This window comes from Cornus florida, unplaced genomic scaffold (genome assembly GCF_030987335.1).
Source record: "Cornus florida cultivar Cherokee Brave unplaced genomic scaffold, ASM3098733v1 CherokeeBrave_3.0.0_Hap2_Chr06, whole genome shotgun sequence".
Taxonomy (NCBI): Eukaryota; Viridiplantae; Streptophyta; class Magnoliopsida; order Cornales; family Cornaceae; genus Cornus; species Cornus florida.
The window spans coordinates 87,559,778-87,631,866 of NW_026775576.1; the positions used below are offsets into that span (position 1 = coordinate 87,559,778).

Sequence of the window (72,089 nt, forward strand, 5' to 3'; positions counted from 1 at the left end):
TAAAGGTAATACGGAAGGTTAACTATATGTAGGTCGATCCCTACCAACTCCACCAACATCAGTCACTTTTCTGTTAGTGGACACGAGTGATCAATACGCAATCCCTGATTATCAAAATTCAATACCCTCTTTCTGGGGTATGTTACAATTTTCTCCACTAGAATCCTCTTGGGACTCCTATTCCCCGTTTGTCTCCTTTATGAGAACAACTGCAATCGTGTTGTTCATGCGGTGACCTCAAACACACTCCTAAATTCTTCCTTGGCCTATACCTCTAAAAGTAATGCCAACCGGAACTAAACCTTTGATCCCGAGTTCTGCTTCTGATAAAGAACTTGATAACATACTCCTTTACTCCTTTGGGTCTGAATCGCTGTTGCTGCGGACCCCATCGTCCTTCTAGTGTCAACCATTCTATACTTATAGAATATAATTGACATCAGCTGCTTCTCCTAACGAACCGTAAAAGAGTACAATGAATCCTAACATAGCTCTAAGTTTTAAGAGACGCAACGCGGAAGACTTCTAACGAAAGACACTCCTAAGGACACTAGAACCTGGAGTGCTCTGATACCAACTGTGATACCCCTCGATTCTAGAGCCACAGGTGATCAAGTCCGAGCACAGACCCGAGGGATACCAGACAATTAATATGTAAACAAGCAGGAATAAAACTGAATTAAGAATAAAATAATGATATGCTGAAAAGAATTCTAATTGTAAAACCTCCTCCAAAAACAAAAGTTTTAATATAAACTAACTTTCCAATCCGTACAACTCGGGAATCCATCTAGTGGACTCCTAATTCCAAAACTTTTAATAAATTTACAGAATTAAAAATCCAAAACCAAAATAGAAAGAAAATCCTATATAACCGGAAGAGTGAGTGTCTGTATCTGCATCAACACGATCCAACTCTAAGCCTAGTACTGGGGAATACCTGAAAAATAGAAATGGGTCAGGCCCACATGCAAGTTCCAATCTACTACAATCCATACATAAACCCGATACGCAGATACATCCTTGATAGCTCGGCAATATCTACAATAGTCCATATATATATATACACACTATAGGATGCTCACTAGCCTATAACATAGTTCAGCCTGGGTAGAAGATGACATATAAAACACGCTTTTCAGCGGCCAAGTACCTAGACCTACCAGGGAACATTAGCTATATCTAGCTACTCAACCTTTGCAATATACGCACCCTAACCGTGATCAGGAGACTCAAGCTCGTATCACGGTACCATAAATATATATATAAATTTCTTCCTAACGCAGAAAGATAAAACAAACATCCGTTATGTCGTTCAACTGTTTTAGTTGACAGGACATGCATCCATGTAGGATTTAACTGTTTTAGTTAATCCATTCCGTATGTATGAAAGGGTAGGACTTAGCTTTTTGATCTAATCCATCCCTGATATGTCACCGTCCCATACCGGTACATATAATGCAAATGATCCACCAGTGATGCACATTCATTAGAACATCAAGTATATCCATGAACCAGCATAATAGAAAACAGGTATTATTAAGATCCTATTATGCATCCAGTATATGATTATAATCATAGATCCTCCTTTTAAATTGTTAAAGTACCGATAAACAATTTAAGCCATCAATTTCCATATAATTGACCGAACAGAAATTATGACAGTTCAACAATTATCATCCATAACATAATATAATGAATAACAGAATTATAACTGCACATTATACTAGAATTCCCAACCAATACATCCATACTAGTTCATTTACATTATTAAAACGAAGACTAGCATATAAATCCTCCTCAATCCTTGTCGGCATGTAAATTAATATTTAATTCTCATGGCGACTATTTAATCCCCAACTATAAGTCCGAAGCATGATCTAATGATACTCAGATATAAAAACTGAACACATTTTATTTGAATGCCAAAACCACCTCCATGCTAGTCCATTTAGTTTTCTAAAGCGAGACTAGCAATTACAACTTCCATTGCTCCTGACAACATATAATTTAGTATCTAAATTTCATGATGTCTATAACTATAATAGAAACCAACATTCCTGGGACCCATACATTATATATTTCATTTATATAACCTCACAAAAACAACTTTTATTTTAGTCCGTTTAATTTACTAGTACCACGCTAGAAATTAACCCTTCCACCCTCCTTAACTGCATGCTTAATTAATAATTAAAAGTCATGACATCCACTCCCATAGCCTCAACCAATAATTCTAGGTCTTTTAATAAATTAAATACATCATTTTAAAACCTCTCCATTAAATTTGCTTAAACATCACGACAAGCAATTTAATTTCTTCCAAGCCGTAAACCGCATGTGAATTTAATTTTAAATCCCAAGTTGATCAAGTTCCTAACATGAATTAATTATTCATGGGTAGAATTAATCATTCTTGGGTATAATCCTATTTAATTACATCATTCAAATCCATTAAACCAAGTTTAAACACACACTGGAGCCCTGAAATCACAAAATTCACGTACTGGGCACTTTATAAAATTGGAGCCCCCTCCAATTTTAAGTTGAGCCGGCTCCAATTTTAAGTTGAGCCACCTCAACTCTTTGTGGAGCCGGCTCCACTTCAATGGAGCCGCCTCCATTGAAGTGTGGAGCCGCCTCCACTTCCCCAGCCTCCGTTTTTCCTTCTTTACTTCCTCTGTGTTGCCTTCTTCCTGTCCGGCAAAGCCTCCGCCCTCTGTCCCACCTTTTGTTAAAGATTTCTAAGGTTCAAATTAAGTCCTAACAAGCCTAGAAACTTCTTTTATTCCAGCATGAATTACCTAGCAAAAGCTTAAACCATGAACGCAACAGTTTATGTTTTCTCCGTTTATCTTCTTCGCGTCCGGCGAAGTTCAACCCTCCGTTCTAGAATTTTTCTTACATTCCTAGGGTTCAATTCAAGTTCATTAAATCCTAGAAACTCCTCAAATTCTCTTGTGAAATTAATGACAAAAAAATTTAAAACCAAAACACAACAGTTCATAGTTTCAAAAGCGAACAGGGGTTTAAAATTGTACAGAGACTCTATCATGCATAAACATCCATTTTAATAATTAAGTTAGATTCCTGGAGACTATAGAAAATGCACAGAACACAAGTTTACAGGAAGGAGATAGAATGAAACTTGCCTTTAGATTCCGGTTTGAAATCTTCACTGCCGTTTATGGAGTTTCCGACGAACGGAAGACTACCGGCAACCTTCCTACTACTCCAGTTCTATTCCACCATCAACCTCTTCCTTCCTCTGTGGCACACCTTCAGTCTATAGCTAAAAGCTCTCTGTATTTTCCCCTCAAACCTCTCTGTTTCTCTCTTCTCTAGTTTTCCTCAGTTTTTCCTCTCAAGATACTATGTCGTGAATAGGGTTTGTAACCTAGCAGACCCTACTGTCTTATATATATATAGGTTCCTTCTAAACCCTAATCCTAATCCCAGTCCATTGATATGTCGGCTACCCCATTATACATAAATTAAACCCTAAACATAATTATAAGTACAACACACGTAAATACTCTAAGCTACCAAAAATACATGTCAATTAAGTCACTAATAATCAAATAATTAAATCACAAATACACCAATTTAAATTAAAACACATAGCCCATTACAATTAAATAATTAAAGTACAACCAATAAATAATTCACAATTAATCAATTACGCAAATAATAAAATAAATAACAATTTCAAATGCACACAAATCAAATAATCAATTAATCAATTAAAATGCATATAAAATAAATAAATAAATTTCAGTTTTATCCTTTTGAGAATTAGGGGTTTTACAGGTCCCTACAGCGACAGGTAGAAAGCATGATAGCGAAAGGAGAGTTGGTGGAGTATCTCGCCACGAAGGAGCACGTAAAACCTCGGGAGGTTAACCCTCGACGGGTAGAGGGCGGTCAGGTAAAAGTTATCCATGCTATACACGGAAGGTCACAGGATGATGAAGAGTCTGAAGAGTTGTACAGATCCAGGCTGAGAGAGGCTTATAAGTTACGAAAATTGTCTTCGGTAAACACGGTTGCACCAGGCAGCATCAACATTGGATTCGGTAACAATGATCTTTCTAGAGTCCAGCGCCCGCATGAGGACCCCTTGGTCATCAGCCTCCTGGTAGCGAATTATATGATCAGGAGAGTGCTGATAGATCCGGGAAGTAGCGCCAACATCATTACAAAAATAGCTTTTGATCAGTTGGGGGTTTCACCATCGTCCATCAGGCCAACTTCCAGCCCCCTAATGGGATTTGATGGTACTAAGGTGAATCCGCTTGGGGTGATCGATCTATCCGTTACTGCAGCAAAGAAGACTCTGAAGGAGAACTTTGTCGTAACGAAGATTCATCCATCTTATAACCTCATTATGGAAAGAGGTTGGATCCATCGTATGAACGGAGTCCCCTCTACCCTTCATCAAGTAATGAGGTGTTTATCCCCAGATGGCAGGGAAGTCATCGACCTCTGGGGAGACCAGGTGGCAACGAGCGCAGTGTTGATCAAAGAAGGAGGCAAGTTTCAGCACCCAATCTTTTACACAAGCAAAACGATGACGAATGCTGAGACACGGTACAGCAAGACGGAAAAGGTAATCCTGGCATTAATTTATGCCAAGAGGAAACTTCGACATTACTTCAAGTCTCACAGCATAGTGGTACTCAGAAATCTCCCTATACGAGCTATCCTAGCTAAACCAGACCTGTCTGGTCGAATTACAAAATGGGCTATTGAACTTAGCTCTTTTGACATCACCTATGCACCGAAGGTATCTCACAAGGGGCAGTCAGTGGCGGATTTCCTACTAGAGTACGAAGATCAACCTGAGGAACCGACACTTTAAGAGCCATATTGGGAGTTACGGGTTGATGGCTCTTCCAACCGGAAAAGGGCAGGGGCCAGGATTGACATCACAACACCCGAGGGTACCAAGCTGCAGCAGTCAATTTTGCTAGATTTCCCATCTACTAATAACGAGGCCGAGTATAAGGTGTTGCTCGTCGGACTTCGGCTAGCTAAATAGTTACAGGAGGAACGTATGAAGTCGTACAAAGATGCTGTAGAGAGTGCTATCCGGGAGTTCGATCAAATCGAGTTCCATCAGGTACCACGAGATGAAAATGCCGAAGCAGATCGATTGGCCGCAGCCGCATCATCTTCAGATGAAGAGTTGATTCGGCTTGTTCCAATCGATGTTCTCGAACAACCCAGCATTAATCCCCGGCAAGAGGTGATGGTGATCCCGGAAGTACCACGCGAGCCCTGCTGGATTGATCCAATCGAGGCCTACCTCAAGGAAGGAGTTCTCCCGAATCAGAAAGCTGAGACAAGGAAGGTTAGGCTTACCACGGCTAAGTACGCAATCATCAATAACCAGTTGTACCGAAGGTCATTCTCCGGTCCCTATCTCAAGTGTTTAACCCCTACTGAGGCTTTCACAATTCTAAAACAAGTTCATGAAGGAGATTGTGGAAACCACTCCGGAGGAAGATCCCTTGCACACAAAATTCTAACCCAAGGTTATTTCTGGCCATACTTGGCTCGGAATGCCGAGGAACACTCAAGAAGATGTGACAAGTGTCAGCGCCATGGTCCAATAAAGCACCAACCTGCCGAAGGTTTGCACGCCATGGCTAATCCATGGCCGTTCGCCCAATGGGGGATTGATATAGTAGGACCATTACCCAAAACCATGGAAAAAAAGGAGCATGTGCTTCTGGCTATGGATTACTTCACCAAGTGGGTGGAAGCTGAAGCCTTCTCTAACGTCACCCACAAAGAAGTAAAGCATTTCATTTGGAGCAACATTATTTGCCGGTTTGGGGTACCAAAAGTCATCGTAATGGACAATGGTAAGAACCTCGATAACAGAAATACAAGGAAGTTCTTTAGCGAACATGGAATCCTGCAAAAATTGGCTGCAGTTAGTCATCCACAAGGCAATGGGCAAGCTGAAATAACTAATCGCACGATATTCGGGTGCTTAAAGAAAAAATTGGAGAAATTGAAGACAAAGTGGTACGAAAATCTCCCTCAAGTGCTCTGGGCCTATCGAACCACTCCAAGACGACCCACGGGAGAAAGCCCATTTGCTATGGCATATGGATCCGAAGCTATCATTCCTACCGAGTCCATAATCCCAACCCTTCGGACATCCTTGGTACTGGAGGGGAACAATGAGCAACAACTCGAACATAGCCTTGATCTGGTGGACGAAAGGAGAGATGCAGCAGCAATTCGTCTCGCGGCATACCAACAGCAGGTGTGTAACAGTTATAACAAACGCGTCAGATTCAGGAGCTTTGTGGTAGGCGATTGGGTTTTGAAGCAGGAGACAGCTCATGTAAAGAAACTGAAACCTAATTGGACCGGACCCTACAGGGTTACCGAAGTAGTGGGGAAAGGAGCATATCGTTTGGCCGAAGCTGGCGGACGTCTCATTGCGCATCCTTGGAACGCAATACACCTGAAAAGGTATTTCCATTAGTTAAGTTTGTCCATTTTGCTACAACTTCTTCACAAATAAAGCTGCGTATGTCCACAATCAGCCAAACTTTTCTTTATTTTGCTTCTATATTCAGTACAACTTTCCTCTATTTTTGTTTCTTTTTATAAAAATGGGGGGGCCATACTACTCTATGATTATGCGATTTTTATGCATGCATGGCATTCGTCTATGCATGCATGGCATTCGTCTATGCATGCATGGCATTCGTCTGATTTTTTCAGAAAAAAAAATAAAAAAATAAAAAAATAAAAAAATAATAAAAAAAAAAACATGAGTTATGGCCTGTGCTTAAACCTTTTTATCCCACATCGACAAAAAAGTATGTGCCACATTCTGTTATATATGAAAATATTCAAATAGTTAATCACGGTGTAAGGAGGGCCCACTGGTATTTAAATCTGTCAAGCTCAATACCAGAGGCATTCCTTACACCGACCTTTTTGACAAAATTTAGTCTATGTCCCACATCGGATAGAAATAGAAAAAAAATACGGTTCATATAGGCGTGGTCCACAGCATTTGGTTGCCAAGAAGGGAGTATCAGTGGAGGAGGCAGGTCTCCAAAGTCAACAAATGGAAAACTTCACAGCCACTGTTACTCGCTTTCTTGGCCTCTTATCATTTTTGAATCCTCGGCCTCATGATAAGTGGTTTGAGGAAAAATATAAAACAAACCTCCCCTCAGGCTCAGCGCCGGGGAGTAGTTCATTCGCCTTGGACCTTGAGTGTCCGGTTCGGCAAAACCTCCCCTCAGGCTCAGCACCGGGGAGTAATTCATTTAACCTCCCTTCAGGCTCAGCGCCAGGGAGTAGTTCATTCGCCTCGGACCTTAAGTGTCTGGTTCGGCACAACCTCCCCTCAGGCTCAGCGCCGGGGAGTAATTCATTTAATCTCCCCTCAGGCTCAGCGCCGGGGAGTAGTTCATTCGCCTCGGACCTTGAGTGTCCGGTTCGGCAAAACCTCCCCTCAGGCTCAGCGACGGGGGTAGTTCATTCGCCTCGGACCTTGAGTGTCCGGCTCGGCAAAACCTCCCCTCTAGCTCAGTGCCGGGGAGTGATTCATTTAAACCTCCCCTCAGGCTCAGCGCAGGAGAGTAGGTCATTCACCTCAAACCCTAGGTGTCTGGCTCGGCAAAAATCTCGCCTCGGACCCTAGGTGTTTGGCTCGGCGAAAATCTCGCCTCGGACCCTAAGTGTTCGGCTCGGCGAAAATCTCGCCTCGGACCCTACGTGTCCGGCTCGGCAAAACCTCCCCTCCGGCTCCACGCTAGGGAATGTATAATTCGCCTCGGATCCTAAGTGTCCGAGACAGCTTCGGACCTTAAGTGTCCTATTCAGCACTAGTCCTCCACAACTCAGTGCCGAGGGATAATTCGCCTCGAATCCTAAGTGTCCGAGACAGATCTGGACCCTAAGTGTCCTATTCAGCAATATTCCTCCACACTCAGTGCCGATGAATAATTCGCTTTAGACCTCTGGTGCCCGGATCAGAACTCTTTCCTCCGGACTCCAAGTGTTTAATACCCTGTGGATGCGGATATATCATAAGTTCATTATGATCCACCCCACATCAGGAACACACGAGAAGGAAAGAGTATGTATACGTCTACTACAGGCAAGTAAAAGGTAAGGAGGGTTCGTTTAACAGTTAAATCATTGTCCATATGAATCATCATGCGATATCAACTAAACTGTTAAAAGGATCTCCTTCTTTCCACCATCCTTGCGTTTTCGCGGATAGCATAAATCCGAAGCATAAAGACAATGTTTATTGTTTAAACACATTACCAGTCATAGAAATATGGACAGTATCAAGAGCATACAGCAAAAACAAGTCAGGTAAGCCTAAAACAAAAAGTTATATTCATTATCCCAAACAGGTTATCCATAAAAACAAAATACATGGTTCTACTTCCTCTTCGGATCGAAGGGAGTAGATTCAAAAGCATCCACTACAGTAGGACTTGGGGTAAGAGGAATTGAAGCCGCAGGAGCAGACGAGCTAGTAGTACCCTTCAGGTGCGCCTTCACCATCTCGGCAAAGCGGATTTCAGCTTCCAAAGCCTCTGGCCCTTCATCGTATGGGAAGTGCACCCCCACCTGCTTGTCAAAAGCTTCCGGATCCATCGTCTTAGGGCCTGAGCCCTGATTATAGCCAGACCGGAACGCTTTAGCATTAGCCAGGTGTGCCAGACAGGAGTAACGCCCCTGCATTTGCTTCCCCGCCTTGAAGCAAGTAGTAAGAGCCTCGGTCAGACGTTGAACTTCGGCCTGAAGAGAATCCGCCTTAGCCTCGGAGGCTGACAACTGCCTTTTATACGCATCCTTAGCTTCAGAAGCTATCTTCAGATTAGTAGAGGCAGTAGTGGCTCTCTTCTCTGCATTGTCAAGATCCTTTTCCAGCTTCTTGATGGAGAGGGATTAAGCTTCAGCAGTGGCGCAGAGGACCATGGTGTGGTATAGACTCTGTTTAAAAGGAGAGCAAATATAAGCATAAGTAGAAACATAAGCAAGCAAGAGTAACATAATTCTGAAGGAGCAATGCGAACCTCTATGGCCCAGACCGGGGCAGAGGGGAGTAGTTGTTCCAACCCCATTTGGCTTATGGCTTCCTCGTCCTTTGGAAGCCACATTCCTCGAGCCACCGCCAGTGCAGCCGAAGGGTCTGTAATCACAGAATCCCCTGAGTGCAGGACTGACCTGTCAGCCCTGGTGAAGGAAGGAGTCCAAGGAGCCCCAGTCTCAGCCAGAACAAAGGCCCTGACTTTATCTTCAGGTTCGGCCTCTCCAGCTTTTTTCCCTCTGCTCTTAGAGGAGACTTTGCCCTTGCCAGAGGATGAGGGGTTGAGGCGAGATTTCTTCATTGGTGGTTCCTCAACCTCCACCTCATCCTCAGTTGATCTAATAACAACCAAGGGTTGGGCATCTTCGGCTTTCTTTTTTAAAACCTCAGCCCTCCGTATCTCCTCCTCAGTCATGGGGAAACTGTCAAAGGATGGTAGAGACAGATCCATGAGGTCTGCAGCAATAGCACTGGAGGCAATATCCTTGAGGTTTGAAGAAGTTAACAGGTCCTCGATAGGCGAGGGGTCACTCCAGACTCGTTCCTCAAGAAAAGAAAGTCTGTTCCTTGCTGCGGAGGATGGGAATGTAGCTGAAAAAACACCAAGAAACTCATAAGTACGGCAAAACATTAAGACTTGGCAAGGAAAACAGCCAGAACACTTGGTATGAAGGGAGGTTAAGTATTCTATACCTAATTTCCCGAACTTGCGCGGGATGGGGAGCGTAATTGATTGGGGCACGAACCATTTTCCTTTAATTATAACCATCCTTTCTTTCCACTTTTTTTCGGATGAAGGATGGTTCGTGCATATCCTTTGATGAAGGGGAAAGGTAAAAAAGAAGCGACCAGGCTCGGTCCCATGCTTAGATATATTGTAAGTAAGCAGAAGGTCGGCAAGGGTCAAATCCAGAGCCTCTAATTTCCGGCGCACCAACAGTGCCGAAAGGATGCGAAAGAAATTAGGATTTACCTGAAGGGGGGCAAGACCCAGCTTATTGAAAACTAAATGATAGAAGGGATGAAGAGAGAATCGGAGGGCATTAAGATGCCCCACCGAAAGAAGCAACTCATCCTCCTTAATTCCCTCGCCGGAGGTAAAATCGGCACCCTCGGGATATTCTGTAATTTCTACTCCCTCAGGAATATCAAATTCTTCCATTACCGAAGCAATAGAGAACTTGATGCGGCGAATAGAAATGATTGCTTTCTTCTCTTCATGAGTAAGAACATAATCAGAGCCTGAGGTGGATGTCTCGGTTGGAAGAAGGGAAGTACCTAATGGATTCAACAAAGGGCGATCTGTAGAAACCCTAGGAGGGGGAGCCCTAATGCGAACAGGGGAAGATGAAGGTGTGGATTCAGAATCCCCAAGGTCTATACGTTCGGGAGTAGATGAAGTACTCATAATGAAAGATTGAAGAGAAAGATGCGAGACTAACCTGACAAAGCGATGGAATGAAGAACGCAGAAGTGCAGCAAGGGCAAATGTAACTCTTGCAAAATCTTGTATGACGAAGTAATAATGAAATACCTCGAACCGTTTCTGAAGCAAAGTAAAAAACCGGTTTCAATTCCCTCTTTAATAGGAGCCGTCGCTCAATTAAAAACGAAATTTAGGGCAAAGTGTGGAGGGAAAAAAACTCCCTCCAATAAAAAGCGCACACGTCACCACTACCCATATCTACATTCCAAGGACATATAAGGCCCATCATGCTCAAGCCCAAATTGAGGGTATTTACAGCCCAAGACCATTGTTATTTGTCCTCCAACTTCCATCAAGGCCGAATCAAGAAGTCATCAGCCTAGCTTATAAATATTTAACATCCGGCCTGTTACTCAAGCCCAGCCGGATCAAAATATATTCAGCCCAGTTATTCAAGAATGCACAAGTCCTACCAGTTGAAGGATTTACTGTAGAAGGAAAACTCTGAGATAGGAAGTTCTGTACAAGGCAAGTTCTATGTATGGAAAATTTGACAATGGAAAGAACTCTATTAGAAAAGAATGTTTATATAGAAAGAATTGGAGGGCAAGCAACGCGAGTCCTACCATAATTTTGCAATCTTTTGTATATAAATAGAGGCTAAGACCTCCAATAAAGCGATCAAGCAATTCTACGCTTCTCGATATCCTGTTCTTGTTTATTTTCATTATTTGTTGAGTGAGTTGTTTTATTTTTCTCAATCATTATTGGTTGAGCAAAATTCTGCACCTACAGGTGATCGATCTATCCGTTACTGCAGCAAAGAGGACTCTGAAGGAGAACTTTGTCGTGACGGAGATTCATCCATCTTATAACCTCATTATGGGGAGAGGTTGGATCCATCGTATGAACGGAGTCCCCTCTACCCTTCATCAAGTAATGAGGTGTTTATCCCCAGATGGCAGGGAAGTCATCGACCTCTGGGGAAACCAGGTGGCTGCAAAATAATGTTACATGCTAACGCTACATGAAGCAACAAAGGCGTCGAAATCACCTCAGTCAGACGCGAATCCCAAAGGCGCAATCAAATAGCAGTTACAATATCCTCTGCCCAAGTATCTCAAGGCAGAGGAAGAAGCCGAGGCTGAAGCACCTACCGAGGAGTCCCTCGAAGCTATAGAGGTAGTCCTCGGAGACCCTCAGAAGGTCACCTATATTGGCTCATCTTGCACAGCCGAAGAGAAGGAAGCAGTGATCAGGGTCATTCGGGGCAATTCAGATGTCTTTGCCTGGGATCACTCGGACATGGTGGGGATCGATCCTATGGTCTCATGCCATAGTTTGAGGGTTAACCCAGAATTTAGGCCGGTCAAGCAGAGGCACCGACGGTTCGCACCTGAACAGAATCGTATAATAGCCAAGGAAGTAAATAAGCTATTACAAGCAGGATTCATTCGAGAGGTGCAGTACCCATAGTGGCTCTCAAATGTGGTAGTCGTTTAAAAGAAGAATGGGAAATGGAGGGTATGCGTAGATTATACCAACCTGAACAAAGCTTGCCCAAAAGATAGCTTCCCTCTGCCCAAAATTGATTAAATGGTGGATGCTACGACAGGTTATGAGAGGCTCACATTCCTCAATGCATACTTCGGCTACAATCAGATTCCCATGAATCCTGAAGATGAGGAGAAAACCGCTTTCATTACAGAGACGGGCACTTACTGCTACAGAGTGATGCCCTTCGGCCTAAAGAATGCCGGAGCCACCTACCAGCGACTTGTCAATAAAATTTTCAATAATCTGCTGGGGAACACAGTTGAAGTCTATATCGATGATATGGTGGTCAAGAGTATACGGAAAGAGGACCACCCGAAGCACCTCCAGGAGGTCTTTGATACTCTCAAAAGGTACAGTATGATGCTGAACCCCACCAAGTGCTCCTTCGCCGTCTCATCAGGACAGTTCCTCGGGCACGTCGTAAATAAAAGAGGAATAGAAGTAAGGCCAGCTCAGGCAAAGGCACTCATACAGAACCAGGAGCCAAAAACCCGCAGGGAAGTGCAAGTTCTAACCGGCCGAATTGCGGCTCTCAGCCGGTTCATATCCCGATTATCTGATAAGTATAAACCTTTCTTTGATGCTATTCGATCCAAAAGCAAAGATATGTGGGGACCTCAGCAGCAGGAAGCTCTCAATCAATTGAAAAGCTACATGACGAAACCCCCGATCCTTTCTGCTCCAACGCCCGGAGACACTCTCATCCTGTACTTAGCAATATCAGCTGTAGCAACGAGCGCAGTGTTGATCAAAGAAGGAGGCAAGTTTCAGCACCCAGTCTTTTACACAAGCAAAACGATGACGGATGCCGAGACACGATACAGCAAGACGGAAAAAGTAATCCTGACGTTAATTTATGCCAAGAGGAAACTTCGACATTACTTCGAGTCTCACAGCATAGTGGTACTCACAAATCACCCTATACGAGCTATCCTAGCTAAACCATATATATATATTGATTCTGATTCTTGTAGATTTTTTAGGCTGCAGTTGCAAAGAGAGAGGGCAAGCTTGCGAACAGCGAAATAGAGATATATATATAATTTTAGGGCAAATCATTTCAGCCTCCCCAATCGCCTCCATCTCTATTCTCGTTCTCAACTCTGAACTTGTGAATTGGCGAGACCGCTTATCAGTTAGTTCAACAGTCATTCCTCTCAAAGCGACCCATCTAACACGACTTCCCCCTTACCTATCATTCAGTCCACTTTTAGAATTACGTTCATTAATTCACCCTTTTTCTACAGAATTAGAAGTTGACCCGGCGGGAGGAAGGAGATATGAATTCTGCCCTTTCTCTCTGCAACTGCAACCTACAAAATCTACAAGAATCAGAATCAATATATATATATATATATATATATATATATATATATATATATATATAATTTTAGGGCAAATCATTTCAGCCTCCCCAATTGCGTCCATCTCTATTCTCGTTCTCAACTCTGAACTTGCCTTCTCTCTTTGCAACTGCAAACTACAAAATCTACAAGAAGCAGAAATTCAAAACCTATATATTTCAGTTAATCTATCTGTCGGCAAGAATCAGAAGTTCAAAACCTATTACATATATCAAAACCCATATCGGCAGATCATTTCAGATCGTTCAAAAAATCAAAACCCATATCTTTCAGTTTCCATCTTCCCTTGTTCTAGTTCGGTTCGCCGTTCGCAAGCTTGTGATGAAGGGCTGTGAGGTTGGGTTTGCTTGGGTATTGGGTTGTGTTCGGTGTTGATCGACAACGTGGAGGGCAGTCGGACTGTGTATGTCGATTGCGCATGGAAGCGCCGATGCCGGCGAGAATGCCGACGCTCGTTGACGGAGCAGTTGCGGATGAAGAAGGAGAAGAAGGCCATCTATGTCATCGATCCAGTGCTCAAGTCGAAAGAAGAGGATGAACACGAAGACACCACCAGGACGACGAGGATTAAAGGGTAGTTTAGACCTTTTAGTTTCAAATACATTTTATTATAAATATTAATATATAATTCATGGGCAATATAGTAAAATCATATATTTCTGTTAGTAAAGTGGAGGGCCGTCATTGAGAAGGGGTGTAGGTGGAATTATAAAACGTAGAGGGGGTGTAAGTGGAATATTGCAAAGGTCAGGGGGTATAGGTGGAATTAACCCAAATAAAAAATATCAAAAGTCAGCAGCCAATAGGCTGCTGACACCTCACACGACTGATAGAGGCAGTCGACATTGTTGACTGTCGCTAGCATCCCTCTATTTTGAATATCACATTATTTATAAAAATCACAGATTTTATGATGTTTTAAAGAATGGTTATATTTCTCTTATACGAGGACTAACAATATCCCAAGGAAATGGTGTTAATATTATTTGAGCATAGTAACGTCAAAGCATTGACAATTTCCTAAAATAAGGCCATTTAGAGAGATCCATCTCTACTTCACAACTGTGTTACATGTACTTAGGTATGTGTGTCAGTTACGAGTTTGGTATCCACATGCCAAAACGTGTCACATTCCAAAACAGAAGGACACTTGGACAGTACTAAAAATTTCATATTATTTAATATTTTTAGCGTAAAATAATGTCCTTATGTACCGTTGTGTTCAATATTGATATTTCATTTCTTTTTGAAGTAATAATATAATAAAATTAAATTATTTAATATGTTTTTAGGTGTATGTCCTACCAAAAAAGTATCAAACACATCCCATACTCATCTCAGAGTATTGCATGTGCAATAAAGGTATTTCATTTACATTTTGAAGAGTCCGTGTAACATAACTTCACATATGCATCTCCAAAAATGACAGCATAAAAATTCTAGTATGGTCTATAGACTTACTTGTGCATGAAATTCTAGTTAGTGAAAATTTTAGAATAATCATATGATGGATACGTGATACAATCAAAGAAATTATGACATTTTAGAGAATGATTCTTTCTTCTTCCCTTAAAGGACTCACAGAAATCTCAAAGAAATGGTCTTGATTTTATTCCATCAATCACCGGCGGAGCCAGGATCTAAGGCAAAATTTCAAAGAAATGGTCCCACCACGGGGGGAGGTTAGGCAATTAATATATATATATATATATATATATATATATATATATGAAGAAGCTAGAAACTAGCCCAATACAAGGAATAACCAGACCAATACAATGAGAACATCCAATCGCCATAAGTCTGTAACAATAAGATGAAGAGGACCCAAGGTAATTTTTACTTACATGGTTGATGAATAGAAACCCATTAAAAAATGAGATTATGAAGTCTTTTCATTTATGGGCCAGACCTGACCTGTTAGGCTTAGCCCAATCCACAGGAAGACTTGGGATGGGTTCAGGCTTTGGACCTACCCGGGCCTTCAAATATTATAGTGTAAATAACCTCAACTATATTTACTTTGCAAAATTTGAAATGGATTTACTCTCTTCTCATCAACGAAATTCTCTAAACAGAAAACAATTTCCTCATGGTCCATTAAGCTTTCTGCCTTCTCTCATCTAAATGGTAGACGGTCAATTTCTTGTTTAAAGTGATACCCGCCCCAGCAAAAGCAAATGTCTTTTTACTTTACTTTTCAAATATCTCAAAACAAAATTTATCCTCATACATTTTAAATACCTTTCCAAGATAAATCATACTATAATGCTACGTTTGGTGTACAGAAATGAAATGAAATACAAGTGGGAATGGAATGAGAATGAGAATGAAATGGAATGGTCATTCTCATTCTATCGTTTGGTTGTAAATATGAAATGTGTAGGAATGGAATAATAATAACTATTCTAGTGTTTGGTTGGACCAATTTAAAATTTAGAATGGAATAAATTTCTAATTGAATTCTTCAAAATATCACTCTTAGTAACAAATAAATAAAATTAAATTAACAAAATGATATTCTCTAATCATTTTTTAAAAATAAATGGTAGCAGTGGCGATGGTGGATGGTGGAAAGCGATAGTAGTATAGGTGGTGGTGTTGAAAGGCGGCGGTGATAGTAATGGTGGAAATTGGTGGCAGCAGTGGTGGTGAAAGGTGGCAGTGGTGTTGGTGGAAGACGGTGGCAGTAGTGTGGTGGTTGTGGTGGAAGGAGATAGTGGTGTGACTATGGTGGTGGTGGAAGGCAGTGGAAGTGGCGGTGGTGGTGGAAGGCAGTGGAAGTGGCGGTGGTGGTAGTGATGGAAAGCGACAGCGGCGGTGGTGGTGGTGGAGGTGGTGGAAGGTGGTAGAAGGCGATGGCGGTGTTATTGGTGGTTGTGGAAGGCGGCAGTGGTGGTGAAAGGTAGCTGTGGCAGTGGTGGAAGATGGCGATGATGGTAGTGGGCTGTGGCAGTGGCGGTGGTGAAAGGTGGTGGTGGTAGTGAAAGGCAGTAGCAGTGGTGGTGGTGGAAGGTGGTGGCAGTGGTGAAAAGCGATAGCGGCGGTGGTGGTAGAGGGTGGTGAAAGGCAATGGCGGTAGCGGTGGTGGTAGAAGGTGGTGGCGGTAGCAGTGGTGAAAGGCGGTGGCGGTGGCGATGGTGGTGGTGGAAAGTGGTGGGCGATGGTGAAAGTCTGTGGTGGTGGAAAGCAGTAGTAGTGGTGGTGGTGGTGGTGGTGAAAGGCGGAGATGATTGTGGTGGAAGGTATTGTGGTTTTTTGACTTGGAATACGAGGGTGTTTTGGGAAGTCGATTTTTTAAAATAAATTACTTGGGAATGGAATGACCATTCCATAGGTTTAGTTGTGAAATGGATTTTCATTCCCAGGAATGGATAATCATTCCAATGGAATGACCATTCTCACTTTAAGTTGCATACCAAACAGAGGAATGGTTGGAATGGGCATTCCATTCCATTCCATTCTTCCACACCAAACGTAGCATAAGTTTATATATATATATATATATATATATATTTAAATTAGTCTTACAAAATTAAACGGATTGAGTGTTTCGCTGAGAACAAAAATATATTTTAAAAAAATATATGTGGAAGTAGTATTAAGGTAAATTACGTTGGCCTCACTTTTATTCTAACAAATTTGCTGATTTTATAAAATTATCGACTCGTACAAAATGCAATGTAATATATTATTATAATTTAAGAATATTAACGAGTTTCACACTAATGGTAGAATTATATTTTTACTTAACAACTCTTATCCCACATCGGATTGAAGATGTTTCATTTTTTATTTTTTCATTTCTTCCTTTTTAAATTTTTTTACAGCTTCTTTTGAAATTAAATTAATTATGAATCTTTAATTTTTGTTTAACAAATCTCAAAGGAGTTTTGTTTTTTGTACTGTCATTAGTTACTTACTCTTATGGCAAATTAGTGCATGCAAAGCCAAAAAAAAAAAAACAAGTAGAGAGGTAGCAGGAGGACGTGGCGGAGGGGTTATGGTGGTGCGTCACCACACGGACGTAAGCAGCTTTAGCTTATAAGCGTGAAGATAGGGTTTGTTATCTATATATATATATATATATTTTTAAAAAATGATAAATTATTATAGAGTGTTTGACTTTATTATTTTGGCCACTTTAAAAGTGTAAAATGTCTTTCATACTTTTTTCTATTATTATTTTTTACCTTCTTGTAAACACTATATTACTTTTTTTGTTTTTGGAATAAAAGAAACCTAATCAAATCATAAAAAGAAACCTAATCAAATGTCATTAACAAAAAAGAAATTATTTTTGTAAAATATAATAAAATAAAATTGGTTTGAAAATTGATACTTTGCATTTCAATGGCATTTTATGATTTTTTTTTTTAAATCATTTTGTGTCAAAATATAAGGTTATTGAAACCTTTTATCACAAGGGAATGACAACTTAATCATTTTTTAAATTTTCATTAACGACAGTGGATGCCATTGAGCACACGCTCTAAATCTCAAAGAATGTTAAATAATAAATGTCAAACGACCTATATGTGTTGTAATTTATCTTAAGAAGTAATTAATTTTAAAATTTTAAAACCCTAAATCCAAAGTTTAATATTAAATTGAGCTCTAGAAGTTTTGAACCCTAAAAGGTTTCTTTAGAATACTAAAGAATCCCAACAATAAAGTCAACCTAATTGTGAAATTTTAATTATTGGAACCACCTTGAACCCTTGATCTGCAAAAACTATTTTCTTACTATGTTTTTTTATCTTAAAATGAGTAGCATAAAATATTTGGTCTATAATATTTAAGTAAAGGATGCAGGCTATGTACATTGATGAAAATTTTAGGGAATTTACAACATTTTAAGCTTCGGGATTGCTACGAAAATCAAAATGTTATATACCAGCAATTAACCAAAATATTTAGTTGACAATACTAACTTTTAATAAGTGAACATATAAAAGTGGCAAGTTAATATTGTTTTTTTTAATATCTATTAGATATGAAAATTAATAAATCATTTTGAGACAGTTCACTGTTAATGAAACATTGTGCTAATTAGATATTGTCATTTTTCTAGTTTAATTATATGTATTAATATTCTAATAGTTGACTAATTTTTCCTTTCTTTCTTTATGCAGTTAATTGAGGGAGGTGCGAGTAATCCACAAATAATATCTGAGTTTCCATGATTTTTGTACTCTTTTATACGTATTCTGATCTGCTGGTGTAGGTCAGAGAAGAGCTTTCTGTCTTGAAATAAAGAAATTAAGTGTTTCTCCTTATGAAGGGAATTAACATAGAGTATTTAAATTAAATTTTATTAATAAGGAAAAGACAACTTAACTAATAACTGCAAATTATGTTAAGAATTATGTCTCAAATTCTCATTATTATTAGTTTCTATTTTAGAGTGTATTTTTATGGTAATTTCTTATAGAGACGTGAATTGGGATCTAAGAAATTGTAATCATTGTCCACAAAGGAATTGGCTATGTGATTCTATAAATAGACACTTAGGTTATTGTTAAGAGTTAAGAGTTGAGAGAGATGTAGCCTCATGAGGGAATACTGAACACTGAAAGCGAGAGGGAGTCTCGTGAAGTACACGGAGAACTCAGTCAAGAGTTTGTGTGAATGGTTCGGTATTGAAATTCTCTACTATTGTAATATCTCTACATATGTAATAAATCTCTTCTCATCCGTGGATATAACCCTGATTTTGGGTGAACCACATATATATCTTGGGTTGTGGTTTGAATTGTTGTTTCCTTTTTTTCTTTTGTTTCCGCTGTGCCCCAACAACTGGTATTAGAGCCAGGTTAAGGAGATCTAGGAAATACAAGAAGTCTCAACATATGCTACAACGGGCTTTAGTTGTGGGTAGGGTCAATCGGCTTGATTACATGGCATGGAACTTGAGTAGTCAACGTGGAGCCTTGGGGTTTGACTGATTAAGCAACGTATAGTGGGGATAATCCGAGTTCTGCAATAAGATTGAGAAGATTGAAGTTGCAGATTATTATCCATATTCAATTGCCATGAGAAGCGATGATTGACGTAATGCAATTTGAGCCAAGGTAGAGATTATTAAGAATTATATCTCAAATTCCCATTATTATTAGTTTCTATTTTAGAGTGTATTTTTTATGGTAATTTCTTATAGAGACGTGAATTGGGATCTAATAAATTATAATCATTGTCCATAAAGAAATTGGGTATGTGACTCTATAAATAAACATTTAGGCTATTGTTGAGAGTTATGAGTTGAGAGAGATGTAGCCTCATGAGGGAATATGTTGATGGTAGGGGTGAGTTACGGGTTTGGTAAAGCGAACACTGATGGCTAGAGGGAGTCTCGTAGAGTATACGGAGAACTCGGTCAAGAGTTTGTGTGCATGGTTCAGTGTTGAAATTCTCTATTATTGTAATATCTCTACATGTATAATAAATCTCTTCGATCTCATCCGTTGATGTAACCCTGATTTTGGGTGAATCACGTATATTGTTGTTTTCTTTTTTTCTTTTGCTTCCGCTGTGCCCCAACAAGTTATATAATAAATTGATCCAAATTTTATTAATAAGGAAAAGACAGTTTTTAAATTTTTTTTTTAATGCAAATAATAATACCCAGCAACACCCCCATGATCCAATCAAATTTTGCTATCTAGTGTGGCTTTAATAATGAAAATGATACTATATAATTGTATGGTGAATGCTAAGCCAGGTGATTCAATTTACCTTTAAAAAAAAAAAAAAAAAAAAAAAAAAAAAGGTGACTCAATGTAGAACAGTTGTGAAATTATTGCCTTCTTCACTTAATATTCATACCAGTCTACGTTCACAATATGCAAAGTTGCAAACACACATGCAGGCACACAATAACTGTAAAGAAATAAAAAGTAATCAGTGATGTTCCTAGGACACACATAATGTCACAGACATCACCATTATTGAAATACTAGGAGCCAACAACAATACGAGTATGAATTAATGGAGCCAGATAATGGTCAAAATTCGTGGACAGATAATTAGTCCTCTTGGAATGGCTTGGCCTCAACCCAGTCTCCATCTTTATCAAGCACCATGCCTTTATTCTTTTCAACCCACCATGACTCTGGAACCTGATATTTATCCTTAAGAAAATTACTAGACTTGTTCACAAGAGCCAAACTCCTCTTCACCTTCAGCTCAAACTTCCCTCCCTTTCCATTCCAACCCGCAACTACATGCAACATACCTTGCAAATTATGCCAGTCCCATGGAGAGAACGAATCTTTCAAGAATGGCGAATCGTTACTATTAATCTGTAGCTCAATTCCTGCGTATGGTTCATACCCAGGCACTGTGAGCGGGAAGTTTGGTACAAGGTCTAAAACATTCCTCACATGTAAGATTCGCAGGTTTTGCAGAGCCTTAAGCTTGTCAATGAACACTTTGTTGCCTAACTTTGGGCAACCGAACACGAAAGCCCCGACCCGGACATGATCTGCAACTACACCAGTTTCCACCACATTGAAAGCGCTTAGAGCTGCAAGTACCCCACCTAGGCTATGTCCCGTGAATATCAAGCTTATGTTTTCGTGCTTGTACAATTCCATCAATTTTGTGATGGTTGATAGAACTTGAGTTTGAGCGCTGGTTTTTGGAAATGGAGAATCTGGGTTGCTGGAGGTGTAAATTGTGAGCCAACCCTCCATGACCTTGGCGATATCATCCTCACCACTATCATAATTGTCATTTCCTCCAGAGCCGGACATTAATGGTGTGGCAGGCACGAGCTTAGTGTGTAAATCCCCTTGTAGTTCAATTGGTTGGACGGTTCCACGCCATGCCACATAAATGTCACGCCTGCCGTTGGACTTGCTGACTTCGTCGGTGGTGACAGCAACGTATCCGATCCAATTGGACTGGCGTTGGAGTGGGACGGCGGGGCTCTCAGGTCTGATGATGAAGGCGTCAAAGAAGTCATCATCAATGCTTGCAGTGGCATAGAGGAAGGAGATGATTTGGTAATCTGATGCACAAGGTAGGAACACTTTGTGGAAGAATGAGTCGCGGCCGTAGCGGCCGTAGCCTCAGTATTTGGAATTTGGATCTCTGATGAAGGCATCATAAGTGGCTTGGGTCATGTCACCACAGCTCAGGATGAGTTTCCTGAGGCTGAGGTCAAGAGGGTCGAGCAGACCTTTCCATTCATTGCTTCCTAGTAGTTCTGCCCATTTGGGTTGTGTTTGCTCAGTTGCCATGATATCAAGGTCTGTAGAATTTATGTGTTGAAGGGCAAGAGGTTTTGGTTGGGAAGGGCATGCATTTGTGGAGGTGATATGGTAGGGTATAAATAGAGGAAATGTTTAAAGGATTTTTTTTTTTTTTTTTTTTTTTTTGTGGCGTTATTGATGAGGTGGGTTTTATATATCAAGCATGTTATATACATTGGATGGTGATTGAATGAATTGACTTGAGTTTTGATTAGTCCAATTCTTCCAAGAACAATTAACTAGTAAAAATAGTTAATGGAGGTGATATGGTAGGGTATAAATAGAGGAAATGTTTAAAGGTTTTTTTTTTTTTTTTTTTTTTTTTTTTTTTTTTTTTGTGGCGTTATTGATGAGGTGGGTTTTATATATCAAGCATGTTATATATATTGGATGGTGATTGAATGAATTGACTTGAGTTTTGATTAGTCCAATTCTTCCAACAACAATTAACTAGTAAAAATAATTAATGTTTCTCGGATAATATTTAGAGTTATGTGATGATGTTAAGGTGATGTAAGATGGTAGAATCATGCTTTTATTCACATAATTTCTATCCAATATCTTCAAACGAATTGAAGATGTATCATTTTTCTCTTTTCATTTATTCCTTTCTAAATTTTTTTACTGATTTGTTTGAAATTAACTTAATTATGAATTATATTTTTTGTTTAACAAATCATAAAGGAGGGTCTTTTTTTTCCCAAAAAAAAAAAAAAAGAAAAAAGAAAAGAAAAGAAAAAATATATAGAAGTAGCAGAAGGAGGTGGCGATGGGTTTACGGTGGTGCGTCACCATACGGACGTAAGCAGCTTAGGCTCATATTGCCACCTCATGGGACGCGGCATGTGGACCCCACACATCCCAGGTAATACATTATATATAATGTATATATAAAAAGATTTTATTTATTTATTTTTTTCAGGTGAGGGACGTTAGGTAGGGAAAGTTTTGGTATTGACATTACAACTCCGTCCACATTACATTTCAGTCTACCGGACCGAGTCCAATGCGTTAACGCGTGCTCTACTATTGATTAATTTTTTTTTTTATTTTTAAACCCTTCAAACTCAATACTAAAAGTTTTTAGATTGTAAGCGTGAAGACACAGTTTGTTATATATATATATATATATATATATATATATATATATAACAAAAATGGATAAATCACACTGACCTTGAGGATTGAACAATTTATAAGCAGTGTTTGACTTTTATTATTTGACCTTCCCATAAATGTTTTTTATACTCTTATTTAATTAAATAAAAAATATCTGTCAAACAAAAATACCATAATACCTTTTTCTTTTTTTTTTTTTCGTTCTTGTAAACACTATATTTTTTTTACCTCTTAAAATTTTTTTTTTTGAAAAAAAACCTAATCAAATCATAAACCTAACAAAATGACATTATCAAAAAAAAAAAGTTTTTGTAAATTATAATAACATAAAATTTGGTATGAAAATTTACAATTTACATTTCAATAACATTTGATGGCTTATTGATCATTTCATATCAAAATATAAGATTATTGAGGTCTTTTAACATATGAGAAGGACAATTTAGTCATTTTTTAAATTTTCATTAACGGCACGAGATGTTATTGAGTACAAACACCCAATCTCAATGAGGGTTAAAAGTAATAAATACCAAACATTATACCTGAATATAATTTATTTTAATCTCAGAAGAAGTCAATGTAATTTACCTTTAAGAAGTAATCTTAAAATTTTAAAACTCTAAATTCAAAGTTTAATATTAAACTAGCTCTAGAAGTTTCTTTAGAATACTAGAGAATCCCAACACTAAAGTCAACCTAATTGTGAAATTTTAATTATTGGAACCACCTTGAAACCTTGATATGCAAAAACTATTTTCTTACTATATTTTTTATCTGAAAATTAGTAGCATAAAATTTTAGGTCTATAATATTTAGTAAAGGATAAAAGATATTTACATTGAGGAATTTTTTTTGGAAATTTATAACATTTTAAGCTTCGTGATTGCTACGGAAATCATATACCAGCAACGAACCAAAAAATTTAGTGACATAGTTTTTCTAGTTTTGTCCAAATCTGGGGTAAAATTTCATGCAAAAATTAACTTGAATTTATTTATATATTTTTTAAAAATTGATTGAATATTTTAAGAAGCACAAAGAGCTTTAATTGAATGTCACTTCTCTCATTAAGGCTCTCTTACCTTCTATCACAGGTAATGTATCTCGGGCTCGCTCCTTCCCCTTCTATTTCTATAGATTTTGTAAGTCTCCAGGTACAATCCACATACACATCATATCGTGCTCACCGAAATGTAAATTTTTGTTTTCTTGCAATAAAATTTGTTGAAAGGTTTTTCTCTTGCCCTGTTTTAAGCTCTGTTTCTTCATGGCATCTCTCTGCCATATATATATATATATAGTTTGGTAATTGCATCTCCTGGCAGATTGATAAATCAATACATTAAGTTGTAATATATATATATATATATATATTAATTAATGTAATCAAGAGAGTTCCCTCCTTCACACATGAACTCTTCATATTTAATCGCTTGAATTGAGACAATTTTTTTTTTAACATTTAATATATGTAATAAATTAAATGAATTATTGAATACATTTTTTAAAGAGCTATTTATATTAATAACATTACTCTCTCTTTTTCTTTTTCTTTTTTTTTTTTTTTCTCGAAAATTAAAGCAATTTTCATTGGATAATAGAATTTACAAAAGGCCTTTAGGCCCAAAGATGAAGAAGGCAAGCCAAAGCTTGAGACAAGGCTAGGAACAAGCCCAACAAGGAAACATTACAAGGCTGAGAACAAGCCCAACAAGGGAACATTACAAGCCATGAAGTAACTACCAGTAACTGCAATAGCCATTGAGAAAGGCTAAAAAACAATCCTGTGACATTGCAGCAGCGGCAAACCGCCGCGAGTTAGTCCGGCGGACGAGGAGGGGGTCTGCAGCAAGACGGAGAGAGGTTCCAATCCATTAGAATAGATCTGGAAGAGGAGCAGTCCCGGAGGCATCCCAATTTCAGAATTGAAGAAATGGTAGAACAGATCTTCGAGCATACAATCCTTTGAGAGGACACCTTCCTTTTGAAGATTCTGGCGTTTCTCTCCTCCCATGTATGATATACTAAAGCTGAAAACCCCAATTTCCTGAGCAGATTGACTGAGGTATTAGCTTTCCATTGAATACTTGCCCATTGAACAAGAGATCCCCAGCTCCTAATAGCTGTGTGGATGCTGCACCTGTATTTGATAAAAAGCCACAAAGGAGAGGTAAAGGGGCAGTTTAAGAAAATGTGGTCATGGGATTCAGTGGACAAGCAACATAGAGGGCAAATATTGGTGTGGCTCGACATAGATTTACTATCAAGTGTTGGCAATTTGGATTGGACTGTCAACCAAAGGATGAACTTCATTCTAGGAATAGTTGGGGATTGCCAAACAAGGTTGTACCATGGAACATTTGGGAGGTCCCTTACCAAATGAGAAATTGTGTGGCTGAATGAGTACTGTCCTGTAGGAGAAGCAATCCACATTTTGGTGTCCCTTGTAGATGAATCAGGTGCAGGAAGGTTAGCCAATTCTGGGATAACATTAGTGAGGAAGATGGGAAAGGCCCAGTTGTTGTTAGTAATGAAGTTGTCCACAGTTATATCTTCATGTAAACCTCCGTCAGACATTAGTGACCTTGGGAACCTTAAGGATAGAGGACCCCCTGGAGCCCAGTTATCCCACCAGAAAGTAGTGTCAACCCCATTGCCAATAGAATGCTTGATGAGACCCTTTGCAGTATGTCTTAATTGCAGCATTTTTCTCCAACTCCAGGAACATGGCTGAGGGAAGTTAAGAGTCCACATGTTCCTAGCTTTGAGGAGGTGGGAATGGCACCAATTAACCCATAATCTGTTGGAGTTGTCTGTTTGTAGATCCCAGATGAATCTCAGAATACCAGCCTTGTTAGCTATTTCCAAATTAGGGATCCCCAACCCCCCTGCAGGTTTAGGAGAACATACATTGCGCCAAGCAACCTTCGAACCTGAAGTCTTTAATTCTGGTCCAGACCAGAGAAATCTTCTGAAATTTTATTTAACTCATCAATTACCCCCTTAGGAAGGATGAAGATGTTGCACTAGTAATTTTGGGTAGAGACAAGCACAGACTTAATTAATTGCAGTCTACCTGCATAAGATAGAGACCTTGATGTCCAGTTAATAACTCTGTGGGTAATCCTGCTTACCAGTAAGCTGCAATGCTGAGCTTTGAGATTAGTAGAGATGAGGGGCACTCCAAGATATTTCACTGGGAGAGTTGCTGCTTGTATGCCAAGTAGAGAAGAGATCTCATATTGAGTGTGATCATTAACTCCTGAGAAATACACTGCACTTTTAGATAGGTTGATGTTAAGTCCAGACATTGAACAGAAGAGATCAAGTGCAGACTTAAGGACTGAAACTGAACAAATATCTCCATGGCAAAACAGAAGTAGGTCATCAGCATAAGATAGGTGTGGAGGGAAAAAAACTCCCTCCAATAAAAAGCGCACACGTCACCACTACCCATATCTGCAGGCCAAGGACATATAAGGCCCATCATGCTCAAGCCCAAGTTGAGGGTATTTACAGCCCAAGACCATTCCATCAAGGCCGAATCAAGAAGCCATCAGCCCAGCTTGTCGTCAGCCCAGATATGAGTATTTAACATCCGGCCTGTTACCCAAGCCCAGCCGGATCAAAATATATTCAGCCCAAGAATGCACAAATCCTACCATTTGAAGAATTTACTGTAGAAGGAAAATTCGGATAGGAAGTTCTGTACAAGGCAAGTTCTATGTATGGAAAATTCAACAATGGAAAGAACTCAATTAGAAAAGAATGGTTATATAGAAAGAATTGGAGGGCAAGCAATGCGAGTCCTACCATAATTTTGCAATCTTTTATATATAAATAGAGGCTAAGACCTCCAATAAAGGATCAAGCAATTCCACACTTCTCTATACATTGTTCTTATTTATTTTTATTGTTTTTGAGTGAGTTGTTTTATTTTTCTCAGTCATTATTGGTTGAGCGAAATTTTGCACCTACACTTTGGTGCCGTCTGTGGGAAACGTATACAAATATACTCCCACTTGTTCTTCAAATTAAATCCTTTAGTCGTGTCTGGAATGTCAAACGGAGATTCAGCAATGAATCAACAGATAGAACTGATGCAAAAGATGCGAGAAGAGTTCTTGCACCAATTTGAGACACTCCGGCAAGCAAACGATACGAGTGTCGCCCAGATAGCTGCGCTTCAGCAGCAGACTCATACGCTGCACACGGCCATGGCCAGGCTAACGCCACAACCACCACCAGGCGATGCTGCGGCACCACCTCCCACCCCGAATTTACCTTCGGTTCACGAGCCTCCAGCCAACGAGACACCACCCAACGGGGCTCGACCTAGTGAGGCGTAGCAAAAGCAAGGGACGAGGTCCGAGGCGGTTGCTTCGGATAATCTCCCGCATCGCACACAGGACGAACAGGCCGAGTCCAGCCATAGGCTTACGGTATGGTCCAATGGCGTTCCAGATGGCGCACGTGTACAAGATGCATTCGATGAAAAAAAGCTCTTCAGAGTCCAGACACCAGCCGAGATGGCTAGAGAGCACAAGAACTCCTTGGTCAAGACCCCCTTTACTGACGAGGTGTACCTTGTGGAGAGGCCGAAGAAGTTCACTATGCCATCCTTCACCCAGTTCGATGGGGCAGGCGACCCTTCTCGGCATCTTGATCATTATGCGCAAAAGATGGCATTGGACGATCATAACGATCCGTGGATGTGTAAGGTTTTTCCTACCAGTTTAACCGGAGCAGCGTTAGAATGGTTCAGGAATAGGCCACACAAGTCTATCCCTGACTATGAGACCTTGTGCACTATGTTCTTAGCCCAGTATTGCGGAAATAAGAAGCAGAAGAAAAGTATAGCCAGCCTTTTTACAATAAGGCAAAGGAAGGAAGAAACTCTGCAAGATTTTTTATCCAGATTTAACATGGAGGCCTCGGAGATAGCAGATTGCCATCCTGCCACGGCAATCGAAACATTTAAGTTGGCAATGATCCAGGGAACCAAGTTTCACACATCCTTGGTCAAATATTCCCCCCGGATATGCAGACTTTGAACGCTAGGGCACAAATCTACATTCGGTTGGAGGAAAACGTAGCTCACCGTGCGCAGCACGCTACCCTCGTCACAGTGGAAAACAAGTCTCGAGAGAAAGCTGCGAGCACAAGGATGCAGAAGGTTCCTCATACCGCCACACAAGCCACCCAAGCATCTGAGAAAAGGCGAAGGACAGAGGACAGGCTTACCCCTCTTCGTACTACCTTGGCGCGCCTATTCCAAGAGAATAAGACGAGGTTCGCGACTCCTCAGCCCATGAAACAACCCTTGGAGCAGAGGGACAAAAACAAGCATTGTGCCTACCATAGAGATTATGGGCATACCACCAATGACTGCAGGTCCCTACAGCGACAGGTAGAAAGCATGATAGCGAGAGGAGAATTGATGGAGTATCTCGCCACGAAGGAGCACGTAAAACCTCGGGAGGTTAACCCTCGACGGGTAGAGGGCAGTCAGGTAAAGGTTATCCATGCTATTCACGGAAGGTCGGAGGATGATGAAGAGTCTGAAGAGTTGTACAGATCCAGGCTGCGAGAGGCTCATAAGTTACGAAGGTTGTCTTCGGTAAACACGGTTGCACCAGGCAGCATCAACATTGGATTCGGTAACAACGATCTTTCTAGAGTCCAGCGCCCACATGAGGACCCCTTGGTCATCAGCCTCCTGGTAGCGAATTACATGATCAGGAGAGTGCTGATAGAGTCCAGCGCCAACATCATTACAAAAACAGCTTTTGATCAGTTGGGGATTTCACTATCATCCATTAGGCCAACTTCCGGCCCCCTAATGGGATTTGATGGTACTAAGGTGAATCCGCTTGGGGTGATCGATCTATCCGTTACTACAGCAAAGAGGACTCTGAAGGAAAACTTCGTCGTAACAGAAATTCATCCATCTTATAACCTCATTATGGGGAGAGGTTGGATCCATCGTATGAACGGAGTCCCCTCTACACTTCACCAAGTAATGAGGTGTTTATCCCCGGATGGCAGAGAGGTCATCGACCTCTGGGGAGACCAGGTTGCTGCAAAAGAATGTTACATGCTAACGCTACATGAAGCAAAGAGAGCGTCGAAGTCACCTCAGTCAGAGGCGAATCCCAAAGACACGATCAAATAGCAGTTACAATATCCTCTGCCCAAGTATCTTAAGTCAGAGGAGGAAGCCGAAGCTGAAGCACCTACCGAGGAGTCCCTCGAAGCTATAGAGGTAGTCCTCGGAGACCCCCAGAAGCTCACCTACATTGGCTCATCTTGCACAGCCGAAGATAAAGAAGCATTGATCAGGGTCATTCGGTGCAATTCGGATGTCTTTGCCTGGGATCACTCGGACATGGTGGGGATCGATCCTGCAGTCTCATGCCATAGTCTGAGGGTTAACCCAGAGTTCAAGCCAGTCAAGCAGAGGCACCGACGGTTCGCACCTGAACGGAATCGCATAATAGCCGAGGAGGTAAATAAACTGTTACAAGCAGGATTCATTCGAGAGGTGCAATACCCACAATGGCTCTCAAATGTAGTAGTCGTTCAAAAGAAGAATGGGAAATAGAGGGTATGCGTAGATTATACCAACCTTAACAAAGCTTGCCCAAAAGATAGCTTTCCTCTGCCCAAGATTGATCAAATGGTGGATGCTACGACGGGTTATGAAAGGCTCACATTCCTCGACGCATACTCCGGCTATAATCAGATTCCCATGAATCCTGAAGATGAGGAGAAAACTGCTTTCATTACAGAAACGAGCACTTACTGCTACAGAGTGATGCCCTTCGGTCTAAAGAATGCCGGAGCCACCTACCAGCGACTTGTCAATAAAATCTTCAGTAATCTGCTGGGCGATACAGTTGAAGCCTATATCGATGATATGGTGGTTAAAAGTATACGGAAAGAGGACCACCCGAAGCACCTCCAGGAGGTCTTTGATACTCTCAAGAGATACAATATGAAGTTGAACCCCACCAAGTGCTCCTTCGCCGTTTCGTCAGGACAGTTCCTTGGGCACGTCGTAAATAAAAGAGGAATAGAAGTAAGCCCAGTTCAGGCAAAGGCACTCATACAGAACCAGGAGCCGACAACCCGCAGGGAAGTGCAAGTTCTAACCGGCCGAATTGCTGCTCTCAGCCGGTTCATATCCCGATTATCTGATAAATATAAACCTTTCTTTGATGCTATTCGATCCAAAAACAAAGATATGTGGGGACCTCAGCAGCAGGAAGCTCTTAATCAATTGAAAAGCTACATGACAAAACCCCCAATCCTTTCTGCTCCAACGCCCGGAGACACTCTCATCCTGTACCTGGCAGTATCGGCTGTAGCAACAAGTGCAGTGTTGATCAAAGAAGAAGACAAGGTTCAGCACCCAATCTTTTACACAAGCAAAACGATGACGGATGCCGAGACACGGTACAGCAAGACAGAAAAGGTAATCCTGGCGTTAATTTATGCCAAGAGGAAACTTCGACATTACTTCGAGTCTCACAGCATAGTGGTACTTACAAATCACCCTATACGGGCTATCCTAGCTAAACCAGACCTGTTTGGTCGAATTACAAAATGGGCTATTGAACTTAGCTCTTTTGACATCACCTATGCACCGAAGGTATCTCACAAGGGGCAGTCAGTAGCGGATTTCCTACTAGAGTACGAAGATCAACCTGAGGAACCGACACTTCAAGAGCCATACTGGGAGTTACGGGTTGATGGTTCTTCCAACCGGAAAAGAGCAGGGGCCAGTATTGAAATCATAACACCCGAGGGTACCAAGCTGCAGCAGTCAATTTTGCTAGATTTCCCATCTACCAATAACGAGGCCGAGTACGAGGCGATGCTTGCCGGACTTCGGCTAGCTAAACAGCTGCAGGTACGATGTTTAAAAGTTTTTAGTGACTCACAGCTTGTGATCAATCAAGTGACAGGGCAATATTCTCCCAAGGAGGAACGTATGAAGTCGTACAAAAATGCTGTAGAGAGTGCTATCCAGGAGTTCGATCAAATCGAGTTCCATCAGGTACCACGAGATGAAAATGCCGAAGCGGATCGATTGGCCGCAGCCGCATCATCTTCAGATGAAGAGTTGATTCGGCTTGTTCCAATCGATGTTCTCGAAGAACCCAGCACTAATCCCCGGCAAGAGGTGATGGTGATCCCGGAAGTACCACGTGAGCCCTGCTGGATTGATCCAATCGAGGCCTACCTCAAGGAAAGGGTTCTCCCGAATCAGAAAGCTGAGGCAAGGAAGCTTAGGCTTACCGCGGCTAAGTACGCAATCATCAATAACCAGTTGTACCGAAGGTCATTCTCCGGTCCCTATCTCAAGTGTTTAACTCCTACTGAGGCTCTCACAATTCTAAAACAAGTTCATGAAGGAGATTGTGGAAACCACTCCGGAGGAAGATCCATTGCACACAAAATTCTAACCCAAGGTTATTTCTGGCCATACTTGGCTTGGAATGCCGAGGAATACACAAGACGATGTGATAAGTGTCAGCGCCATGGTCCAATAAAGCACCAACCTGCCGAAGGTTTGCACGCCATGGCTAATCCATGGCCGTTCGCCCAATGGGGGATTGATATAGTAGGACCATTACCCAAAACCATGGAAAAAAAGGAGCATGTGCTTCTGGCTACGGATTACTTCACCAAGTGGGTGGAAGCTGAAGCCTTCTCTAGCATCACCCACGAAGAAGTAAATCATTTCATTTGGAGCAACATTATTTGCCGGTTTGGGGTACCAAAAGTCATCGTAATGGACAATGGTAAGAACCTCGATAACAGAAGTACAAGGAAATTCTTTAGCGAACATGGAATCTTGCAAAAGTTAGCTGCAGTTAGTCATCCACAAGGCAATGGGCAAGCTGAAATAACTAATCGCACGATATTCGGGTGCTTAAAGAAAAAAGTGGAGAAATTAAAGACAAAGTGGTGCGAGAATCTCCCTCAAGTGCTTTGGGCCTATCGAACCACTCCAAGACGACCCACGGGAGAAAGCCCATTCGCTATGGCATATGGATCCGAAGCTGTCATTCCCACTGAGTCCATAATCCCAACCCTTCGGACATCCTTGGTACTGGAGGGGAACAATGAGCAACAACTCGAACATAGCCTTGATTTGGTGGACGAAAGGAGAGATGCAGCAACAATTCGACTCGCGGCATACCAACAACAGGTGTGTAACAGTTATAACAAACGCGTCAGGTTCAGGAGTTTTGTGGTAGGCGATTGGGTTTTGAAGCAGGAGACAGCTCATGTAAAGAAATTGGAACCTAATTGGACCGGACCCTACAGAGTTACCGAAGTAGTGGGGAAAGGAGCATATCGTTTGGCCGAAGCTGACGGACGTCCCATTGCGCGTCCTTGGAACGCAATACACCTGAAAAGGTATTTCCATTAGTTAAGTTTGTCAATTTTGCTACAAGTTCTTCACAAATAAGGCTGAATATGTCCACAGTCAGCCAAGCTTTTCTTTATTTTGCTTCTATATTCAGTATCACTTTCCTCTATTTTTGTTTCTTTTTATAAAAATGGGGGACCATACTATGAATGGCATTCGTTTGATTTTTTGACACAAAAATTCGTCTGATTTTTTGACCGATTTTTTGACACAAAACAAAAATTCGTCTGATTTTTTGACCAAAAACAAAAAAAACACAAAGCAACAAAACATGAGTTATGGCCTATGCTTAAATCTTTATATCCCACATCGACAAAACAGTATGTGCCACATTTTGTTATATATGGGAATATTCAAATAGTTAATTACGGTGTAAGGAGGGCCCACTGGTATTTAAGGCTGTCAGGCTCAATACCAGAGGCATTCCTTACACCGACTTTTTTGACAACATTTAGTCTATGTCCCACATCGGATAGAAATAGAAAAGAAATGCGGTTCATATATGCGTGGTCTACAACATTTGGCTGCCAAGAAGGGAGTGTCAGTGGAGGCAGGTCTCTAAAGTCAACAAATGGAGAACTTCACAGCCACTGTTACTCGCTTTCTTGGCCTCCTATCATTTTTGAGTCTTCGGCCTCATAATAAGTGATTTGCGGAAAAATATGAGATAAACCTCCCCTCAGGCTCAGTGCCGGGGAGTAATTTATTCGCCTCGGACCTTAAGTGTCCGGTTCGGCACAACCTCCCCTCAGGCTCAGCGCCGGGGAGTAGTTCTCTTGCCTCGGCCCCTAAGTGTCCGGCTCGGCAAAACCTCCCCTCTGGCTTAGCGCCGGGGAGTGATTCATTTAAACCTCCCCTCAGGCTCAGCGCCGGAGGGTAAGTCATTCGCCTCGGACCCTAAGTGTTCGGCTCGGCGAAAATCTTACCTCGGACCCTAAGTGTCCGGCTCGGCAAAACCTCCCCTCTGGCTCAGCGCTGGGGAGTGATTCATTTAAACCTCCCCTCAGGCTCAGCGCCGGAGAGTAAGTCATTCGCCTCGGACCCTAAGTGTTCGGCTCGGCGAAAATCTCGCCTCGGACCTTAGTGTCCGGTTCGGCACAACCTCCCCTCAGGCTCAGCGCCGGGGAGTAGTTCTCTCGCCTCGGCCCCTAAGTGTCCGGCTCGGCAAAACCTCCCCTCTGGCTCAGCGCCGGGGAGTGATTCATTTAAACCTCCCCTCAGGCTCAGCGCCGGAGTGTAAGTCATTCGCCTCGGACCCTAAGTGTTCGGCTCGGCAAAAATCTCGCCTCGGACCCTAAGTGTCCGGCTCGGCAAAACCTCCCCTCTGGCTCAGCGCCGGGGAGTGATTCATTTAAACCTCCCTTCAGGCTCAGCGCCGGAGAGTAAGTCATTCGCCTCGGACCCTAAGTGTTCGGCTCGGCAAAACCCCCCCTCCGGCTCCACGCCAGGGAATGTATAATTCGCCTCGGATCCTGAGTATCCGAGGCAGCTTCGGACCCTAAGTGTCCTATTCAGCAATACTCCTCGCCTCGGATCCTGAGTATCCGAGACAGCTTCAGACCCTAATTGTCCTATTCAGCACTAGTCCTCCACACTCAGTGCCGAGGAATAATTCGCCTCGGATCCTGAGTATCCGAGACAGCTTCGGACCCTAAGTGTCCTATTCAGCAATATTCCTCCACACTCAGTGCCCAGGAGTAATTCGCTTTAGACCTCTGATACTCATATCAGAACTCTTTCCTCCGGACTCCAAGTGTTTAATACCTTGTGTATGCGGATATGTCATAAGTTCATCATATTCCACCCCACATCAGGAACACATGAGAAGGAAAGAGTATGTATACATCTACTGAAGGCAAGTAGAAGGCGAGGAGGGTTCATTTAACAGTTAAATCATTGTCCATACGACTCATCCTGCGATATCAACTAAACTGTTAAAAGGATCTCCTTCTTCCCACAATCCTTGCATTTTCACGGATAGCATAAATCCAAAGTATAAAGACAATGTTTAGTGTTTAAACACATTACCAGTCAGAGAAATATATCAAGAGCATACAGCAAAAACAAGTCAGGCAAGCCTAAAACGAAAAGTTATATTCATTATCCCAAAACAGGCTGTTCATAAAAATAAAATACATAGTTCTACTTCCTCTTCGGATTGAAGGGAGTAGATTCAAAAGCATCCACTACATTAGGACTTGAGGTAGCCGCAGGAGCAGGGGAGCTAGGAGTACCCTTCAGGTGTGCCTTCACCATCTCGGCAAAGCGAATTTCAGCTTCCAAAACCTCTGGCCCTTCATCGTATGGGAAGTGCACCCCCACCTGCTTGTCAAAGGCGTCCGGATCCATCGTCTTAGGGCCTGAGCCCTGATTATAGCCAGACCGGAACGCCTTAGCACTAGCCAGGTGCGCCAGATAAGAGTAGCGCCCCTGCATTTGCTTCCCCGCCTTGAAGCAAGTAGTAAGAGCCTCGGTCAGGCGTTGAACCTCGGCCTGAAGAGAATCCACCTTAGCCTTAGAGGCTGACAACTGCCTCTTATACGCATCCTTGGCTTCAGAAGCTATCTTCAGATTGGTAGAGGCAGTAGTGGCTCTCTTCTCTGCATTGTCAAGATCCTTTTCCAACTTCTTGATGGAGAGGGATTGAGCTTCAGCAGTGGCGCAGAGGGCCATGGTGTGGTATAGACTCTGTTTAACAGGGAAGCAAATATAAGCATAAATAGAAACACAAGCAAGCAAGAGTAACATAATTCTGAAGGTGCAATATGAACCTCTATGGCCCGGACTGGGGCAGAGGGGAGTAGTTGCTCCAACCCCATTTGGCTGATGGCTTCCTCGTCCTTTGGGAGCCACATTCCTCGAGCCACTGCCAGTGCAGCTGAAGGGTCTGTAACCACAGAATCCCCTGAGTGTAGGACTGACCTGTCAGCCCTGGTGAAGGAAGGAGTCCAAGGAGCCCCAGTCTCAGCAAGAACAAAGGCCCTGACTTCATCTTCAGGTTCGGCCTCTCCAGCTTTTTTCCCTCTGCTTTTAGAGGGGACTTTGCCCTTGCCAGAGGAAGAGGGGTTGAGGCGAGATTTCTTCAATGGTGGTTCCTCAACCTCCACCTCATCCTCAGTTGATCCAATGACGACCAAGGGTTGGGCATCTCCGGCTTTCTTTTTTAAAGCCTCAGCCAGCCGTATCTCCTCCTCGGTCATAGGGAAACTGTCAAAGGATGGTAAAGCCAGATCCATGAGGTCTGCAGCAACGGCACTGGAAGCAATGTCCTTGAGGTTGGAGGAAGTTAGCAGGTCCTCGATAGGCAAGGGGTCACTCTAGACTCATTCCTCAAGAAAAGAAAGTCTGTTCCTTGCTGCAAAGGCTGGGAATGTAGCTGAAAAAACACCAAGAAATTCATAAATACGGCGAAATATTAAGACTTGGCAAGGAAAACAGCCAGAACACTTGGTATGAAGGGAGGTTAAATATTCTATACCTAATTTCCCGAATTTGCGCGGAATGGGAAGCGCAATTGATTGGGACACGAACCATTTTCCTTTAACTACAACCATCATTTCTTTCCATTTCTTTTCAGATGAAGGAAGGTTCGTGCATATCCTTTGATGAAGGGGAGAGGTAAAAAAGAAGCGACCAGGCTCGGTCCCATGCTTAGATATATTGTAAGTAAGCAGAAGGTCGGCAAGGGTCAAATCCAGAGCCTCTAATTTCCGGCGCACCAACAACGCCGAAAGGATGCGAAAGAAATTGGGATTTACTTGAAGGGGGGCAAGACCTAGCTTATTGAAAACTAAATGATAGAAGGGATGAAGAGGGAATCAGAGGGCGTTAAGGTGCCCTACCGAAAGAAGCAACTCATCCTCCTCAATTCCCTCGCCGGAGGTGAAATCGGCACCCTCGGGATATTCTGTAATGTCTACTCCTTCAGGAACATCAAATTCTTCCATTACCGAAGCAATAGAGAATTTGATGCGGCGAATAGAGATGATTGCTTTCTTCTCCTCATGGGTAAGAACGTAATCAGAGCCTGAGGTGGATGTTTCGGTTGGAAGAGGGGAAGTACCTGATGAATTCAACGAAGGGCGATCTGTAGAAACCCTAGGAGGGGGAGCCCTAATGCGAATGGGGGAAGATGAAGGTGTGGATTCAGAATCCCCAAGGTCTACACGTTCGGGAGTAGATGAAGTACTTATAATGAAAGATTGAAGAGAAAGATGCGAGACTAACCTGACAAAGCGAAGGAAGCGATGAAATGAAGGACGCAGAAGTGCAGCAAGGGCAAATGTAACTCTTGCAAAATCTTGTGTGACGGAGTAATAACGAAAGGCCACGAACCGTTTCTGAAGCAAAGTAAAAATCGGTTTCAATTCCCTCTTTAATAGGAGCCGTCACTCAATTAAAAATGGAATTTGGGGCAAAGTGTGGAGGGAAAAAAACTCCCTCTAATAAAAAGCGCACACGTCACCACTACCCATATCTACAGGCCAAGGACATATAAGGCCCATCATGCTCAAGCCCAAGTTGAGGGTATTTACAGCCCAAGACCATTCCATCAAGGCCGAATCAAGAAGCCATCAGCCCAGCTTGTCGTCAGCCCAGATATGAGTATTTAACATCCGGCCTGTTACCCAAACCCAGCCGGATCAAAATATATTCAGCCCAAGAATGCACAAATCCTACCATTTGAAGAATTTACTGTAGAAGGAAAATTCGGATAGGAAGTTCTGTACAAGGCAAGTTCTATGTATGGAAAATTCAACAATGGAAAGAACTCTATTAGAAAAGAATGGTTATATAGAAAGAATTGGAGGGCAAGCAACGCGAGTCCTACCATAATTTTGCAATCTTTTGTATATAAATAGAGGCTAAGACCTCCAATAAAGGATCAAGCAATTCCACACTTCTCTATACATTGTTCTTATTTATTTTTATTGTTTTTGAGTGAGTTGTTTTATTTTTCTCAGTCATTATTGGTTGAGCGAAATTTTGCACCTACAATAGGTGAGTGATTTTTTGCTCTCTGCACCTCCAGTGGTACTTGAAGGATGAAACTCTATTCACATAGTTGGTGATAATTGAAGAAAAAGCATCCATAACTAAGACAAACTGGAATGGGGAGATGGGATCACCTTGTCTTAGGCCCCTCTTCCCTTTGAAATACCCTTGGAATTCACCATTCAAGGCAATGGTGAAAGATGGAGATGAGATGCAAGCATTAATCAATGAAATAAACTTGGGAGGGAAGTTATGCAATGAGAGACAACTAATAATGAAGTCCCACTTCATTGAATCAAAGGCCTTCTTGAGGTCCACCTTGATTGCACATCTTACAGGAGTGCCATGCTTGTGATACCCTCTTAGCAACTCATGTGCTAGTAGTATAGGGTCTGTAATCTTTCTGCCATGCACAAAGGCAGATTGGGCTTGATCAATGAGGAGTGGTAGTGTGGATTGAAGCCTAGTTGCAAGAAGTTTTGAGATACACTTGTAGATGGTGTTGACACATGAGATAGGCCTATAGTCATGAAGAGATGCTGGATTCTGGCATTTTGGTACCAAGGCAATGTATGTATTGTTGACCTCTGCTAGGAGCTTTCCATTCCTGAAGAATTCTGAGATTGCTTTGATAATAGTCCTTCCCACAATATTCCAACACTTTTGTAAAAATAAGGCATTATAGCCATCTGGACCCGGAGCTCTATCCTTATTAAGCTTCAATATACAGCTTTGAATCTCCAAATTGGATGGTGGATCCTCAAGGAAAAAGTGCATATTGGTGGGGACAGCCTTGGAGATAAATGGAGCTAAGTCAGAGATGTGGTGAGTGGGAGGGGCAGAATAACCAAGCAGAGATTGGAAATGATTAACCACTTGAATTTTAATATCCTCCATACCATGAATCATCTATCCATCATCAAGAGTTAAGGAAATAATCTTTTTCTTATTATTCCTTGAACTGAGAGATCTATGTAAGTAAGTTGAGTTGCAATCCCCCAATTTAAGCCAGGCCATCCTAGATTTTTGCCTCAAAATATCTTCTTGGATGTTTCCCAGCCTCAAGAATTCTCTAGTAAGGGCTCATTCCGGCTCTCTGAGTGAAGAATCACTAGGATAAAGATCAAGATCCATTTGACAGGACTGTAACTCAAGCTGAATTGCATGAATTTTGGAGTCCAACTCTGAAAATTCTTTCCTACATGTAGTTCTTAGGACAGTTTTTAATTGTTTGAGCTTTTGAACAACTTGGAACATAGTTGTTCCTTTAATGTGTGTGCTCCAAACCCCTTGTACTGAAGATAAGAAAAGCTTGTGTGATGACCAAGCATTAAAGAACCTGAAGGGGGTACGCCTTTGTGGTTTGTTAATGTCAAGTGTAACCAAAATAGGGCTGTGGTCAGAAATACCTGGGGTGAGGAAATTGCATTCTGAAATTGGAAAGGAGGATGTCCATTTTTGATTGACCAGAGCCCTGGCAAGCTTCTTAGCTATACATGCATCTCCCAAACTCTTGTTTGACCAAGAGTATAGAATCCCACAGAACTTGAGGTCCTCCAATTCAGCATTTTGGAGGCAGTCCTTGAAATCAGACATTGCAGTGCTCCATTTCATAGATCCACCATGCTTCTCTCCTATATTGGGAATGACATTAAAATCCCCCATTAACAACCAAGGGCTAGCAGCAAAAATTGTTGAGCAGTGGGTGATATCATCCCATAGAACCTGTCTTTCAATGGCAATTGGATGCATAGATGAATGATATAAAAAAAGATAGATTCAGACCAATTACTGATATGGAGCAATGAATTGCTTGTCTGCTGCAATGGATAACAGATAAGTTAAGAATGTTGGGGTTCCAAATTATTCAAATTCTCCCCAGATCAGAGAAAGGATAATTATGTGTAAAAGACCATTGTGGAGCAATTTTCTTGTGAATTGCAGCCACATTTGAAAGTGCCACTTTAGTCTCCAATATGGAGACTACATCCAATTTTTTCTCAGAAATTAATTTTTTAATTTCTGATTGTTTAGAGGGTTAGTTCAACCCTCTAATATTCCATGTGAGGAGAGAAATCATAGGAAGGGTGGAGAGAAATGACCTCCAAGATGCCTTGGGCTTCTTGAACCCTCATGCATCAACCCTGAAATGTTTGGTTCTTTCATTCTTGCAGCTTTCTTGAGACTTCTTGCAGTCAATTTCCTTTTCTGTAGTGGCTTGTTATAGCTCCCTGGATCACTCAGAGAAGATGAAGCCAGAAGGGGTGGGCTGGAGAGGTGATTGTTGGCCATTGCAGCCATTAGAGTATATAATGGTGGGGTAGCATGGCTCTGGGCCATATCTGTGTTCTTGGAAGGACTGTATTTCTTAGAAAGAGGCGTGTATTTTCTGTGGTTTTTGTGTTGAAGGACTGAGTTTGGTAGACTACTGTTGTGGTGGAGGGGACTATTTTTGTGTTGGGGTTGTGGCATGGAAGATGCATGGAGGCTGTGAGGAGATGTTGTAGTGTTTTTTGGTGATGAGAAGTTTAGTTTCCTACTACAGAGGGGGGAATAAGGTGGGGATGGTGATGCTGTATAGGACTGAGTTTCAGTGATGGAATTACTCACCATGTGTTGCTAGTATTGTTTGAGGAGAGGATTTGTACTGGTGAAGGAGTGTCAAGGTTATTAGTGTCCAGGTGATAATGTTGAAGTGGTGAGAATTGATTGGAAGTTGAGGGCTTGTGGGGGTTGGTGTTGATGGTTTATTAACAATTGAGGTGCCTTTGTTCTTCTTCTTCCTGACTGTTACCCACTCAGTGGTTGGTTGAACTGCTGGGCTGTGGTCTTTGATTGCAGCATCTTTCCCGTGAGCTTTGTTGATGAAGTTGAGGGGACAATTAGGCTTTGTATGGTTGAGGAGATTGCATTTGAAACATATTTTTGGAAGCCATTGGTACTCTACTCTGATGTCCACTAAAGACATGTCCTCCATTTTAAGTTGAACCTCATGCTTTAAAAGTTTGTTGAGGTCAAGGTTGATGCAGATTCTTGCAAATTTCAGCTTGGTTCTTGTTTCTATGGCTTCATCAGCATAGAGTGGCTCCCCTACAGCACTTGCAATGTGGCTTAGGCCATTAGCTGTCCAGTAATTGTGTGGAACATTGTAAAATTTTGTCCATATAGGTAAACATCCTGCTTCAGTAGGCTGAGATTGGTTGTTCAGACTCCATTTCCGAAGTGAGAAGGGGTGGCCAGCTATTGACCATGGACCATGAGATAACACATTTTCCACCTCGGATGAAGATTTGAACCTGAAAATATAAGAGTTGTTCTCTCCTAGGATGGTGTCAGTTAACCCAAAAGGTTTCCACAATTTAGCTGTAGCATTTTGTACTACCTTGAAGGGTAATTTTTTGTGAATGAAAAATCCCACTAAGTGGTAAAAAGACCAGAAATTCAATCATTCATATACCACCTTTTTTGGAGGATCAATGATGTAGGGATTCTCAGAGGAGGGGGCTATGTAGACAAACTTCATTTTGTTTATCCCATGTTCCACAACATTGGACCAAGACTTTGCTTGTGGCTGTTTGTCAGGGAGTGGAAATTGACTAGTGAATGGGGGTGGCAGTGTTATAGGGTATGTCAGTGCTAGAACAGTAGCTATGCTATCTGTGAATAAAGTTGGGGTTGGAAATTTTAATTGTGGTGGTGGATGGTCAACTATTTTATGCTTAAAGTTGGGAGCTGGGGTGAGGCAAGCTGAATAGCATGTGAAATTATTTCCTTTCTGGGCAATCTGTACTGGTGCAACCTACAAAGTAGAATTGACCAAACTTAGAGATTTGAAAATCAAATTTGAATTCGATCCTGTGGCCAGCACTGGTGGAGCCTCTGTTGCGGTGGCAGGGATGGTGGTTGTGGAGTTTAGAAGTGGTGGATGGTGATGTAATACAGCTATTGGGGGAGAGGTGATGGTGGAGATTGTTGGTGGAGAATGGACCTCTGCTGTTACTGCCGCTGTTGGTGGTGGAGCCGTAGTGAATGTGACCTCTGTGGTAGTGGAGGTAGCTGGAAGTGAATGTGACTGAGGAATCAATGACCTGAGCTTAGAAACTTCATCTCTCAGTTCAGAAATTGTCTTATTTTTTCCATAGTGCATATCCATTGATTTACCCAGGTTCTCTTCAGACCATTGTAGTTGCTCTTGGAGTCTTTCAATCTGATGGCCAGGAGAGTTATAGAGTGATGGATTGAAGTTTGCTGGAGGGTAAGTGTGTGATGGAGTAAGATCATGTTTTGTGGGCTGCTTTTTGTGTAATGGTGGCTTCGATGACCTTGTGATGATCTGAGTGTTTTTTGGGATTTTGTTTGTTTGTAGGTTGGAGGATACATTGGTCTGGTGGTTTTTGTGCTGTAATTGTATGGAGTTTGGGAATGTGGCAGGTGTTGTATGCTGTGGTTTTGATATTTTGGCAGGGGTAGGTTGTTTGGACGTAGATGCTATGTTAGATGGTTTATTTAGAGGAAGGTTTGGCTTGACCAGTTTGCTGGTTGGTTGAGGGTAGTGTTCTGAAAGTTTGCCATTCAGTGAAGGTAGGAGTGGAGGTTCATAATGTAATACCCCTGATTTTGTAAGGGTTATAATTGGAATTTTAATATTTATTTTATTGTTTTCATTATTTATTTTAATTATTTTTGGTATTTATGTGGCTAGGTGCTTAATTATTTTATTTTTTTGTTTCCATTTGATTTAAATTTAAATTTTGTATTTAATTGTAATGTTAATTAGGGTTTGAGTTTGGTACATCTCACGTCGACTAGAATTAAGTTTTCCATCGTGGATTAGGATTTGGGTTTAGGGTTTCTTGGGGCTTATATATATATATACTGCTATGGTCTTCAAAGGGTGGAAACCTTATACACGTACAATATAATGGAGAGAGAACAGAGAGGGAACAGAGAGAGATAGTGAGGAAAACAGAGGAGGAGACGAGGGTTTTGGCCAAGAATTAAGGTTGAACCAAGGAGAGGAGGAAGGGATGCTACTCATGGGTTGAACCTAGGGCAACAATGGAGTGGATGATAGTCAAGAGGTCACCGGAAAGTCTAGACAGAGGACGGCAAACTAAAGTTACAAAGGCAAGTTCTATTCTGTCTCTCTCCCTTTGGCTTGTGTTCTGTGCATTCATAGCTGTTCTCTAGGGTATTAAACGGATCATGCATGCTTAGTATATGATAAATTAATTATCTATAGGGGTTGAAATTAAACTGAAATCATTTTATTTTAAAGTTTGGTTTCACTATTAAATCTGTACGCATGCTAAATCGGTAGCACATTTAATCTCTGTATTTGTTTGCAACCATTGAATATAAAATAGGGGAGTGCTACTGGGGTTATATAAAACTCATGGGGTTAGTTTTATCCTATTTAATTATGTGTTGCAATTTAATCTGTTTCAGTTTGTGCTTATTGAGTTTCAGTGTTAGTCTTTAAGCATATTCTATTTGGTAAGTGTTCTAAGATTTTTCAATGATGCCCACTAGTGTAACTAATGTTTAAGATGTTACTGGATACTCCTAGAACCCTTAGAATCAGTTTTATAAATCAACTGAATGGTAGAAATATGCCAGAGATGAAGCAGAGGGTCGGTGCCGGAGCAAAAAGGGGAATGGGGCTCTCAAATGAGGTGAGAGCCGGCTCCAGGAAGTTGGGAGCCGGCTCCCCCTTCATTGAGCCGGCTCCAAGAGTATAGGAGCCGGCTCCAAAGTGTTTTGGAGCCTGCTCAACTTGTTTAGAGCCGGCTCCACTTTTCTTTTACGTTCTGTGGTTAGTTTTAAGGCACTGTTTGATATTTTTGGCACTGTTTGAGTTCAAATTAGACTTTCTGAACTGTGTTGAGTTAGGGAAAGGTTTTTAAAAAAATTAATTCATGAAGTTTTTAAGCCTTAGGGTGCATTAATTTAACTATATGCTAATGTTTTAAACCGTAGGAAAATCTAAGGCAAGTCGCAGGCAGTTTACGGATTTAGCGGATCGAAAGGATTTAACTGTGCAAACTGTGTCTAAAAATTAAAAAGAGTTGGAACATGGATTCCAAACATTATACCATGCTATCTTTAATAAATTAAGGTCTTAGTACTCATGAATTTAACCGTAGAAAAGTATATAACAGTACAGGCGGTTAACGGATGGAATGAGCTTAATTGCTTAAGTAAACTTTAGCAATTTAACGAAATATTATTATAATTATAAATCTTAATTTTTGGTGGCATGTTAGGACCATTTAATTAACAAGTTTGGTCTATGTATAGTTTGGACATTATTGGTTAAGATATTAAATTCTTTTCTGCAATACATGGATGTAAGATTTGAATTACAATTGCTGTAATATTAAGCATTACACTGCAATTATTTGGGTTAGGATTTGGATTTAAATTGCTGAACCAGTACTTAGGCTTTATAAATCTAATTCAATGCTTGGCCTGGAATTAATTGAGGAATTATATTTATATTTTCTGTCAATTAACGGGATGGATGCTGGATTTTAACTTAATGAGTTACTAAACTTTGTCTCGTTTAATTACATGGATGGATTTGTTTTTGGATATTAATTGCTGAACTATTATTAATAGTCTGTAATTGTTACATGATCGTGGATTTAATTGCTGAATTATTATATGTTCTGTCAATTACATGGATGTGGAGGATTGTATGAACCGGTATGGGACGGTGTCATACTAGGTTTGGACAGCACTAGTTGCTAAAGTCCTACTTATACTGGAATAAGGGTTCGGATGATTAAAATAGAATCCACCCTAAATACTTAAGTCTGTGCAGTTGAATAAGCTGAACGACTTATTGAATTTCTTATGGATAAATGTGAATGGATTTTAAATATATCATTATGTTACCGTGACAAGAGCATTAGTCTTAAAGTCAACGGTTAGGGTGCATGTATCACCTAGAATGGATAGGGGTTTAATTAAAATAATAAATCCTAATTTATGTCGTGTCATGGCAACGAATCAGTTGAGCGGCACTACATTGGTTTGGATGGGAATTTATATATATAAATTATGGTACCGCGATTTGAGCTTGAGTCTCATAGTCGACGGTTAGGGTGCGTATATGCAGTAGGATGCGTAGCTAGCTATGTTGGTTGAGATATACCCTGTTAGGCTTAGGTAGTCATGCCCACTCAGGTGCGTATTGCATGTTACCTTCTATTCAGGTTGAGACCCTCAGCATAGTTGGTGAGAGTCCTGTAGTGTGGATATATATTTATCTATTACGGACTATGTAGATATGTTTGAGACGTCTAGGATATATCTGCGTATCGGGTCTCTGTTTGGATTGTAATTAGGATAGAACTTGTTCGTGGGCCTAACCCACTATTATTTTTCAGGTAACGTACGGTTCCAGGTCTTAGAACTTGTTCGTGCCGAGCAGAGATGACTACTCATTCTACCGATGATGTAGGGGGTTCTTCATGGTTTAGCAGTGGACTTCTTTTTTATTGTTGTAATGGAGGGGTTACGTTGGTCCGCCACCGCTAAAGGAAGCTCATTTTTTATTTAATTTTTAATTTGTTAATAATATTTCTTAGAATAATGCTATGTAGAGATCTCCAGAGTTTTTTACATTTAATTATTGAGACAATTTTTCTTAAAGATATGTTAAAAGTCAAATGAATCATTTTAATGTATTTGTCAATTAATTGATAAAATATGGAAGGTGCTTTTAAAACCTAAAAAAAAAAAGAAGAAGAAGGAAACAAAAAGATAAAAGATGAAGAGATCAGATCCAGCTCTTTTAATAATATTACTCTATGATTCTATGAATAATGATACTTGAACTGAACTCTCAAAGTGATCAAATTGTCACTTCTTTATATTTTGTATACACGATTAATCAAAACATGTAGGTCGATCACTTTAAGTAATCGACCTAAGAATTGTTTTATTTATGTACTTATGTTAAATGGTTCAAACTTTTTAATGGGCATTGGTGAGATGATATGCTATCTCCTACTCAAAGGAGAAGTTAAGTGTTCGAATCCGAAATAATTATAAAAAAAAAAAAAAAAAAAGAAAAAAAAAAGAAAAAAAGAAAAGAAAAGAAAACCAATTAATACTAAAACTTTTAAAAGTTTTTAGATCATGAAGATTTAAGTTTGTGAACCTATCTTATGTCATAAGGAATAGTCTCAAAATTCTAAAACCCTAAACTCAAACTTTAATCTTAAATTGAACTCTAAAACCCTAAAACCTTTGTTTATAATACAAACACTAATTAAGACCAAAGTTAAATTTTAAAATTCTAAAACCCTAAACTCAAACTTTAACATTAAATTGAACTGTAAAACCCTAAAATATTTTACAAAAATACAAACGTTGAAGTTAAGGTAAACCTTATACGTAAAAACTCTTTTATCCGAAAAGTAGTAAGCATAAAATATTTAGGTCTATTATTTAGTAGAAGATGCAAGCACGTACGGCATATTAATGAAAAATTGAGGGCATTTTAAGCTTCGTAATTGCTAGGGAAATCATAATGTCAAATACTTATAATGAACCAAAATTTTTGAGTTGATACTTATCCTTTTTTTTTTAGGATATTCCCTTGAGGATAGTCGATACTCTACTTCCCAATACCCATTTTATTTATTAGAGTTACAATTGAATAAAGTGGAATGGAAATATATATTTTTCTTTTTCCTATATTAAATATATGAAAAAAAAAACATTTTGGGACCAATATTAAATTATTTTATTCATTCATTTTTTTTTTCTTATCAGAAAGTCAGATAATATTAAAGAAAATAATGTACTTGAGAAATTATTGCATGGTCTCGGACCAATCACTATTTGCCATCTAAATGATGATGGGCTGAAACCAATGGTGCAGTAGCATAAAACAAACATGTTTATTCAAAAAAAAAAAAAAAAAATTATTCCCATAAGACTATTTTAAGCCAAAATAATATTACTATTCATTATATTCATACAAAAATATATCTAAGGCAAAATTTTGTTAAGAAGATTTTTTTTTTTTTTTTAAAAAAAAAGCCCTAACCCCTTAAAAACACAAATAAGATTAAGTCAAAATTTAAAGAACATTCAATTAAAAAAATAAACGCTTTAGATTATAAATGAATAAAAAATTCATGTACTAATAGCACAAATTAATACTTTTTTTTTTTTGGAAAGGTTAATAAGTATATAGAAAGCATTGAGCATTGTACACAACAGGATAGTTAGCCCAGGCTAACCAAATGATACCAGCCCAAAGATACAAGGCCCAAAGCCCAAAGGCGGCCCAGCCCTCTAAAGAGCTAACAGAAACATCAATGACCATAACAGGACTCGACACATTGCAGTGAACATGGAGAAGATGTCTCCCCCTTCCGAGAACTACGTTTGATCCGGAGGCTTGGCCGGCGGACGGATAACAGAGGCTGAAAGTTCTCACTCTTCTATGATACGCCTAGAGCATGGGGAATCTGTAAGTGATGATGACATGAGTTTCAGTCTAATTGTAGCCGGAGTTTGGTGTAATAATGAATTTTGAGATAAGGATTTCTTCTTGAAGATTTTCTGTTAAGCTTCATCCATATATAGTATACAAGTGAGCTCAGAGCTAATTTTGATTGTTGTAGAACCCAGTGATGAGATGCCCAATTGACAAGGTTTGCCATGAGTGTGGATGGATATAGAACCCACATCTTGTTTGAAGAAATGACCACAAGGACTTTGTGTAGTCGCATTGGAAAGCACAAATTAAAACTTGCTTATGAAAAAAAATACCACAACTGTCAAACAAATTTATATTTTTGAAAATTAGCATATTCCGCTATTCGGTCCATGAAAGAGAGCAATTGATTTTTTTTATTATTTTTAGAAAATAATATTGGACTTTGAGTGATTGAAAAACGAAGAGAGACACCATACCTAGTCCGTTTTAATTTTTTAAATGCAATGTGCTCAAAATTATAGATTTGAAAGAAAAATAAAAATGTAAAGTGAGAGAATTTTTGAATATAAAAACAGAACTGGTGTTTGTCTGGTCTAAATCTGATGGTCTCCATCGTTAGATCTTTTTCACTTGTTGTCACCATTGTTGGGAAATCAGTAGTCCCAGCTTGAAACAAAAAACGAATAAGTTATGAGAGAGTGCAATTTGATATATATATATAATATTATAAATTATTCAATTAATATTAAACTTTAATCGATTGAGATAAAGATGATTTTTTATTTTAAAAATATGTTAAAAGAAGTAAAGATCAGATGAATATAATAAATTATATATATATAATAAACTAAAAGATTTCTTTATATATATATATATATATATATATATATATATCGGATGAAAATTTTAAAACCAAATAAACAAAACATAGGGGATCGCGTCTATACTGACGCACAAGAATAAAGAACAATAGTGAAATGAGTCTTTTACCTGTGAATACATTGACCTGCCAAATCTGATTGCTTGTAGCGTTGCTGTGATTCTCTAATCCAGTCCTACATGTATTATAAATCAACATCTTTCAATTTTATAGTTCAATTTGGTCTATGTAATTGGGGGCATACTACATTGTAAGGCATATTATCTTACAATTTCGATCTCTTGGACTTATTAGATTAGCTAAATATATAGATGATATTATTCTTTATCCTGTATGAATAGGTTAGCCACATGAATTTTCTTTTTATATTATTTTTTATAAAAGGTCATTTGAAATGTTTCGAATTTTTTTGAATTTATTTATTTTATAAAATTCGAATTTATTTATTTTATATGTCTCGTTTTGCGAGCCACGCGAGCTTCGATGGTCATGTAAGTTATTTTCTTGAGCTAAAATTTTTAGAAATGTGTTTTTAGTTATTTTAAGCCAAATAAAAAATGACAGTGCCATTTTTGGAAGTCGGGACGAATTTATGACTTGGGGACTTTACCCGATTTGGTCATTTCCACCAAGGAGCATTGTAGACATTTCATATGCATATATATATATATATATATATAAGGAGATATTTATGGGACAAAGGAGACAATGTATGGTTTAAAGGAGGGCAAGATAGTAACTCCACACAAAATTAGAAATCAATCATTTTATAACAAGTGGCACATTTGTGACTAAAAACCAAAACCCAATCACCAACCCCTCCATTTATCGGGAGAAACCCTCCTCCCTCTGCATTTCCCTTTTCTCTCTTATATCTATATAAATATATATACCTCCTTGCTTAAACCTTTGATTTGAGGAGGTTAGATTTTAGAGTGAAAATTTAAGGAAGTCATAGAAGAGAAAGTGGAAGAGCTTGGAGATGGCTACATTTTGACACCCATTTTGCTACATTTCATTAATGTCTCATTTAAAACGAATCCAATTTCTCTTTTCTATTAGCTTCAGTGATCTTCTTGCCAAAAAAAGACTGAATTTTGTCACCCCGGTTTAAGCGCTGTGAATATGTGTTTTGGATCATTTTTATTTAGACTTAATTTGATGAACATTTTTAACATAAGACTTTAGATTTGTTTGTTTCGACGGAAAATATTTATTTATTTTTATGTAAAATATATTTTTTTTATTTTTAATTTTTTGGTGTTTGGAGTCCATTAGGTGGGCTGTGTTAATTAGCTTATCAAAAATTAATGAATAAATTATTTTTGTTAATTTTTAATATTTTTTTCTTCATAAATATTTTACGACAACCAACCACTAAAATAATATTTTTGGAAAAATATTTTAACCCCTTAATGAATTGTATTTTCATTTGTTGAAATGAAAAAGGAATGGAGTTGGTCAACACTGAATTGGTTAAAACAAATTACTGGATAAAGTACAATGATACCCTGATTGACAAGGACTAATGGATTAGACCCTGAGTAATAACTTTTGAATGAGGAATATTTGTACATGTTTTGTTTGAGTTATATAATGCTTAATTACCAATATATATATATGTGTGTGTGTGTGTGTGTCACATATGGTTAGTCATACAGAGTATTTCTACCATATATACAAGACACTCACAAAGATTTCAACCATAATATATCAGACATTTAAAATTAAAGCAGCACAGTACAAACCACACCTCTATAAAAGTAGCAGTTTTATTATATTTGAAGGCCTAAAGCACAACATTCAATTAACTGTTGGAATCTATGGACACTTCAGAACTTATTACTAATACAACCTCGGTAATTTTGTACCACATGCGATCTAAAGAATGAAAGTAGGAAAATCTCCATGATTTGCTGTATAATAAAGGACCACAAACACCCCAAAAACCAACTACAAATCCTAGCACCAAACTCAAATAAAACCAATCCACTTCAGTTTCATTGCCTTTGTCTCTTCCATTTTGAATCTTAGGGATTACTTCATTCACACTGCAATTGTTTGTGACGGGAGGTCCACAAAGGTAGTTCCCAATGAAGCTAGAAATATTGAAGCTTTCGAGTTGGGTGCCGGATGAAATTTTTCCTAACAAGTAATTATATGATAGATTTAAGTAACTCAAAAATGTCATATCTGCTTGTTGGGATTTTATCAGAAAGTTGGTTCCTTGAGAGATCAAAAGACTCCAACTGTACCATATTACCAATCGTATTTGGAATCAAACTTGTCAAATGATTTCTCGATAAATTTAGTGATCGCAAGACCAAGAGACTTGTTAACTCTTCGGGAATTTCTCCCAATAAGTTGTTGCTTGAAAGGTCCATACTGGTTGCAAGTCTGAGAATGTTTCTATATTGAATCTCTTTTTCTTTTGTTGCTACAAATGCATTATCAACCCATCCACTAGTATAATTGGATAGAATAAAGAGACAACCACCGTCATCAGTTAAGTTCCCTTTCAGTGCCATGGCAGTGAATTTGTTGATACACCGCGGTATTGCTCCTAACAAATTGTTGTATGCAAGATCCAAGATTTGAAGAGATGCGAGGTGACAAATCTCACGAGGAATTTTGCCATCAAATTTATCTGAACGAAGTCTAAGAACCATCAATTTTGAGAGCCTTTTCCCAATCCACGATGGTATGCTTCCAACAAACTAATTCTCACCTAAGTCAATTGTCAATAAATCTGTGCAATTTTGTAAAGATAAAGGTAGTTCACCAGAGAGGCTATTGTTGCGCATGTGTAATGATTGTAGACTACTTAGAAATCCCATGGAGCTTGGAATGGTCCTAGTGAAATTGTTACTTTGTAGATTGATGAATTCTAACGACTGCCAATTCATCCAACATTCTGGAATATTTCCAAACAAAAGATTTTCATCAAGATGAAGAAATATCAGTTGATGCGATTTGTGACTGGAGTGACACAGGAAGTTAGAAATATCTCCTGAAAATGAATTGTTGGAAAGATCTAGTTTAATTATATTAGGAGAGACAATGGGTAATGGACCGCTAAATTTGTTGGAGTTTAAGTCAACCGATGAGAAATAATAATCAAATTTTGGAATGTTTGGGATCTGTCCATGGATTTGGTTGTGAGCAAGGTTTACATCATTAGCTGAGGAAGACCAGTTCCAAAACCAAGAGGGAATCTCATCTGATATGCAGCAATTGGATAGGACCAAGGATGAAATTTCTTTTTGTGATCGAAGCCACATAGGAAATTCTGGTCCCACACGCAAAGAACTCAAATATATTTCTTTAAGTTGGAAGGGTGGGATCCAGTTTGGACTCAACTGCAAAGTCAATGAATTTTGTGTTGGGATTTATATGCCCTGGCATAGTAAATTCCTGTTTGGATTAAAGTAACATATGTTCCTGACGTTTATGAAATATTTATGTTTTATACAATTGGTGAATTCAATGTATTATATTTCGATTCATTATAGAATTGAAAGTGTCCATTTGATTACAAGAGATATTTATATATATGTTTGTGATGGCAATCAATGCATGATATATAAATAGTAATCATAAATGGTTCATAGTCGGTAATTATAAATGGACTCATAATTAATTAAGATTTGAACTGGATCCGCGTTAGGTTGAGATATATTGCGAGAGCCGTCGTATGCAATTGCTCCCTATCACCGTCATGGCATTTGACTCTTAAGTATGAGAAAATTATAGACTCTTTTATTAATTAATAATTACTTTGATTTATTCGGCGGATTCTTCGGGATCCTTAGACCGACACTTTGGGTAGTTATGTAATTAATAGTTTTAGGGTTATATTTTCAATATTTGCATCATTGCTACTTGTATTTATTTTGTATTAATTATGATTGATCACAAAGTAAATTCGAAGGCCTTCGTGTATTTTTAGACAAAATGATTTATTATATATTTATTTATTTAAATTATTATTTTTGTCAAACAAATGTTTTATTGTGATCGAGCCAGAAATAATCAAAGGTATCAAAAAAAATATATTAATTAAGTAGTCGGATTGATGGCTTTATTTATCCGATAACTAATTATGCATAGAGGGGTTAAAGTGCAATATTGACTTAGAGGTTATTTATTATTTAATTGGAGTTCAATTAATTTCTTTTAGTGGAGTAGAAATTAATTTATGAATTAATTGAATTGAGTCCATGGACCGGGCCAATTATTAATTCATTGTAGCCAATAAAATAATAGGCCCAATGGATTCTCACTCATAACCCAACTTGATATTGGAATCATATTAGATTTGAGACATGTGAATTAGAGATTGAGGATGATTAATTGTTTCCTTTTCTTTACCTTTATGTTGCCTATAAATATACATGGTCTATGTATATTTTAGGTGTGATTTTTAGTAGAAGGAAAAAAGGAATATATTTTCTCTCTCTAGAAAATTAGGATTTATGTTCTCATCTAATGGAGGCTCCCACAAGCCTAGTTTTCCAAGGTCATTCATGGAGGCATATAAGTGATTCCTAAAGGCAAAACAATTACCAAGAAGATGGAGATCCAAGGAGAATGCATCTTGCTAAGGGATCTACAATAAGTGAGAACATTTACTTTAGAAGAGAGATCTAAGGTTTACTCAAACCTTGATGTAAGTATTCAATCTTTTAATTGAATGATACATCATGTTTTATTTTTGCATAAAACTTGTCTCTATGTAATGAATCAAGATCTATGAATTTAAATCTCTCAAAAAGTTTATAAAACTAGCACGTTTCCTAACAGTGGTATCAGAGCATGGTTTGATTCATTACTAGAGATCATGATTTTATGAAAATCATCATTCATGGATCCAAAATTATATTCATATATATTTTTATTGATGTATGTTGATGTATAATTTAATATGTTGATATATATTGATACATGATGATGTATGAATAATTGTGAATGAATGATGATGTATGGTTGGGCCATGGATGAAGCTTATAGGTTAAATTAATGTAATTTTATCTTTGGATGAATGTAATTAAGGTTTTGATTTAGCCGTTTGAAAGTTCAATGATGTAATTTAATTTTTTCCATTGTATTTCAAATTGTAAATATTTTTAAAGCCATGTAATCTTCGTCAAAAGATGCTATGAAGCTTCAAGAAGGTCCAAAAGGGTTAAATTAGGCTTCAGGAATTTTCTGGGATTTTTTAGAAATTTTCCGGAATTTTTCTGGAATTTTTTTAAGGCCTAATTTAATTTCTGGAATTTTCCGGCGACCGGAGAGTTGTTGGCGGCAAGGTTTTGGCCGGAGATCAAGAGGGATTGATGGGAAATAATCCCATGTGACGCGGCTAATGATAGACCCTCGCGCATTACTTAGAGCATATAAATGTTAAAAGCTGAATCCATTGACCATTTAAATTGCTTCTATCTGTTATTTATTTATTTAACTGATGCATGGAATGATTAATTGTTTATTATTATTATTTATGCATTGGATCCATGATATTTAATTAAATGACTTGATTTATATTAATTAAATTATGAAAATTAATTGGATTTGATTACTAATTAATTTGAGAGCACTTATTGGGAAAATTTAGAAAATATTTGGACTTTAAACGATTCACTAATATTTAATTTGAGACACACTTTAAAAATAATTTACAATCAAGACGTTTTGCATGCATTATATCATGTAAATAGATAAATTCAAAACCCTAATTATGAATGATTAAAAATTGAGTGGGAGCGGGGATTTTTATACATTACCCCATGGCCTTTGTTTTTAACACCATTGTAATTAGACCTTCAAAAATAAGGCCCCACACATGATTTGAAGAGTCTTAATATTACAAGAATAGTTATCTTATGAAAATAATAATATTAAATGTTCATTGTAATTAAATCTTTAAAAATAAGGCCCTACGCATGATTTAAAGAGTCTAGATTATAATGACAAGATATTTAATATTTTATTTTTCATTAGAGCTTTAATAACGTTATACACTCAATCTAAAATCAATAGTGTTAGCTCCCCAACGGAGTGGTCTACACTGGGTGATTTTAGAAAGGCTAAACATAATCGGGAATCATTTCATATAGATAGACAAGACATTGTCTTAAGAAATATGGAGATGATAGGATTTGCCCGCCAATAACAATAATGAACTTCGCCAACCGAATAAGTTATTGGTGTATTGGTTATCCGATTTTTCATGCAGTGGTTAAGGGACCCACATATTATTTTAATGGAAGTGCTCACCTAATAGCAAATGAATCTCTACAATAGTAATAATGAACTCCTCCAACATGATAAGTTATTGATATATTGATTGGTTGATTTATTGTGCTACAGAGTTGAGGGACCCACATTAATTAAAAGGGATTGTTCACCAATAATGATAATGATCTCTTGTTCGATTGAGATTTATTATATTATGTGGTAAACAAACTCATTTTAATTTTAAATATGCATGACAGTATTAATAATTCACTTTGCATATTGTATGAATGCATTTATATTCAGACTAATTATGTCTAATCCATTTTATCTGCTTGCTAATTTCAATGTATGTGGACTTCATTTATAATGACTAGAAAAAGAATTTAGATATTTTATTCACAACGTGGTGGTACAAATGTATTTACTACTCCTAAAACCTAATCATTTTACTTTAAGATACCCAAGAAAACATTAATGCTTTGAATAAGTGAAATAAGGCAAATGAGATGAATTGGTGCAATATTCTTAGAGTTTACCTGAATACGTTCCAAAGCTAATATTTACATTATTTTATTTTCTTCAAGCATCATGTTAAATGTCAATAAGATGTTTTGGTGAGATTAGATAGAGAGTATACTAAAGTACTATATCAGACTTGAATAGCATCAAGATAGCCTAAGGAACTCCAGTATGAAATCGAATTTTGGAAAATGATTGTTTATTATTTAAAATTAGCTGGAGATCAATAGGGCTGACTTGGGTGGTAAGTTTCAAGTTGGCATGATTATTGCCTTGTTACCAAACTCGTTCGACTCTATTAGAGTGAACTAAATAAGGAATCAGTTTGAGTTCACACTCGCTAATATTCTTATAGAATTGGTAACAGATGAAGGGATAATCAAGAGTTTGGGCGTTCCTATCAATCTAACCTAGTCTATACCATCTTCTTCTGGGCCCAAGTGGACGGGCAAAGCAAAGAAGAAGGATGATAATAGGACTAGGCTAGCACAAAACATAGGTATCTAAAAGGTTAAAGGGAATAAGGCAGTGTATGTTGAGGGCGAATGAAATTGTTTTTTTTGCCGTTAACTAAAACACTATAGGACGAACTGTTTAAGCAATGACGTTGCATAAGAAAATATATATTTAATCATTGAGCCATATTATGTGGTTGCATCTATTAATTCCTGATGGATAGATTCTGGAGCCACTAAACATGTTTGCAATTCATCGTAAGGATTTCAGGAATCCAGAAGCCTTGATGATATGGATATATATTTATCTTTTGACCTGATGCCAAGGTTGTAGTTAGGTCAGTGGGAGTATTACATCTGAAATTAGAGAGTATGAGGATATTAGTATTAGAGAACTATCTTTATGCACAGAAGTTAGACGCAGTCTAATTTTTGTTTCACTTGTGGTTTATAAAAACTGTGTTGTTATTTTGTAAAACTGGTTTTATAAAATTGAATAGATATACGATTGCTTCTGGTGCATTGAAAGATGGTTAATATACTATAATCACAAATTCTTAAGATTTGCAAGATGTAGAAACTAATGTTGCATCTTCTAGATTGAATGTTAAGAGAAAATTTGTTATTCCTGACTCATTGTATTTTTAATATCTATTTTTGGGTTGTTATCAATCAAAATGAGATTCAAAGATTGGTCAAAGAAGGTTTATTACCTAGTGAGGTAGAGGAGCCTAAACCAAACTTGTGAATCCTGTTTTGAATGATAGAATACTCTAAGGGCTTAATCAGCCAAATGAAATAGACATAAAGAACAATTGGGGTCGGTACACACGGACACGTGTGGTCTTGTGAACATCCAAGCAAGATTACTCACGTTTTGGATAAATTTACCTGTTGCGACATAAGTCTTATACTTTTGGTATATTTCGAGAGGGTCAAGACTGATGTGAAGCACAGATTAGGTAAACTTATCAAGACACGTCGATCTGATCGAGGATATGAGTATTTCTTGGGATAGTGCAAAGATTATATGGTCAATGAGGGTGTTGTGTACTAGTTTTCCGCAATTGACGCTAAATGCATTTAGGTGTCAAATAGGAATAACAAAATTCCACTTAACATGGTTAGATCTATGATCAGTTATGCTATATTATCTCTTTCATTTAAGAGTTTAGCGTTAATTACATCGATGCGCATTATGAACTGCATTCCATCTTAGTCTGTCTCAAGGATACCGTTGAGCTGTGTTTTTGACTAAATCTTAGTTTGAATCACATGTACATATTGGGTAGTCTTGCACATGTGCGCTTGATATGGACAAGTAAGTTGGAAACAGATCACACGCATGATAGATTTCATAGCTACTCTAAAAGTCACTAGGATGGATTATTTTATGATCTCAATGATAAAAGTTGATTGTTTACACTCACTGTTTATCTATAGGAGGATCATATTATGAATTACATACCTAGTAGCATAATGTTAGAGAATATGGTATGAGTACCAGATGTACCATATGTGAACACACTTATTATAGAGATTGAGAATAATATATGAATTCTCTATTGATGCGTCAGCATCATCTAGTACACAGATTCCTCCATCGGTACATTAATGTAGTGGGAGGATTATCATTCAACCGATAGAATCATGTTTTTAGGTGAGACCATTATGGACATCCCTGTTAAACATGAGTTGGACCCAGTAAGCTACACGGAAGCGTGAACCGATATGGATACAGATCGTTTTGGCGAGTTACTATGAAATCAGAATTGGAATCTATGTATTCTAATAAATTCTGGGATCTTGTAGAACTTTCTAGTAGGGTGATACCTATGGAAGGCAAGTTAATCTACAAAAAGATACCAGAAGATTTCTTAGTGAATAAATCATGAGTGTACAAGGGAATGTCATTATTTTTCTTAATTCAATATATTGATGACATCCTACTCATTTATAATGACGTGGAAGTTTTGTCATCAATAAAAAGGTAGTTGTTCAATTACTTTTAAATGAAGGATTTTCAAGATGTAAGCTATATTCCTAAGATCAAGCTTTTGCAAGATCAGGTTAAAAAGAAAATAGGCTTATCTTAATAATCCTACATTAATAAAGTTTTGACCAGGTTTGGTATGCATAACTCAAAGAATGAGTTCTTGCTTTATTGATATGGATTGCTCTCTCTAGTAAGTAGTTTTCCAAGACTAGCAAAGGAGATTGAGCAAATGAGACTGAAACTATATGCTTTAGCATATGAGAGTCTCATATATGCCATAGTATATACCAAATAGAACATCCGCTACATTGTAGGGATAGTCAGATGATATCAGTCCAATCCTAGACTTGATAACTGGTCTGTTGTGAAAAATATCATTAAGTATTTAAGGAGGACCAAGGATATCATACTTAGTTATGGATGTGATGATATGGTCCTAGTCAGGTATGCTAGTTCTGATTTTCAATCAGAAGTAGATACTATGAGGTTCATGACTTAGTGTATGTTCACTTAATGAAAGGAAAATCAGTTGGTAGATTGTTAAGCAGATTTCAACTGCTGACTTAAACCTGTAGGTGGAATATATTACAGCCTTAAAGGCGGCAAAAGAAGCCTATTGGTTTGATCTCACTGATTTAGAGGTTGTGGAGCATACTAGCCTGCCTATCGAGCTATATTGCGACAATAGTGCAGAAGTAGTCCAAACCAATGACCCAAGGTTCTATAGATGAACAAAATACACTAATAGGAAGTATCATGTTCTACATGATATTGTCCGGCAAGAAAATGTACTTGTGGCTAGAACATTGCATTGGAACACAACTTTGTTGATCCATTAACAAAGGTGTCGTCGATCAATAGTTTTGATCAACACCTGGATAACATTGGAGTTAGATGCAATTTGAATTGGCTATGAGGAAAATGTACTTGTGGCTAGAACGTTGCATTGGAACACAACTTTGTTGATCCATTATCAAAGGTGTTATTGATCAATAATTTTGATCATTATCTGGATAACATTGGAGTTAGGTGCAATTTGAATTGGCTATAAGGGCAAGTGGGAGCTGTTGGGATTTATATGCCCTGGCATAGCAAATTCCTGTTTGGATTAAAATGACATATGTTCCTGACGTTTATGAAATATTTATGTTTTATACAATTAGTGAATTCAATGTATTATATTTCGATTCATTATAGAATTGATAGTGTCCATTTGATTACAAGAGATATTTATATATATGTTTGTGATGGCAATCAATGCATGATATATAAATAGTAATCATAAATGGTTCATAGTCGGTAATTATAAATGGACTCATAATTAATTAAGATTTGAGCTGGATCCGCGTTAGGTTGAGATATATTGCGAGAGTCGTCGTATGCAATTGCTCCCTATCACCGTCATGGCATTTGACTCTTAAGTATGAGAAAATTATAGACTCTTTTATTAATTAATAATTACTTTGATTTATTCGGCGGATTCTTCGGGATCCTTAGACCGACACTTTGGGTAGTTATGTAATTAATAGTTAGAGGGTTATATTTTCAATATTTGCATCATTGCTACTTGTATTTATTTTGTATTGATTATGGTTGATCACAAAGTAAATTCGAAGGCCTTCGTGTATTTTTAGACAAAATGATTTATTATGTATTTATTTATTTAAATTATTATTTTTGTCAAACAAATGTTTTATTGTGATCGAGCCAGAAATAATCAAAGGTATCAAAATAAATATATTAATTAAGTAGTCGGATTGATGGCTTTATTTATCCGATAACTAATTATGCATAGAGGGGTCAAAGTGCAATATTGACTTAGAGGTTATTTATTATTTAATTGGAGTTCAATTAATTTCTTTTAGTGGAGTAGAAATTAATTTATGAATTAATTGAATTGGGTCCATGGACCGGGCCAATTATTAATTCATTGTAGCCAATAAAATAATAGGCCCAATGGATTCTCACTCATAACCCAACTTGATATTGGAATCATATTAGATTTGAGACATGTGAATTAGAGATTGAGAAGGATTAGTTGTTTCCTTTTCTTTACCTTTATGTTGCTAATAAATATACATGGTCTATGTATATTTTAGGTGTGATTTTTAGTAGAAGGAAAAAGGAATATATTTTCTCTCTCTAGAAAATTAGGGTTTATGTTCTCATCTAATGGAGGCTCCCACAAGCCTAGTTTTCCAAGGTCATTCATGGAGGCATATGAGTGATTCCTAAAGGCAAAACAATTACCAAGAAGATGGAGATCCAAGGAGAATGCATCTTGCTAAGGGATCTACAATAAGTGAGAACATTCACTTTAGAGGAGAGATCTAAGGTTTACTCAAACCTTGATGTAAGTATTCAATCTTTTAATTGAATGATACATCATGTTTTATTTTTGCATAAAACTTGTCTCTATGTAATGAATCAAGATCTATGAATTTAAATCCCTCAAAAAGTTTTTAAAACTAGCACGTTTCCTAACATTTTGATACGCAGATAAGTATTTTAAATTTGCAAGACTAGCAAAGTGAACTTCAGAAACAACCCCTTCCAACAAATCATCACCGATCGAAAGGAATTCCAACTTTGAAAGGTGTCCAAGATTTTCGGGAATGGTACCGGAAATTAGATTACTCGATAGATTGATGGAGCGCAAACTTTTAAACTGTCCAAGGTGATCTGTTAAATGACCAGAAAGTTGATTGAAATATAATTGCAACGACTCTAAAGCATCTATAGCACATGCGGACAAACTTTTAAGCACTTGTGATACCTCTCCACGAAATCTGTTACCTGACAAATCAATCACCTTCAAGTTACAAAGATTTTGTAATTCACTTGGTATTTTATCTTCAAGTTCATTGAATGATAGGTGGATTTCAATTAGAGAAGTCAAATTTCCAATGGCACTAGAGATCACACCTTGCAGAGAATTGGAACCAAGGTCAAGGGACTCAAGATGCTTAAAGCTGTATAACCAAGTGGGTATGGTAGAATTCAAATCATTGGAAGACAGATCGAGATGTACGAGAGTACTAGACTTGTTAAGAAGACCACTTGGAATTGGACCTCGCAAATCATTAAAACCAAGGTTAAAGGACTCAAGACGCTTAAAGTTGAACAACCAAGCGGGTATGGTAGAATTTAAAGAATTTTCAGACAGATCGAGATGTACAAGAATACTAGACATGTTAAGAAGATCAGTTGGAATTGGAACTCGCAAATCATTGAAACCAAGGTTAAGGGACTCAAGACGCTTAAAGCTGAACAACGAAGTGGGTATGGTATAATTCAAAGAATTTCCAGAAAGATCGAGATGTACAAGAGTACTAGACATGTTAAGAAGATCACTTGGAATTGGACCTTGCAAATTATTGTGACCTAGATTAAGAGACATGAGGCCTTTTATACTGAACAACCAATCAATAGGTAACAGATAACCAAGACTATTGTCAGAAATATCAAAGACTCTAAAAGACGTAAAATTAATGGGAGGTAACGGCGGAACAAAGTGAGTAAGACTAGAATAGGATAAATGTAATTCAACCAAACAAGGTAGGGCGTTCATCACTTACAGCCAGTCATATGTTTTGCTCAAGTTCACCCCACTCATGTCCAGGTGCTGTAGCAAAACAAGCCCAGAAAGCCACTCAAGATTCTCACCACTTTCCAAGGAATAGTAATCTCCAAGAATAAGAAAGCGCAAGCTGGAGAGATTTCCAAGCTGATGTGGAATCACCCCATCAAATCCTGCAACAGAGAGATTCAAATATCTTTTAGAGAACCAATGAATCCGGGAATTCGAATTCCTCTAAAGTCATTGTTGCTTAGGTCCAGGTAACGCAGATGCTTCAAGTTTATCAAAGAAGGATCAATGTTACCGCCCAACTTTAATGCCCTATAAAAAGGGTTGTCGTAGTCAGATGGAGGAGCACGAAGGTGGAGCTTCTGGACATGACCGGTTAAGTTGTTGCAAACAACTCCAGCCCATTTGCAGCAGTTTTATTGGATGGTCCAAGACAAGAGCCTATTGGAAGGATCTTTAAGATGTTGCTTAAACCTTAGGAGGGCTTGTCTCTCACTTTGAATGCAAACTACATCTGAGTTTGGAATGCTAATAGTTGTTGCTATGATGACAAAAGTAAGCAAAAACTTTGTAAAAGTTGTGATGGAGCTATCTATGATCAAGGAAGCTAGGAAGATGAATAAGAAGATAACAATTGTGTGGCTTTTATAGATCGAGAGGTGTCCACACACTTAATTGGTTCATTCATTGCGTATGTAAGGGTGTGGTGACTTGCTGTTTCTTCGTCTCAATTCTTTTCAAGGAAATTTAACGCTCACTTGGTGGAATATTGGGACACAAAATACCGAATTTTTTTTTCTTTTAATCAATTTGCATTCCTGTGTAGCACTAGTTGTAACGACCTAGTCATTTGCCTTCCTTTCCTTTTTCCTGAAATTTTACGAATGAATTTTTTTCGTTTAATTTTCTTTTCTGAGCTCTGTTTTGTGTCGCTTAGTGTCATCTCAAGTTCTCGAAATTGGTTCCTAAGACTCTTTTCCGTGGATTGACAACTTCCTTTGAGGACCGAGTCATTTTCACATTTTTCGTTTTTCGACACTATGCGTTATTTCGTCATTTTCCCTATTCTGTCTTATCTTCGTTTGTCAGTTTTTGGCACAACCTCACTTCTCATGCTCGGAGTTGGTTTTTGACTTCATGTGCCTTCATCTTGAGTGATTTTCTCGAAATACGTATCTTTACTTTTGCAAGAAAGTACTCTGGTTACTCCAGGTGCCTATAGGGGTATGGATGCACAATTCTTTAGAATCTTTTTCATTTCTTGGGGTGTTTTTCGTAAATATCTTTTGAACATATTTTATTTCAGGGGTATCTAAGAAAATATCTTTTGGAAGATATTTTCATTCTGGGGCAGTTTCGCAGTTAACCCTTCTTGTAGGGGTCATTGTGCAATTAACGAAAGTTATTGCAAAATGTCTCATCTGGAGCCTGGATCCTCGTACAGGATTCATTTTCACATTTTGTCGAGTCGTGGACTCTTAGAATTCCGTTCTGATCGTTTTTCTCCAGTTTCAGAATTTCTGAACCCGGTTGTCGCCGAACTTGTTTGGGGCATAACTTTCTGCTCGGGACTCAGTTTTTGATGCCGTTTCTTCCGTTATTCGTATTTTCTCATTTTGAATCTTTTTTGTTCATGGAATTTTTCTGTTTGAGCGCGTTTGCTCAAAATCCACTTTTCTGGACCCGGCGGGGCCCTTTCGGGGCAGTTTTTGAGACTTACTATAAATAGGATGCCTTAAAGTGAAAAATCAGATTTTGGTCATCTTCCCCACCCCTCTTGGCCGGATCTCCTAGCAGCCATGGCTGCCACTTTCTCTCTCCTCCTTTGGTCCACTTTTCCTTGGTAGAAATCCTTCGGCCTTAGCATTTAATGCTTCCCTCGACGTGCTCTATCTTATGCCCTTATTAGAATCCATTTTTGACGATTTTTCAAGTTTGGGTTTGGAGTCAAGTTGAGATTTTCATGGGGCTTCTTGCGGATTCTTGTTCACGGTGTTGTCCCCGACAAAACCTCTCGGTATCGTCGAATTCGGAGCACTTTATTTTGGTGGGCCTTTGGGATTTTCATCTCAAATTGAGTTAGGGGATGTTCTAGGTTTAAATTCTTGTTATATAGCATGTTTGTGATACTTATACCACTTGTTTGCATGATTAAATATAAAATCTAGAGATTTTATTATTTATTTTTCTTGTACGGGATCTAATTTTTCCGGTTGCTCATGACTTGGTTTAAACATGTAGCATGATTTTATATTGCCCCTTGATATGCTCATTGTCGTGTATAAAAATTAGAACATTTGAATAAGTATTAAAGATTTTATTTAATATTTATCTTAGGTGAAAGATTAATTCACATGGCCTTAACTAGCTTGAAATCAATATGTGTTAGCATATTAAATTAGGCTTTAACATGCTCTCCAACATAGTTGAATTTGAAAGTGATTGGAGGTGTTTTGAAATTTAGTAATTATTAATTAATTTAATTAATTAATTTGCCCCGAGTGCACTATTCACTCTATTTGAATTCTCACTTGATATTCTTGATTTACATGCCATATAACTTCACATATATTTGATTTAGAATATTCGGTTAGGTTTTGAAACCTTTTATTTAATTAAATTCCATGTTTAAGATTTAATCCTCATGGTGATATACAACTTGGAATTGTATTGTGGCATGTTAGAAAATTAAGCTTAGGTATAGTTGTTCACATATATTAAATTGGGATTAATTGCATGAGAATTGCAACTTTTAATTTATATTTAACTTTAGTAAAAGTTTAATTCACATGGTCTTAAATTGAATTAAATAAACTTGTAATGTGATATTACGTTAGTCCTTGGCATGTTCTCTAAGATATGTTAAATTGAGAGCATTTGGTTAAGTTTGAAAATCTAGAGATTTTAATTAAAAGAATTAATTAAAATCTATTTTGTGGTCCCATTAGCTTAATTAAGGTTTTAACTTGATATTTGTATTGATCATGACTTGTTTACTTGCATGTATTAATTTGGGACTATTTGAAATTGTTTTAGAACCTTGGGATTTAAATTAGCATGATTTAATTAAAGTTCTACCTTGTTATTGTATTTAAACTCATGAGCTTATGTTTTTAATATTGAATATATTGTTGTCTTGCGTAATGATTTGCACACTTCATATTTAACGTCATTCATGCATAGCGTGTAATGAATCGCACACTGAAGATTCGACATTCATCATATCATATTAGTTGTGGATTTAGAGCATGTATCGTATAGGTTTCCAAATTTGGTTGTGCATGGTAGATAGTTGATTATCTTCTATATACATGCTGATATATACGTTGTTGCACAATTTGTTGATTTTGGAAACTTGGGGATGTCGTTATTTGGTTATGGCTAGGACGTGGTTCTAGTACGGGGGATAGTCCCTCTATATAGTCTAGTGTGCACATAGGGAGGTTACCCATGGGCTAGTAACTCTAAAGTAACTATGTTGTCGGTCTGATCCGGCGTGACGTCCGGGTATCCACTTTGTTGACTTCGCATTTCATTTTCAAGTTGATAACTAGATGATGTTGTAACTTGTTGTTCCTTATTTGTCTTTCCATTTTAAGTTACATGATGTTAACTTTGCGAAATTGTGCTCTATGTGTTGTATTGGAAGTTCGAATGTTGGTTAAATTACATCGATATTGAAAATTGTGTTTTGATGTTCTAACATAGCTTAGGAATGATCCTATTGATTCATTTAGAACTTAGATATTAGGTGGCATGACCCACTACTGTTATTTTATGCTTCAGATTCTAAATTGATAGTTTTGAGAACTTATACCTTGTTGCATTGTATAACATGCTCTTTTGTTGTTGAATTGTATGGATAATGTAATTCTTGTTAACTTGTATTCAAATATGCTTTTGTCATGTTGTAGGGATTCTTCTAGACTTTGTTCAATTACATTGATAATGTGATCCGTGATAACTATAAACTCGTTGTATTAATCGAATTACTCCAACTTTGATTTGTTTCATTCATGTATTTATATCTTGATTCTTGTTGTTTTGTATAACATGTTTCTATGTTGTTAAAATGCATGGATGATGTGATTTATGATAGAAACACTCTAAGGTAGCTTAGGATGCTCACTGAGTCTCATTTCGATATAGACGTTAGGTGGCATGAACCCCTTTAACATGTTTCACCTTAAGGTGATAAATTTGTAAAACGCTAGGTCGATGCATGCTCATCTCCTATGAGTAGCTTTATGTTGCTCACCCCTACAATACTGGGGCATAATTCAGGTACGAAGACTTAGTTCGTGATGCCTAGCATTCCTTGGATGTCGTGTAGCTTTCAAGTTTCCATTTCATGCAAATGTTAGCAGGAAATGTCATTTCGTAGACTTATATGTAAAATTTGTATTCTTTGATTCCATGTATGTAATGTGTACATAAGTGCACTCCTTTTAATGTATTTGACATGTATGAGATGAGGTCGGAGGCCAATGACAAGTGTATTATATTCTATACAACTTTTTAACTTCATTAAATATTATGAAAACTTTGAAAAATCGCAAGTCATTGCTTCACCATGGTTGTATCGAGTGTGGGAATTCCATTTTCATTCTTTCATAGGGTCTTATTAATCTTGTATGAAGTGTGGCCAAGGGCCAAATGGTCATTTGACTCCATTTTACATTTTTAGATTCCATGTTTTCCATTCCAAGTCCATTTTTGCCTTTTTGCCCGTTAGGGGGTCGGATTTTGCAACGGCTATCTTTTTAAGCCATGGACCATTGTAGCGCGTCTAGATAGGTAAGTTACGTTTGCGTGCATAGTCGTTTCCGAGTAAAACCTCATTATTTGTGTTTTGAGCCTTCTACGAATTCATTTTGCGTTTTTGTTGCATATTCTGATCTAGGGGTATTCTAGACCTTTCACATTAGTTTTATTTTCTCTTTCGACATGATCCTTTAGAAAACGTGATTAGAGGGGGTTTCTTTTTTATGTTTTTCCATAAAATGTCGTCTTAGTGTCGTAAATCGATCGCAAAATTCAGCTTTTCTGTTTTTTTTAGCAGCTTTTTGGACCTCCATGACCAGATTTCATGGAGGGGCATTTCGGGCATTCTACATTACATTTTTTTTTAATTCTCTCATGAGTCACGTAGAAAATTCAATTTTGAGGGGGGTTTCTTATTTGTGTTTTTCCAGAAAAATTCATCTTCTAACCCAATTTTGCTCTTAGTTGCAGACAGTCACTATAGCAACTTTTAACCCTCTTGTTCAGTTCTGATCTAGGGGCATTTTGGGGATTTTACAGTGAGTTTTTTTCGATTCTGTTCGTGAGGTCAGGTAGAAAACTTGATTTTAGGAGGGGTTTCTTCTTCGTGTTTTTCCAAAAAAATTTGTTTCGGCCTTCATTTCAAGCCTCAGTTCTGAAACCTCACTTTTTTTTTTCTTGCTGCTAGCTGGTGCATACCATTGGGCGCTGGCATGGGTGCCGGTGGGCTCATGCATGGGCGCCGTGTGCGCTATGGCCTTCGTCGGGCCGCCGCGACGTCTCAACTTCAAACCCTTGTTTCTCCCTTGTCCGGACTCCAAATCGAGTGAACTTTTTTTTGAACTTGACTAATTTTTTACTGTCTTTCCAACGGTGTGCTCGGTTGCACCCTGATCTTTCTAGATAATTACCAGTTTACCCTTTTAGCCTTAAGTGCTCGTTTTTCTTCGTCATGCCGTTTCTCCTTCGTCCGGATTCCGAATCATGCGATTCTTGAGTCCATCTTGATTAGTTTTTCGTTGTCCTTCCAGCGGTGTGCTCGGTGGCACCCGAATTTACAGTTTTCAGAAATGACTATTTTGCCCCTGGGAGCTTATTTGTCATATTTTCGATCTTTTGCTTCCGCATCAGTTCTTATTGAGTTCCACGACCTCATGGAATGTCACTTTGACTTCTTAGAGTCTTGTTTTCTGTTTTCGCTTCCGCATTCGAATCCGTTATCGGATCATCCTTACGGTTCATCACAGGATACGCTGGCCTAAAAACCAGGGTCGCCACACTAGTGGCCAAGGGGGAATGGAAATTTCAATTGTGATTGTAGAAAACCATGTTCTTCATAGCAATGTTTTCCAAAGAGAGAAGCCCTACGGGTTGTGGAAAATTCAACAATTAATTAAAGGGAATTTACACAGACCTCCCCTATGGTTTGTCATAATTACAGGCGGCACCCTTCCTGTTCCGGAAATTACGCAGACCTCTCCTACTTTTGAAAATATCCTACACGAACCTCCCTTATGTGTGACGGACCATTAAATACACTAACAGAGCTATCAAAATTACTGAAATGCCCTTAATTCTCTATGGTAAATGACTAAAGTACCCATTCTCTCTCTCTCTCTCTATATATATATATAGAGAGAGAAAGAGAGAGGGGAGGGGGGGGGGAAGGCAATCTGCCGTCCATCACCGCTAGAATAAGTTCTAGTGTTATCCCCTATGGTGGTCTGTCAGCCTTTAATTCTCTCTTTATCCACAAGATTGTTTCCTTAATTTCGCCACAATATTATATTTTTAGTTATAATATATCTCTGAATCGATCAATTACTGAGTTTGAACTCACAAGAACACTTTAATATATCTCTTCTCCGGTGAGGTCAGAATTTTGGGTAAGCGTTCTTTTTGTTCCCATGATTTGGGTAAGTTTTTTTTTTTTTTTTGGTAAGTCAAAATCTCCTTTTTTGCTCGAGGAAATCAATTCGTACTGTTTATTCGTGGTCTCTAAAAATTCTTTGATTGGAATATATATAATTAAAGAATTACACAAGCAACATATGTATATATATATATATATACAAAGGGAGGGAGGGAGGGAGGAGAGAAGAGAGAACAAAACTTCGCAGCCAAGGTAGGTTAATTTTCATGACCAGGTTCATGGTTGGTGGTGGTGGTGGCGCCCATGGTTGGTGGTGGTGGTGGTGGTGGTGGCAACCCAAACAATTTAAGATTATTATTATTATTATTATTATTATTATTATTTTGTTTCTCTCTCTCTTTCTCTATATGTGTGTGTGTGTGTGTATGTGTGTCTGTTTATGGATGTTTTGAATTCAGATCTAGGATTTGCAGAGGTTGTAAATTGAAGTTCAAGAGAAGAAAATTTGATGATCAAATGGCTGGACGATGCCAAAAAATTTGATAAAAACAGAGACTTTTAAGTTCAAAAGATGCCGGAAAATTGCCGCCGTCCGCAAGCCCTGGATCCCAATCCCCATCATCAAGTTTCGAATTCTTCTCCCTGTGAACTAAAGGATCTAAGCGTTACACACAGGTGGCGTACACATATAATATCATATATATATATATATATATATATATATATATATATATATATATATCAATTGGTAGGGATAAGGGTATTTTAGGGATTTTACTAAAATTGGTAGATGACGTCATCAATTTCCGTCATTGATTTTCGTTGACTCTAACAGAAGGGAGGTTCGTGTAGGATATTTTCAAAAGTAAGAGAGGCCCACGTAATTTTCGAAACAGAAAGGGTACTCCCTATAATTATGGCAAATCATAGGGGAGGTCGGTGTAAATTACCCATTAATTAATGGAATGGAGACATACTATGTGACTTAATGGTTTTCCATTTTGCATATCCGTCAAAGGCTCTCCAAGAGCTTTCAAATTGTCACATCAAAGCATTTTGATTTTTCTCATAGAAACAAGGTCACCTGTTTTTTATTGATTCTAAAATTGCCATATTTTTTCTTTGATATATATCTGTGTGTGTGTGAGAGAGAGAGAGAGATAAATTGCACTGACACCTTTTGAGGTTTTGGTCAACGCCACTCAATGAAAGTTTAAGGCTCACTTGGTGAAATATTGGGACACAAAATATGGACTTTTTTTTCTTTTAAGATCTAATCAATTTGTATTCCTGCGTAGAGTGGCCAAGGAGGAATGGAAATTTCAATAGTGATCGTAGAATGAAAATTACAGGTTGTGGAAAATTCAACAATTCATTAATGGAATGGAGGCATACTGTGTGGACTTAATGGTGTTCCATTTTGCATTCCCGTCAAAGGCTCTCCAAGAGCTTTCAAGCTCTCACATCAAAGCATTTTGATTTTTCTCATACAAACTAGGTCATTTGTTTTATATTGATTCTAAAATTGTCATATTTTTTCTTTGTATATACTTGTATGTTTAAAAAAAATTTAAGGAGCTTGTTTTTAAACTCAGTTAAACCTAGGGCTTATCTGAAACTCAGCAAAATTTTAAGGAACTAAGCTTGATCAACACAATACTCAGCTTGGCCTACTCCTTAGTGAAGATACAGTTTCAAGAAAAGCGCAAGGCCAAAATCTGTTAACATATAAAGAATCTTAATACCCACTGAGATATCAAGGTCGGTTACAGATGCAAGTACTTTCCTGTTTGCAAAGATTGACTACAAGTACTATATATGCCATCATCATACTTCAATAATATACTTCAATTTATCAGAATTGATGATTAACTTCCACATCAATAGGATAATTCTATTTCTTAAATGCCGAAAAACATTAAAACATTTTAAAATTTTCATTTTGCTTTTCTTATTACTGCTCACCAAGATATAGATATGAAGTAATAAAGCCGCGGATTAAAACTAAATACATTCATATATATATATATATATATATATATATATATATATATATATTATCGTAAATACATAAAAGATGCCTTCCTAAATCTGCTTAGTTTGACTGTCCCAGTAATTCTTCTCCCATAACGCTACTTGCTTTATTGAATTTGCTTTTCTTTTAAAAGATGAGCGAAGAGCGAGAGGATGATAAGGAGGAGGCAATGCGCAAGGTGTTGAGTCTGAGGGACTCGTTACCAAAGATTCCATCATATAATTATTCCATAATCCTTTTGCATGGCAAGCCATTGTCTCCGATCAAAGTTCAACTGCTTTTTGAGGTACCTTGGGCTTAAATCTCAAGAGCTTAACATATTCATTTAAGAGATGAAACGTGTAGTCATACACATACTCCATCTTCAAATCCTCTTGAATGAAATCACTTGCTGCCTTGCCAACGGCTCGTGCCTGGTAAATCCATATAAAGCGACACGAAATAATGAAGTGCAAAACAGCTTCAGTTACACTTGTTCTTTTTTTTTTTTTTTTTTTTTTAAACCAAAAAGGGAAAAGAAAATAAGAGACAAGAAAAAAATATTCTCTCATCAATTGTTCCTAATAAATTCATTAAAATTCACGGATTTTATGATGTTTTAGAGAATGGTTATATTTCTCTTATAGGAGGACTAACAATATCCCAAGGAAATGGTGTTAGTATTATTTGATCATATATAGTAACTTCAAAGCATTGACAATTTTCTAAAATGAGGCCATTTAGAGCGAATCCATCATTACTTCACAATTGTGTTACATGTATTCGGGTGTGTGTGTCGGTTACGGGTTTGGTATCCACATTCTAAAACATGTCACATTCCAAAATAGAAGGACATGTAACGACCATAAACCGATGTCATTTAAAAATATATATATATATATTTCGGTATGACCTTCCCTAAAAATGGGCCTACAACCACCTGCTAAAAAAAAATGCAATGGCCCTTGCTGGCCTTTCAAGACCTATCCAACCTGCCCCAACACAATACAAAAGAAATATAATGCATTCCCTAACACCACAACATCAATAACCTTTCCAAATTAGCCCATCATTGTCATCCTCTTCAACTTAAGCATTTACATAGTCTCAGTTTATAACAAAAATAATCAAGTATCTTAGTTATGTTACAGGGCCATGATTTGCAAAAATAAATACTCTTTTACATAGTTTGAGACAATACAAAAAAAAAATGGGCTAAGATATAAAAGATAACAATATACAACTCATAATATTCTTCAAGCTTGCGGGGGATTGTCATCCGCCACTTCTTTTCCGAGCCCCTGAAAAATGTTAAATAATAGGGGTAAGCAAAATTGCTCAGTAGATAGTGCCTAAGGCACACCTCTTGAGACCCCGTGAATCCACACAATGAATATGAATAAGAAAATTAGGATTATACCATGCCGGGAGTAAAAGTATAACTACGATACCACATCACTAATCTAATACCACAAATAAATATGCCATGCACTGAGATGTCGTGCCATGCAATGTCACTCCCCATTTTTCCAAAACCAATTCCATTATTATTTCCAAATCGTTAGTAAACCCGTCCCATGGCAACTCCATGGCGGCACGAGAGGAGGATTGGCCACTGTCCCTAACCCATGGCAACTCCATGGCGTCATTTGGGCCCAGGTAACTCAACCACACTAGGGCAGTCTCCATAATCCCCTCTAGGCCTCACTAACACCGCGGTCCCTAGGCAACTCCTAGGCGACCGGGTTTTTCACAAAAATCCTTTTCAAAATTATTTCCCAAAATCCATTTCATTTCTTTCAAATCAATTTTTCCCATTCTTTCTCAATGAATGCATAAATGTCTTATGCATTTCAATGACGTACCAATAAAGAATTTTTTATTTTTATTTTATTTCTTACAAGTCACATATTTACAATATACATGCCTCATAGAAATATTCTAGGAATTTACATCATGCTTCAAAATCATAAAATTCAGCATATAAGCATGAAATTTAACATCAATTTAACATGGTCATTTATCACATAACAACTAACATGTATATATATACACATCTCATATATAACATATAACAAATATAAAAATAACACAAATTAGAATACAAATTAAACACAAAGTATGAAAAATAATTCACTAAAATATAAGAGATTGTGGATTAAACACCCCTACCCAATTTAAGCCAAAACCCCCTATTTCCACCTCAAACCCTCAAAATATGTCTCAATTTTCAAACTCCCTATAGTGCACCAACCAAGGAATTGCTCCTATCAACTTGTTGATCTCGTCGTGGGCTTCGAATAGCCGCAAACATAACCCAAAATTTCCTACAAATGAGAGAATAATTGTAGTTTGAAGTTGAAAAAAAAAAAAAAAAAAAAAAAAAAAAAAAAAAAAAAAAAAAAAAGTGTGATCTGTATACTGCCGAGGAGAGAAGGAAGCTTTGAGGCTAAAATATTAGCCTTTTGGCCTTTAAAAGAGTGAGTGGGGAGTGGGCCCCACCACTAAGCATCAAACCCACTTTTTTTTTTTTTTACATTATATATATATATAAATTCATAAACATTACATTCTCCCCAACTTTAAAAGATTTTATCCCCGGAATCAAGCCATACCTGAGGGAGAAAACAACTCTAAATACTTAGAGCGAACCACCTGTTCGAGCTCCCAAGTAGCCTCCTCGACTCCGTGGTGTCTCCAAAGAACTTTCACCATTGCTATCATCTTGTTCCTCAACACCTTCTGCTATGTGTTAAGGATCTGAACTGGTCCCTCTTCATAAGAAACATCCTCATCATTGTCCATATCAACCCAACTTAAAATGTGAGATGGATCCGGCTCATACTTCCGTAGCATCGATACATGGAAGACATTGTGGACTCTGTCCATCTGTGGTGGCAAAGTAAGTCTGTAGGCAACCTCTCCTACATGGTCCAAAATCTCAAAAGGTCCTATGAATCGTGGCAATAACTTGCCACTCTTCCCGAACCTCAACAACCCCTTCCATGGAGAAACCTGAAGAAAAACGTGCTCTCCCACCTTAAAGGATA

General features: G+C 38.4%; 3 protein-coding genes across 3 annotated transcripts; all 3 read right to left on the bottom strand.

Annotated features, from left to right (window-relative positions):
- Positions 1-20,460: 20,460 nt before the first annotated feature.
- On the bottom strand, positions 20,461-24,823 carry LOC132314524 (phospholipase A1-IIdelta-like). Its single transcript, XM_059813379.1, has 2 exons — positions 24,619-24,823; positions 20,461-21,446 (listed from the first exon to the last, which is right to left on the bottom strand). The coding sequence occupies exons 1-2, from the start codon at positions 24,821-24,823 to the stop codon at positions 20,461-20,463; spliced, it is 1,191 nt and encodes a 396-aa protein (XP_059669362.1).
- Positions 24,824-24,833: 10 nt separating this feature from the next.
- On the bottom strand, positions 24,834-38,158 carry LOC132314525 (uncharacterized). Its single transcript, XM_059813380.1, has 6 exons — positions 37,316-38,158; positions 36,482-36,594; positions 30,558-30,718; positions 25,886-26,158; positions 25,071-25,757; positions 24,834-24,949 (listed from the first exon to the last, which is right to left on the bottom strand). Exons 1-6 carry the CDS (start codon positions 38,156-38,158, stop codon positions 24,834-24,836), a joined length of 2,193 nt encoding a protein of 730 aa, XP_059669363.1.
- Positions 38,159-38,332: 174 nt separating this feature from the next.
- On the bottom strand, positions 38,333-39,001 carry LOC132314526 (uncharacterized). Its single transcript, XM_059813382.1, has one exon. The coding sequence runs from the start codon at positions 38,999-39,001 to the stop codon at positions 38,333-38,335; it is 669 nt and encodes a 222-aa protein (XP_059669365.1).
- Between the last annotated feature and the right edge of the window lie 33,088 nt (positions 39,002-72,089).

What these genes read in the sequence shown, in the direction of transcription:
- LOC132314526 (XM_059813382.1), bottom strand. Translation starts at nt 39,001, where the DNA reads ATGCATCCAATTGCCATTGAAAGACAGGTTCTATGGGATGATATCACC.
- LOC132314524 (XM_059813379.1), bottom strand. Translation starts at nt 24,823, where the DNA reads ATGGGAGGAGAGAAACGCCAGAATCTTCAAAAGGAAGGTGTCCTCTCA. An exon ending in CGCCGGACTAACTCGCGGCG is followed by an intron (nt 21,447 to 24,618) that starts GTTTGCCGCTGC and finishes CTTGTGCATCAG; the next exon opens with ATTACCAAATCATCTCCTTC.
- LOC132314525 (XM_059813380.1), bottom strand. Translation starts at nt 38,158, where the DNA reads ATGATTCATGGTATGGAGGATATTAAAATTCAAGTGGTTAATCATTTC. An exon ending in AAGGTCTCTATCTTATGCAG is followed by an intron (nt 25,758 to 25,885) that starts GTAGACTGCAAT and finishes GGTCTGGACCAG; the next exon opens with AATTAAAGACTTCAGGTTCG. An exon ending in CAAATTGCCAACACTTGATA is followed by an intron (nt 24,950 to 25,070) that starts GTAAATCTATGT and finishes TATCAAATACAG; the next exon opens with GTGCAGCATCCACACAGCTA.